Genomic DNA, 72,089 nt, shown 5'->3' with positions numbered 1-72,089 from the left:
GAAGAATACTGAGTTGCATCCCAAGAACACCATACCTACTGTGAAGCATGGGGGTGGAAACATCATGCTATGGGGCTGTTTTTCTGCCAAGGGGACAGGACGACTGATCCGTGTTAAGGACAGAATGAATGGGGCCATGTATCGTGAGATTTCAAGCCAAAACCTCCTTCCATCAGTGAGAACTTTGAAGATGAAACGAGGCTGGGTCTTCCAACATGACAATGATCCAAAACACACCGCCCGGGCAACAAAGGAGTGGCTCCGTAAGAAGCATTTGGAAGTCCTGGAGTGGCCTAGCCAGTCTCCAGACCTCAACCCCATAGAAAATCTGTGGCAGGAGTTGAAAGTCCGTGTTGCTCGGCGACAGCCCCAAAACATCACTGCTCTCGAGAAGATCTGCATGGAGGAATGGGCCAAAATACCAGCTACTGTGTGTGCAAACCTGGTAAAGACCTATAGTAAACGTTTGACCTCTGTTATTGCCAACAAAGGTTATGTTACAAAGTATTGAGTTGTATTTTTGTTATTGACCAAATACTTATTTTCCACCCTAATTTATGAATAAATTCTTTACAAATCCTACCATGTGAATTCATGGATTTTTTTTTCACATTCTGTCTCTCACAGTTGAAGTGTACCTCTGGTGCAAATTACTGACCTCTGTCATCATTTTAGGTGGGGGAACTTGCACAATCGGTGGCTGACTAAATACTTTTTTGCCCCACTGTATATGACCATGATAGTAGCTACATTTATGACATTTGTGCTCGTCTAAAACATTATAATGTAGTATAATCTATTGATATAACTTAAGTCTTACAATTCTAACACTAATAAAACAAGTCAGTTTGACTTTATTGATCTGTAAATAGTTCAGTGATTTTTGTGGATGATTATTGTCTAGATCAGCGGTCCCAACCATTTAGTACTGGGCTGTCAGAGTTGAGACTCGGGTGTGAAATTTATGGTTTTCAGGGTTTTTATAGTTATTTTTTATTGTTAGCTCGGTTTCCCTGGGTCTTTTCCCACGCGTTATGAACAGTGTTGGGCAAGTTACTTTGAAAAAGTAATTAGTTATAGTTACTAGTTACTTCTTCAAAAAAAGTAACTGAGTTACAATATTCTAAAAGTAATTAATTACTTGAAAAGTAACTATTGCGTTACTTTAAAAAACGTTTAACTCTCTGGGTTCCAGAGTATAATTGGCCATTTTTAACTACTTTTGATTTTCCCTCCACATTTCACCTTTAAAAACAGTTTATTTGCCTTGTTTGGGATCATCCTTTTCAGCACAACCTCACGTGTCTGAATTTACAGTTATGTTTTCATTTTGACATACTGTATTAACACAGTTGATCTAAAATCAGACAAAAAACATAAACTCCGAGTAGAAAAAGTTATATTTTTTACTGTAACAACCACAAACATGTTTAATGAATCATATTTCATAACTTTAAATGCAAATATAAATTGTCAATTTTAAAATCCTATGCACAAGTTTTGCAAACAGCAAATTTATTTGCATCCATTTACCTTTTACCTTGATTTTTTAAATAACCATTTCAAACTATTTACAGAACAATCAGCTGTTCTGCATTCAATAAGACACACAAATTATTTGTGCCACTCCAAATATTTCTGTCCACTATAAAGGAGAACATCACAGCCTGATACCTGCAGATCTGACAGCAGCAGGTTTCTACCTGGAGACAGCAGTCGCCTCATTGTTCTGACACACAACACAAAACTATCCACAACACTCCACACTAACTACACAAGACAACACATTAACTACACACTCCAAACACGTTAAACGTCACAAATCTCTCACATCTCAAAACTCGCTCTCTCTCTTTTTCTGCTGTCTTTCTCTCTCTCTCTTGCCGTCACTCCTAAAACTTCCCCTGTTTTTTTGTTTGTTTGTTTGTGTGTTTTTGCTCATAAGCAGAGAGTGCTTGCTAGCGCTGTCCTTAGACAGTAAACGTGACGAAACTATTGAGGAAAAACGCCGCGTATATATTGTTTATCATGACTCTGGTTTTACGTTGCCTATCAACACAATTTATAAACTGGTATATATCACCTTGTTGCTTCGTCTTTAAGTGGCCATGTGATTGGCTTACCACGCCTACTTTATTCTTCCTCAGTCAAACAGCAGCACTCATGTGATTGTTTTGCCCCTTCGCTCCAGGTGTTGTGCTAGAAAGTGATCGTGATTACCGTCCGCGGGAGCGCGCGCAGCTGCTTAAAGCTGTAGCGCTCAGATTACTTACGTAGTCAGCTACTTCCGTGCAACTGATATAAGATGCTGTAAGCTGAACACAGCTTCAACCATCTGTTTGTTGAAAAACAGTAACGGACCGCATTTTCTTGTTAGTAACTGTAACGGCGTTGTAACGATAGGAATAGTAATTAGTTAGATTAAAATGGTAAATGGCCTGTATTTATATAGCGCTTTACTAGTCCCTAAGGACCCCAAAGCGCTTTACATATCCAGTCATCCACACATTCACACACACATTCACACTTGTTACTGAAAAAAGTAACGCCGTTATTCCCATCACTGGTTATGAATAAATATTTTTTTGGTATCAGTACTGGTTTTATTTTGTTGTATTTATCCGCGACACATTATAGGCTGGTCCGTGAAAATATTGTTGGACATAAACCGGTCCGTGGTGTAAAAGAGGTTGGGGACAGCTGGTTTAGATAACTGCTGCCTGTCTGATATAACTGACACTTTTATGGTTCACATAATACAAAATCCAGATTTCTTTCAGTCATAATGTAACATTTCTTGCAAAGAGTGGGGTTGTTTTGTTTGGGACAGGTTTAAGCGTTAGGGGTCTTTCAGTAAATTGTATGTCAGCCCACCAGTGAATGTATCTGAATGTAAACCTGACTAGCTTTAGTCAGTATTGATTTTGGCTATTTATTAAGAAAAGCTAAGGAAGTAGTAGCATGCTATTGATTTGGTTCAAACACCCAGTTATTATTTATTTGACTTGATCATTATTACTGTTTGTTTTATGTAACCTGTCAGCAACTGGTCACTTTTTGAACAAGCTTATCTGACTGGTTTTCTGTTTTTCATTTTGTCTGCAGGTATATGATATTCTAATTGGTTTTGTGTATGTGTGTATTTTTGTGTGTTTTCATATGCACATTGTCAATTCATTCATTTTGCAAGAAGCCAGCTTTTCCAAGTAGTGTCAGTTAATCAAATTAGAGTTCCTATCACAGTACTCTCGTTGTAATTCTCATCCTCAAAGTAAGGAATAATTGGTAGCTTGTCATGATGCATGCTCAATAATCAAGGTCAGGACATTAGTAGGTTGCAAAACTATGCTTTCAGAGTAAATTTCCCATCGCTATATAAAAAATCGGTACTCTGCAAATTACTAACAGTGCAGCGTATTTCTAGGTATCTCTGAAATCCAATGTGGGTTTATTATTTCCTAGCTGCTGGTCTTTTTTTTTTTGTTGTTGACCTAACCAACATTCTCACACTGGTCATTGCTGTAAACCTTTTTTTTTTACTGTCTAATGTAAGAAAATCAGATTGTCAAAAATATCACGTATATGATGGAACATTGGTTGGCAGGTCACACATTGTGTGACACTTCATAGTGTTTACAAGTGAAGTGAATATTTTTGCAAGAAAAACTGTGAACGTGCAACACACTTTGTTGCTTTCACTGGCATAAAAACCACCTTAGATTTGGTTGTGGACACACAGCAGTAGTGCATCAAATAAAGTATTTAAATAATCTTACTTTACATTTATTTAAACAAGTCAGCGGTTTTAAGAATATCCTCCTTTCTCTGCATTTTTGAAGTATGCAAACTAATCCCGCTGCTAACTAATATCATAACAGTTTCTGAATCAATGAAGAAGACGCCTTACCAAGCGTGAATAGCATGCACTGTGATGATCAGTTGAAAACACTGCAAGATATATGTCTCAAACAGCCTGCAACATATCAAATATGCTAGAGTCATGTGTGAATAAACAGTTCTATGAAAGATCTTTTTATTTTTATGTGGAAGATGCACTGAGATTAACTTAAATCTAACAATGCAAATGTAAGAAGCAGGGATACAATGAGGTGCAGACAGACAGCTGTCACTGTAGTCCAGATTCAGACATGCACATGTGCAGTCTTAAAAACCCAGCCGCTGTGCAGACAGGGAAATCAATACAGCATTTTGTTATCTATCTCTATCTTACAACTTAAAAGAGAAGGATTATATGTCATAGAGTAAGCCCAGGCAGGCTTAGGCATAGATCTATCATTGTAGAGAGTCACAGGCCTTTTCCTGTGTAAATCATGTGTCACATGGGCAGCAAGTTCATTCTCCGGCCATGGAATACATTTAGGCCTTGGACACAGTCCTCCATTTTTCACGTTTGATTGAGTGCTTCCCTCCAGTGCTGGACCCGTAAGTAGATTATTTTCCAACATGACGCTTTCATTGTTCGTTTTGTTATTGCTGCCTATATCGGATCAAACTCGTGAAAAATAGCTCGGCGAGCTAAAACAAGTGATTGATACATTTTAATTACTCCACTTCTCTTAGGAGCGCAACCGTCAGAGCTGCCGAGGTTTTAACGTGACGAACGGTTGACAGCGAGACAAGAAAGGCAAATGACACACCTGTGGCAAAGTTGTGAACAAACTAAATTTCTCCCACCTGAGCAGTCAGTCCCGCACATGTCAGAGCCTTCAGTGCAACCGCAGGATCCCCATAAACCAAAACCTGAAACCGAGCTGAGACAGTGAATGATCGGACTTCATCGTTTACAGGACCCTCATCCTTGTGGATTTCTCCGAACCATCTCTCATCTGGAACGTAATGCTGACCGTGCGAGGTGGATAAAGTGAAAAGTAGCCACAGAAAATATGAACAGCCTTGCAGTGTAATACATCCTTTCAGGCAAAGATAAAGGACTCTGAAGAAGATGCTCTACTTGTTAAAGTCCTTGATGGAAAATGAAATCTTGATATTAAACTACAATATCAAACCAGTGATTGATTTTATATTAATGACTCTTATACAGCAACCCATAAAGACGTAAAGAAATGGATCCCCTCCACCCCTCCTTAACCCTCCAGTGGTGGGCAAAGGAAGGTAATCTTGTGGTGTAGTTAGTCAGGTGGGAGCTGTATTCTACAGGTATTGTATATTCTCAGTTATGGGTACAAAGATAGACCAGCAGGTAGTCACTCATTCAAGACATCTATATTACATCTGCGAGATAGGGTCTTCCAGAGACAATCATTCCTACGATTCACTTCCAACACACAAGAATCATCTTATGTGATGAAAGTATGTGAGCGCTGAAATTGTCAGACAGCTCCCACTTCTGGCTTTCATCATCTCTTCCCAAAGCATTTCGATTTAATTTAAGTGTGCCGGGAAGTGCTTTCATTTTGTTTTAATGAAGTTTTAAAACTTGGCTGATCTGTAATGTAAGCTGCTGCTACGATCCAACTCTCACTTACCTATCATCTGTTCTCCGCGTGATTGCCACAGAATACAATATGATGACCTGTCAACCATTACACTGTGTGTGGGATATTCCCGAGTTCACTCAGAAGTTAATCACTAGTGCGGAGAAATAAGTCTGTCCTGGAGTTTCTTTGCTATGATGAAGAGCCATATTGGTATCGGGCTGTAAGTGCCCACCTCTTCTTTCTATTTATTAAAAATAATACCGCGTCCATGTACCTACGTTAATCAAAAGAATAAAGCGTGACCATACAGGATGATATAAACTAAAACCGTACACAGTGTTTATATTGGGACTGCAGCTACGCAATTTAATGTCAACATCGTGAGTGCTTTAATTCAAAGGCTTCCCTGAATGTCCTAATTATGAGCTCGCTGTGTGGGAATTTGGCTCTTCAAGTCTCGCATTGCTGAAAGTGACCCGAGATTACGTGAAACAAAGACGCGGTAAATGGCGTCATCCACACAAAGACAATGAGATGTTACGTCCAATGTCACGGCATTATGTTGGAGAATTTCAACAAAGAATTGAACCACAGACAATATCTGCTTGGAAATAGAGATGGGTCTTAGCTGCCACATCAAAATGGAGAAAAAAAAACGCAGCATAGCATTTGAAAGCCTAAAGGCTTAAACTAATACAAAAAGTCTAATCAGACTAGCAATCCCTGATGTTAATGAAGGTGTCACACATTGCACAAAGAAAGTTGTGCCTGGCAATCTTCCATTTTTCGGCTGCCTACACCAGTGACATTTCATCTCACATTCAAAGAGCGCTGAGGCCCCTTAATGAAATGCATAATTAACATATTCTAATTGTGCTGAGCACAGTGATGGTTTTGACAGAGCTCACTTTCCATGTCTAATTCAATGCTAATTTAATCTGTTCTTTTCCCGCCGACATGACCTTTCTTGATTGAGTTTCACCGCAAAGAATTTTTTGATGGATTGATTTATCAACCTCTCGGAATGCAACAAAAGTGCCAGTTTTAGACAGACGAGAGGGGAAAATGACGAAGACGATGGCAGGCGAAATCAGGTGACTGTGGAGGAAAACAATTTGATATTTTAAAATTAAATGAAGCCAGGCGAGCTATATGGAATTATGTCCGATGATACATTGCGGTATTAAAGCGCTCCTGCACAAAACATAGCATTTTGAATCCTGCAGGTCTAATGGCATCATTTCTCAGTCTCAAGCAGAACATTGCTTAAGCCATTCGGCTGGCGTACCTTTAACACGAGGATTAAGAGGAATCTAAAGGCGTCTTTATGACAGAAAGAGCAAAAGATACCGCCGCTATTCATGGATCTTTTTAATCTGAGTATTTACCAAAGGTTGATGCTGAGTAGGCAGCTGAGAGTATCTCGGCCCACTCGGCTGTTGAAATTCCCATTGTTTTGTAATGGGAAAAGGAAAATTATATTCAACAGAGGGAAAGACACTGACATAACATATAGGAGACTTTGCTTAGCTTGGAGCTCTGGGTCACAAATTTTAGGGAAATTGTTGTTAGCGATAATTTACTTTCGGAATACGGACGCCTTTTCCTTACAGATGTCAGATAATACATTTTTAGGCGCTATTCTAAATGGAAATGGAAACGACAGAAATTCCCTCCAACGTCTGGTTCCGTGTCCCAGTGTGAGAAAAAACCAAGGTGGTGAAATTAGGGGAGAAAGCTGGGGATGAGGAGGAATGTGGAGCTGTCAGTCAGTCAGTCAGTGGGAAGGGGGATTATGCAGAGCTCAGAGCAGTAATTGAACACCGTCGGGCCCGCCCTCATTTACATCTCAGCCTTCTGCTGGCTTTGATTGGCAGCTGTACATGAAATGCCACATCAGTTGAAAGTATGTTGTGAGCTGGCACTAACAATCCTGTGGCTCCAGGGAGACCTGCCATATTGTAATTTGGTTATCAGGCATGAAGGAAATAATTCCAAGTGCCAGGAAATGTGAGGCAGAATAAATGCTTCATTGCTGCAAGTTGCCCAGGGTGACAGTTCTTATTTAATGTACAAGAGCGTCCCGTTGCCTGTAGATTTGGGGAGTAGCAAAGGGAAGGGAGATGTAAACTAGGAGGTACAGAATTCACAGGGTGTGGGTAAATCGAGCCCCACAGTGGAAAAATACAGATAATCAATAATGAAATCAATTTAAATCATTTTGGGGTAAATTCTTTTCAGATTCAAGTGGAAACACTATTCAAACTCTGTGTTTAGGCTCCTACGTGTAATTTCCAGACAAAAGGCACAAGCACAGAAGTAATGCAGATTTGTGCGTGCCGTTGCATCATTTGGTTGACATGCAGCGAAAATGGGGCCCGAACGCAGCCACTTCTCTTAAGTGGCTCGGGCCTTATTTGTTTTGATGCACTGTTTTTGCATGGGGAGTCTTTTCTCTTGAGATGGAGCTGTCACATTGTAAAAAGAAGCCCCTGATGCTGGCAGCAGCCCTCGGGCAAAATGAAAACAAGTAAGTGGCATAGATAAATCATGCCAGCCAACGTCTTGTTGATGAATCAGATAAGACCAGAGCATCTCAGGAACACTGGGCTTAATGGAGGTCCCAGTGGCAGCTGTGGGTGGGTTTATAATGACTGTTGAGTGTTTCTTTTGTTTACTTGCAATTATAACACAAATCCAGACATAGATAGATAGATAGATAGATAGATAGATAGATAGATAGATAGATAGATAGATAGATAGATAGATAGATAGATAGATAGATAGATAGATAGATATTCTGTATTTTTCAATGTATTTCATAATTGTAATTCACAAATACACAGAATTGTTTATTTATAAACAATATATAGAAAGTTGTTTAGGAATAAAAGAGAAAAAACTAAAGTATACATTAAACATGGGAAAAGTGCACACTTATTTAATCCCACTGCTTTTCTATTAGTTGTCAGTTAATATATATCCAACTTCCTTATTGACAACAATATATATATTTCTAATAACACAGAATATATAAGCTATATAAAATACTAGTTATTATCAAATTATCTTGTTTTTACTCCAGATAGATAGCAGACATTTGATTATGTACATATTTAATGTCCTTAAAAGTCAAAGGTTAAACATTTGTTTTGTTTGCTTGCAGTTATAAAAGCAATCCAAGGTGAAACAGGTAAGCAATGGAGTTGTTTGGTTGGGTGGTCAATTATAAATATGGGGAATCTGTATGTAATGACAATGATTTTTGATACCTACGTTTTTTGATTTCTTCTTGTACTGTTTGTAGTTGGAGTTCTGCTGATAAATCACACTTGAGCAGGTTTTGGTTTCACTGGCGCCTGTCTACACCGAGTGTACTTTTTATTAGCACCATTGTACTGAAATTGGCTGGAAGTGAACAGGAGTTGTCAAATTTGTCCTCAATGAATACTAGTGAATGGAGATAAATGGCTATTGGCTACTAATAGTCTAATAATGGCTAATAAAAATAAAAAATGATTTTGGCTACACCTGCTTCTACACAAAAAGCCCAAGTTTTTATCATACTTTTTGCAAATTTAGCATGAAACAATATCATACTCATACCGTTGTTTTTGTTATAGGGAAACCCTTTTTGTTCAACATGACGTACTGCGTCAGTGGCACCTGTTCCCAGCTATAACTGCAGCAGATGTTAGTTAAATAAAACGAGAAACTTGCATGTGTGTACAAGAAGCAGCTGGGTGACTGTTGTGGCTGCTGTTCGTCACTCCCTGCTGCTTCTTGTTTGATGTGTGAAATCAAAATGGCGAATGCCGTAAGGTGAGTCGTGGTGCTGTAACACACCTAATACTCACAGCATGGTATTTTACAACAAACAAAATCCCCTATAAATCAAAAATGAAATTGTATTTTTAATGTATTTTCTGGAAAAACAGAAAAAACATGACCTCGAGAGGATTGCAGTCACCTGTTTTTTGTAATTTTAGACGTCATTGGTGAGCAATGACCAGGTTGTGGAGCAGATATCTGCTTGCTACACATGAAATATAAGGGGATCTGTTCCCAGATTGGTTGGTAGCATAGACTGTATAGAAAAAAGGATGTCACCTATTAGTGAGGCCTCATTGTAAAATCTTAAACTGGGTGTTTTTGCTGGTGGCATCTTGGTTCTTTGAAACTGGAACAAAGTGAATCTGACTGAAAAGCCATTTGGTTGTGACTTAAGAATCACAAGGTAGGCCCACCCTAAAGCATACCCTGCTTTTATCACCTTTTTCAGCTCTAATGTGGATTTTACAATTTACAAAATGTGCTTCAACACAGCCTGAACTCTCTTAGGCGAGCTTTTCTTGTCATTTCTTCAGGAATAGTTCTCCAGACTTGTTGAAGGACATTTTAAAGCTATTCTTTGGATGTTGGCTGCCTTTTCTTCCGTTCTCTGTCAAGATGATCCCTCACTGCATCAATAAAGTTGAGGTCCGAACTCTGGGGAGTCCAATCTATGACTGATAGAATCTATGACTGTGTGTTTTTCCATCCATGTGTGCTTTTATGGCACTGTAATTGGGATCTTCGTCATATTGAAATTTAGGTAGTGGTGTTGGAATCTCCACTGTTTTTTACAGTCGCTGTATGTCTCATCCATACACGTTGATGACAATTTGAATGAAAAATTTAAATCCATCACTCCATTTGACCTACTGCTGGAATTTCAGTCCAGTACTTGTGTGACTAGACATACCTTTTCTTCCTGTTTCCCTATGATTGGCTTCTTGACAGCCACACTTCCAGTGAGGCAATTTCTGATGAGGCTTTAGAGAACAGTAGATCAAATGAAGGACCAGATGCATCTCTCAGGTCCTTTGCCAGGTCTTTGGATCTTTTTTTTTCCGATTTCTGAAAGACGTGACTTTCAGATACTGTTCCTCGGGTGTAGTTCGTTTTTAGGACTGTCATTTCTTCTTTTGTCCTCCACTTGTCCTGTTTCCTCAATTTTTTTTAAGGACACAAGCACACTGTGCCAAGATATGGCAAGTTCTCAACTAACAGCTCTTTGGCAATCACCTTGTTGGTCCAAAAAATGCTATTTTATGTCAACTGTCTTTTCTTTGACATTTTTCATAGATTCGGCTAAATAAATGGGAACAAATTACATGTTTTTGTGACAGGCTGCTTCTAACAAAGTGCCTAAGAATACAATTTAAATGGAGTTCTTTGCTAAGTTGTCTGGTATGTAGACACAACACTGGTTGATCAGCCTTTTTTTTTCTTGAATAATTCATAGGTCAGTGTAAAGTGGCTTAACAAACAAAAACTGAAAAGTAGTGTAAAAGCAGCCAATGTCCAAAGAGAAATATAGATAGATAGATAGATAGATAGATAGATAGATAGATAGATAGATAGATAGATAGATAGATAGATAGATAGATAGATAGATTCCCCATTTGCTGCTGTAATGATGCTAATTATTCATAAATTAATAGGGTTAAGAAAAAGTGCCCTCTGCCATCATCTCTCATGCGAACAGACTGACTGAGAGATGTGATGGCTGACATCCCCTGGCAGAGTGCGGATCATTTGTCTGCAGGAACAGGGGCTGCTCAGTTCCAAATGCCATGGTGTGTGGTGCCCAGACAATGGGCTCAATGCTGGGCTATTATCCCCTGTGTCAGCAGGGATTGGCCTCCCATTTGAAGAGGTCCACTCGTCTGCATCCATGCCACTTTGAGGAGCATCATTAGGTGGGCCTGTCAATTTCCAACCTAGAGTTATCTGGATGCTATAAATACTGTGCATCATTCCTGCTTATATTTGCCTTCGTACCATCCATGCAGCTGCCTGCAGTCCTGAGTTGATGGTCTGTTCTGTGCAAATTGATCCGTGCCATTTGTTTTTAATCAAAACGGGTCGTATAGATAAGTTGGCTGCTAATGATAGCATCATCACATCATTATTTATTTATTTATTTTTTGCAGGAAAGGTTTGCATATTGCACATCAGCAATGTGCCATCACCTTGTTTGGATGTTTATCACTCTGTTTCTCACTCTGTTAATTTTAGCACATTCTCCAATGATTGGATGATGACAGGTGACCAGCGCTGTACCGTAAAGATGATGTACATCAGTGGAAATAACTCTTATGTTGATCAACTGCCAGACTCACGGCAGGATTCAAGCAGGTAAATACTGCTGAATGTATAGTGAACTTCACATAACACTGGATTTCTACTACCTGATCAAAAGGGCCTGTGAAGGGCCAAGACAGGCTTGGACCATCATTAGTCCATGGTGAGGTTGCAGACTACTAGTAGCTATCGCAGCTCATGGCCAAATTGGCTGGATGTCAATCTGTCTGTGTCTTGTGAGGTGTTAAGAAGCCTAATGATGTCTGGTCTTGCCTGTTCCATTGTTTGGATGCTGATCTTCTTCTGTAGGTGAGGAAGCTGACTGAATTTACCTGGGCTTAATCCAACACGAAGCAAATATAAGCATTTAAAAAAACAAGATATCTCTGTTAAACGACTTTCTGGTGCACATATGGCCGCGCCTCGGTGGATGAATGCAACATGGGAAATCAAACACATGGGATTTACAGCCTGAAAAATTCTCATTAATGCTTAAATTTCATAATTTAGAGAAATGAGCCAGTGGAAGAGAAGGAAGGTAAAAGAGGATTTAATATTGTAATGTTTTGTTTTCAGAGATTTATACATGATGTTGTTTTCTGACATGTCTCTTACTCATTCTTTTGGCTCGTCTTTAAACCTCCCTTTGGCATTGCCAGACTAAGTTATGTGGATTGCCTGTGAAGATGTGATATCTTGGAAGCACTCAGACTGCCCCCAGAGAATTGGCCTGTAAACCATCATTAGCGAGTAGAGGAGTGTAAGTCTTTAAAATGTTAGATCCAGCTGACGTGCCATATAACCCTTTTTAATCCCAGTGACAAACCAAACCATCTAAAATCATGTATAATTACGCTGCTGCAAATCCAATTTACCCCCTTTGGAATGTTTTTTTCCCTCTAAATAAATGATTTACAGATACAGAAACATAAAGAATCTGCAGGATTTCACATACAATATCACTGGATTTTATCTTAACGTGTGCCATGCAAATAAGAGACTACAGTATAAGTGATTTGTTTGGAGGATTTCACATGTGATCTATTTTGTCCAGTAGAAATAGCAAAGCAGTGAGATTTGTACCATCTCTTTCATATATATGGACTTAAAAAAAAGAAAAAGTCCTGACTTTTGATGCAGTCAGGGCAAGACGGAATTTCATATTTAGCTTTGACATCTTTGACAATTGGGGAGAGAGAGTCAACCTTCACAACTTTCAAGCGCACATAAAACTTAGATCAGTTGTATTTTTAAAGGTGCTAAGGGAAGTCACCATACTCAACTGAATCAACATTTCAAAGTCTTCATGGAGCCCTTGACTTTTGTGGCAGATCACAGAGGAGTGGATTGGCAAGGCTCATTTACATTGTTCAGAAATGTGTGGCTGGTCTGTCTTGAAAAGAAATATACCCTTTACATGGCTTAAATGTAACCTTTTGTCTTTTACTCCACCGGGGGAAAAAGTTTGAACGAAAAAAAGTAGTTGGCGGCATATAAAGCAATCATAAATAAGGTGTTACGTACATACGCGTACAAAGAAAACAAGAATAGGACAGATGGAGGTGTTAATTCTCCCTTTCCCTCCTCCCTTTATTAATGTCGTTTAAAAGTGTGCAAGCACTTAAAATTGAAAAAAAGGAAAAGAAATCTGAGTGACTCTTTGAGCAAGCCAGATCTGTGGACCTGTCAGTTGATTAGTCCTCTTGATTACCATTTATAAGAGGCCCCAGCGCTCTATTATTTGCATTCCTATTTAGCCGTGATTTTGCAGAGGGCACATCGTGATTAAACTTGTCAAGAGGCCTGATTGACAGGGTCAAATCTTCACATTCCATTCTGCTGAAATGAGAAAAAAGAAAGTAAAATAGACACTGGATGTGTCAGCTTCCCTTCCCTTTCCCTTCCTTTTCTTTTCCTCTCCCAAGCTCAGCAAACTCCCCTGTTCTCTCCCTCCCTTTCGCTCATTTTTCCTGCCTCCCTCGCTTTCCCCCTTACAATCTCGGTCAGGAATGTTTTAATTTTAGGGATAGATTCTGCCTGTCAAGCGAGGCTGGATGGCCTGTAGTTCAGATGATGAGATGTGATGGGTGTAAAACAATAAAAAAAAAAAGAGAGGGGAGATGTGAGAGAACAAAGAGGAAAAGAGCTCACTTTATTGGACAGATTTAATTACACTGAATAGAGATTAAGGCAGGCAATCCACTGAGGTGTGAAATTAACCCTTGATTACTGATGAAGCTCTGAACAGAGGCTGAAAACAACATTTAAAAAAGATTGACCACTCAGTAGCAATAATTATTTCAGATATCACTGTTTCAATTTAAAAAAAAAAACAACAACAACATCTGGTTATGTAAAGCTTATGTGCATACATAAATTAGGATAGAAAACTACATTATTAACAGGGATAAAAACAAAACAAAACCCACTAACAGATCTGAAATCCAGCAGCTTGCTTGCAACAAAGATTACTAACCTTTCTGTTCGACAGGACTCTTTCCCTGCAGGGGAATGGGATCATGGCAGGGGAAAAAAGAAGAAAAAAAACAATTAAAAATGCAAAAATGAGTTGATGCAATCTGCTCACTCTAAACGACATTGCAGACTTATTCTGCTGAAATCTCCAACGCATCGCTGCATCAACCGTATTCAGAGAACGGACAGTTGTGATTTGCACATAACTGAAAGAAAGGATTTTCAAAATAAATTACCGTAAGCAGCTTAAAATATTTAGTTCACTCAAATATCTCCAATAATTCTCACTTCTTTGCTGTAATTCACAGAACGTGTGTTTAAAAACAAACCCTTATCTCACGCAGCGCATTTCAAAACAAGGACTAAAAATGTTCATATTAGGAAACAAGTGCTTTTCTCCTGCACTGAATACCAGCCAGGTGCTCTCCCTTAGTGCTATCAATATTCCCTAGAACACAGTCAAGAAAAAGGGAGCACTTCATGCTCCATATTTTGATAAATAAGGTTAGACAATTCTTTACAAAAAAGAAAAGAAAAAGGCAAAAGAAGAGCAAAAACATCATTCAGATAAACACAGTTAGGCCAGTAAAACAACACGAGACTCGCTTATGAATGCAGCCTGATCCTAGCACGCTGTTGTTTATTCATCTTACTATCACCACACATTATCAGCCAGCCATCCAGGAGGGAAATGGGACATCCTCTTGTTCAGACCTGATGTTCACAACTCGGAGACAGCCAAATGCACTGCCCCGACAAGGCTAGCTGTTCGTATAATTAGCAGTAATTAATGAAGAGAAAGAAAAGACTCGTTTGTATTTTAAATGATCTTAAATGATCCCATTAGCACTTGTCATAGTCCTGTACACTAAACAGCGTGAGTTCAATTAGATTTTTTGTCATATTAAAGTGGTTTTGCGATGCCACTTTGAAAATCTTTTTGCTCTGACAAATGTTTCTCATGCATTAAGGTTCCAAGCTTGGGAGCTGATATTATAAACATTCCAGTATGTCCATACTGGTGCTTTTCTTTTTCTGCACTGCCTCTTTGGAAAAAGTGTTCTGTAAAATGTGCAGCACTGGGTAGCTAGCTTAAACCACCACTGTCTACTTCTTATCCTTAACCGTGCGTGCATGACAGCATGCATACAATAAAATATGTACCCTGTCTTGTACATTTCATTCCCTGTGCTGAACGGACAAGGGAGGAGGACAGAGAGGAGAAATAAAGTGCCATAATGAATCTAAAAGGCATAATTCATTCTGATCAAACGCACTCAGGGATGAGTCATGCTCCGGTGAACCCTTCTGACCACTGATGGGTCTACAGCAGGGAAGAGGATGAGGCGGGATTGACGAGCACACATAAATTCTAATTATTCCCAATGTATGCGATCCTGCAAATGGCCATCCTCACAGTGGTGGCCAGTGACGGTTTCCTCTAACAATCCCCCCCTCTCAACCCTCCCACCCTGCTCAAAATGTCCCCTCAGACTTTTTATGAAGAGCCCTGGCTATAAACCTGGGACAGGGGCTATAGAGCAAAAGGAAGAAAAGCAGCAGGTTGTGTAGTCGGTACAGAAGGGAGAAAAACACACCAGCTCCGACTAGGGTGCTGGGGAAAGAAAAGTACGATGATCAATTAATCCAAGCAGTAATTGGATGAGTGTGTATGTAAAGCGGTAATGCTGTAATGAAAGTCATCCATTGTGCACATTCTTTCCCTGGCCGGTGAACCATCCCCCTCATCATCCTCTGGATCTCAGGTGCTTAGCCATGCAAATCTGTCTGACAGCCCAGTACATCTCTGTCTGCCTAATTGGACAGTATAGAGTTGTTTATGGATATTGCAGACATTTAGGACTCAGTTGGGGGCTGCTCAAAAATCATTAGCAAACGGCCCCTGTTACTGGACTGTCAGCCTCACTTCACCGACGTCAAAGCACCACGATAAAAAAATGATTATCTCTGTCAACAACGGGGGAAGCCTCTTTTTTAAAATGGAACAGTATACTTGCTGAACAGTCAAACATGTGCTCACGAAATGAGAGTATCTGGATTCTAACAGCTTGTTATATCACTCCCACCACTAGTTTTTGATGTGTAAGCGAGGCGGTGTTTTTTGTTAATTAGAAAAGCTACTCCATCTGTAGAATCTGCAGTGGTAGATATCTACGCCACATGAGACGCGTAACAATAAACTTTTTGTTCCAATATTAATTGTTATTAGCCTATCTTTATTATAATTATTTACATTTTTAATAAAGGTTTTAGGAGTCTGTAGACCTAAAGCTGCTATAATGAGTGTCTCCTCATCAATAATCGATCAGATTTTTTAAATATCTTTTGAAGAAGTTGTGACAAACGTGAGAACTGTCACCTGATTCTGAAGCGCTCTCCTTTGTGTTATAAAGATGTCTCTGAGGTCATTATTTTGGTTTCCTGGTCCACATTTTTGATAAACACTAAACTCTCTTAAAGCTATGCCGAGAGCTCCCTGGGGCTTCTAAAATAGGAAGCATACAAGGTGACAATGTGCAAGATAGCTAATAGTGTAAGCTAACCCTATTAGCATATTAGCATTAGCTTATTAGAGAATGTCATTATTTTTGCTGAGATTTTTGCCAGGAAACAAAGAAGTGGACAAGTTTGACTCATCAAATATGCTAGCCAATATTTCAGCCAATAATTGGGGTAACTAGAATAAATATACTTGGTACCAGATATTTGGGGTAACACAATGGTATGCTGTTAGCACCCAGCTACTGATCCAGTGTTGCCAACTTAGCGACTTTGTCACTATATTTAGCGAGTTTTCAGACCCCCTTAGCGACTTTTTTTTCTAAAAAGCCACTAGCGACAAATCTGGCGACTTTTTCTGGTGTTATTGGAGACTTATTTATGACGGCTTTTTGACGTGAAAGCGCGTATCGCTTTTACTCTCAACAAACAGCGGGTGCTGCTGTGGGCACCTCGCCCGTTCCAAAGCGCTCACGGGCGGAGGATAGTCCTCCCCCAGCTGCTATCAGGGCAGAAGATGTTTAAGCATCCAAACTGCAAATGAATCGCGCATGAGTGAAGCCGCTGCTCCCGCACTGACTGTAACGCAGTCAGTTCTTCTTTTACTCTTATGCTGTTTTGTGGATCACAAGGTTTAAAACTACTTATAAACACACACACACACAAAGTAACTCCACCAGAGTGCCTATTTTGGGTCACTTTTGCCGGTCCAAGCCCGGGTAAAGGAGCAGGGTTGGAATTGTGACATTAAAAAAAAAACAATAATTGCTAAAAGAAATTTAATTTGTAGTTCTAAATAAACTCTAAATGCATTTAGGACATTTTTTACTCAATTTATGGCTCTTCCACGATGTTATTTCTCTCTCCAACAAGGTAGGTTACAATTACATTAGCATGACGAATTATGGAAATTAGACGATGATGTCATTTAGCGACTTTTAGGACAACCAATAGTGATTTTCCTTACTGAGGAGTTGGCAACACTGTACTGATCTAGCCTGGGGCCTTTCTGTGTGGAGTGTGCATGGTTCTTTGCAGATTCTCTGATAGGGAACCCACCTATTTTAAAGAACCCACCTTGGATTATTTGGTGATATTTAAATTGACTTTAGGTATGAGCGTGAATGCTTGTCTGTCTCAATGTGCGACAGACTGGCAACCTGTCGTTGTGTATCCTGCCTCTGGTCCTATGACGACTGGGATAGGCTCCAACCCCTTCCTGCAACCCTGAATTTTATAGATGGAAGAAAATGGATGGATAGAACTGAAATATATGGAGCAAATTTAATGTCAGTGTATCCAATAGATGTCAAGATATTTCACTCAAAACAAAAATGTCAACCTCATTGTGGTGCTGGACAAAAATCATCCTCTCAGGACCATGTCTGAACAAAGTGGTGAACAGACTGAGTGACATTTTCAGATTACCCCCAAGTGTCTCTAAATGAAGTAAACACACACAGGTAAACAGTTTGGTTTAGCACAGAACAAAGACTTTCTCTACCATTGCCTTGCTTTTTGTCCTTTTGCCAAAACATAAAAGTCCCCTATTGTATGTCAGGAAGCGCTGTGCTTCCTCTAAGCTCCCTCTGGCTTCAAACGCAAGCTGCAGGTTTTGGCTTATGAATGTTGAAATTGAAGGCACTCCGATTTGCATGGCTGAGCATGGTGAGGCAGGGGAACAGGTCAGAGGGACTCCAGACACAAGCTTTTAGAGGGATGAGGCCATGCCAGGCTGCACAGAGGTGATGTGCTCATTCCACTGATGTGACCTTACACATGGCGAACAAAAGAGGAGCTACAGGGCCCTGCTAAGATCACACCTAACAGATGAATGTACAATACTGTAAACATTACAGAATCCACTGCGACGGCTTTGATTATTCATCAAAGATATTTATTAGCGTTCATTAACACAAAGCCATTTCAGCGCCGAACCTTCAGCCAGCAGTAATGGCCGTGTCATCAAGCGGTCTTCCATTTTTGCAGAGGAACTGTTTTATCATTGCACTTATCTCTGTCAGGATGCAAATGTACCGGACGATTGATCGGAGTGACCACAGCCGAAGACTTTACGCAATGCACAAAAACTGGTGACAAGACAAGGGTAAATTCAGGAGGTGGTGCTCAATTTAACTCTTTTTTCCTGTCTCACACTGTCTCCCCCCTCTATCTCTCTACAGCTCTTTAAACTATTCCATCTTTATAGCTGAGCCAATCAATGGCAAACCAGTGTCTATTGTCTGTTCTGTGCTCAGGCCACTGCCCTCCTACAGCACCCCCCATTACAGAAATGTTTCTTCCCATCAGTGCCTTTACTTATCACTTCCCGGGTGACATTGAACTTCCTATGCCCCGGCCGCCGAGACACATCTCTGAACTCACACAATTACTCTTCATCCCCACTAACAATTTAGTAATGAAGTATTGATTTCCAGATTCCTCTCTTATGGATGATATTAGATTTTGTTTGATAAACTGTGCCTGGGCCTCTAATCTGCACTGTCCCTTTTCCCACTGTCTGTAAAACAAAGTGCCACTGGAGAGATAATGACCAGGGAACATCGATGAACTCATTTCATCAATTTGTAACACTTGACAATGAAAAAGGGCAGGCATTTTTCAAGCAGCAATGTCAAAGTTTATTGCTCTGGGTACGGTCTTATTGGAAGCCAGACATCTTGAGCAGCATTCACTTCTAATTTATGGGCCCCAATGTGCCAGTTACTTTTAAAGGAAATGTTTGGATACTGGGAGGATATTAGTGTTGCACCTGGGTTGTCTGATTCTCAGGGCCACCGGGGATTCATGTGTCATGTTAGAAAATACAAAAACAGCAGAAGAGACGCTGAGCCTCTACCTATTTGCAATGCAAGAAAAAGCTGCTCGGGACATAAATCATGCCGAGGCGTTGCATGCAAGTCACACATGCACGGATGCAAGGGCCACATAAATGCTTGAATTCTAATGTTCTTGCTTAAACTGTGCTTTCGGAATATTAACTGCACCGTAACCAAAAGCAAGAAATAAGTGCTAAAGGAAAAATGCATCCTCTTTTCATGGGAGAATTCATTTTCAATCAGTGCTATGAAGGTTCAAATAGGTCTGTACTGACTTTAAATCAAAGATGAACAAAGCCACTGTGATTTTTGAGGGCTATCGTCTTGCAACCTTGAGTTTTCTATATTGCTGTCTTGTTTTTGGGATTTGTTTTGGAGCTAGCGGTGACTAGATTTGGATTAAACCTGGGATGCTAAGATAAGGTGAAGGTAAATCCACAGGCGCCGACACCTGGTAACTATTTGTAGCAATAAAAAAAATTCTCACCAAAAAAACTGGGTCACAGACTTCTTCGAAGACTGCTAGTACAATTCAAATAGCAACATGCAAGAGTTGCTGTTCCTCAAGGGTGGCTCCAAAAGCCAGTGAGTGAGTGCCCAAAGACTTTACTTGTCCAATGAATGAGTACCAAAGAAACAACAACAAATAAAGGTCTCTATAACTACCTTTCTACATACCAACTGTACAGGGCGTGGTAGCTAGCTCGATGCATGGTGTGCACGTCACTGAACTAGACCTCTCAGGTGTGCTTGTGGTGTTGCTGCATTTTGGTACATGCTTATACAGTTATAACAGATAGTATAGTATGCTGTGGCATTAAATGTAGAAAGAAACCATCCAAGAATTTTTGAGGTTTGAGTTTTGGAGAGTGAAATTCTAGTGTCAGTTAGGCTTCAGCTAGCTTACCAAGTTTGTTTAGCTAGTTTAGCAAGCTAGTTTAGCAATAGCACAGCCAGCCATCCTATTATCACATTATAGTTACTCAAAAATACAGAAGTGGTCATAAAGAGGCTAAAATCACTTCAAAATGAGACTTCACAAAAAAAAAAAAGTCATAGTGGCCATCTTTTACATACAGTCTATGTAAGCTGCGGCTAATTCATATTATCTGTCACGTTATCAGGATTTGTCTTTATTAGTTTTGGTTCCTTATATCTGTTCAAGATGGGATTTTGCACAATAACCCCCTGCTTTCCTGAGACACCTTTATGAAACACAGAAACACCCCTCTGGTCATCCATGACACCAATAAGTCTTCCATGTCCAATAAAGGCCCAGGTAAAAGTTAATTTCAGTTGATGTACAACTGGTGCCCTATGGAAAACTAAGCAGTTACAAGTTGAGATGCTTTGCCTGCGTTTGTTTTGCAAAATTGTCGTTTCTTTATAACTTTACATCCCTAAATATCAAGAAGTCATGCAACTATTTTGTATTTTTAAACTTGTGTTATTGTTTTAAATGTATGAACATGGTTCATTTTTGTAAGCTCAATAACCCGAGCATCCTTTTCTTTACTTTGCTGTGTGCTCCTGCACAGATAATTTATCTGGTGCAAAGTCAAATCATTTATTTCCCCTCATTCATCCTGTTAGAATGAGAGACCCGAGGAAGAACAGCCAATTTAGACTGAAAATCCCAGTTCAGCTCAGGGTAATCTGATTTCTCTGCTCCCCAGAAATCTACATGTATAGTGCTTATCAACTGGATTACTGGCAGGTAGGAGGAATAACCCAATTTGGGGTTACTTGTTTCTCTGTGTGTAGTATTCAATGTCACATTGCATTAGAGGATGAGGGCTATTGCTTTTTGGAATGGATACGTAACTTCCTCGCTCTTCCTTTCCCACACGGAGATGTTCATTAGTTTACATGTTTTTCTTTTTTTTTAAGTACATGTACCTCAAACATATAATGTCTTAAAAGGATTTAAATAAAGGCCACATTGTCCAGACTCATTCTCCTTTTATCTTTTTGAAAGCAAAACCATTTGCCCTCTTCTTTCTTACCATGACATGTGGTGAAAGCGACAACTCTGAGATGGGTTTACCGGAGTGGTGACAGTTCTGGATGGGTGGGACACCAAATGTTCGTGATCCCACACTAATTCCTGCACAGACAATAAAGATCTGCCCTGCTCCAGGACTCCCACCCTCCCCATTTGCAGATATTAGGGTCCAGTATTGTGGTAACGGATGACCACTGTCTACAGACTCATCACCACTGAGGTCAATTCACCTTAAACTAGAGCATCACTTCCCTCCAAGGTGATTATTGATTAAGGTTGATCCCCAGTGTAGACACAGAAGAAATTATTCTCTGGGCCCAATCACTGCTCATCTCTTGTTTCTGGACAAGGAGACCTTGCTTAATGTATAAATACTGAGGTGGGACACTATTCCCTTACCTACTGAGTGACTATAAAAGAAACGAAGTGGAAACCATCAGGGATGCAGGGAGGCATGTCAGTTTCCTTTAGACACAGTCCTCCTAATATCTTTTAAAGGAAACAATCATCTTTCCTGATGAACCAAAATGTCCTGTAGCCGCCAAGGTCAAGTACACACACAGACGCACACAGACAGAAACAGCTACAGTGAATGCATCATATGTTCAACTGTGCATTGTGTCCGTTATTGTCCCCCCCCCGTAGTCTACAACAGGGAAGGTTTTGATCTCAAGGTGCTGAAAGGAAGACACTTCAAAAGATGTTTTTTGAACAAAACGGTGACAAGAAATAACACATTAACATCTTAATATAGCCTACAGGCAGTTCTAAACTGTTTGTCACATAATAGCATCTAATATCACGCAGTATGTAACCAATTCATATTATGTATCACAACATGCTGTTCTGTAGTATGGAGTATTTATCACTATAACAGCAACTCATCTTATGAGGCATTCATTATTATGTTTTTCATCAGATTTTTATACGTTAGTATTTGTACTAACGGGATAGCTAGAAAAACTATCACGGGGAACATGAAGCTTTGTGTACTTTTGGGGCACATATATCCACGGTGAAGCTGAAATAAGGATCATTTCAGCATTTGTGGGAAAAAAATCCTGCACAGATAACAATGCTAAGTTTATGAAGCTTAATATGGTTATCTGTGTTCTAGACTCGCATTTATACAGCGCCTTTGTAGTCGTACAGGCCGCTCACTTGAAACTAAAAGTCACATTTTAACCACATAGCACTTTATTCTATACACTTCAAGCATTTTATCTACCTCACATGCATGGCCTATTTAGAATTACCCATTAATCTAACATGCATGGCTAACAGCCATATGATCTCAAACAGCACAGCTTTGTGTGATCCTATCATATAGCAGTTTTGCCTATATGCAACTGAAGTCATACAATTTTATACGTTGTATCCAATTATCTTTTAGTTACATGAAGGTGTGTCATTCATATATAGATGTTCAAAGATCTGGTTAGAATATTTTGAAATAAGTTTGAATTATAACCCAGAATTTTGCTGAACATTATAGTGCTGAGTGACAAATTAAAGGAAAAAACTGGAAAGCTGTGTGCTGGTGACGTGCCGCCAGAACAGCTTGAATTCATCTTGCCAAAGATTCCACAAGTCTCTTACAACTCATCTATAGAGATGGGATACTATTTTTTTTTCCAAATGAGATTTCCTCATCTGCTGTTTTCAGGGATGGTGGTGAAGATGTCTGTATAAATTTCACATAGGTCTTCAATTAGAGTGAGATCTGTTGACATTAAGCTGCTTAGCGTCACCTCGTACACTATGAAGAGACTGCTCCCATCAGAAATGTTTCGTCACAGTATGAAAGCGATTGGTGGGAGCAACTTTGTATCGATTGGCGGTGATACAAAACCATGCACCTCACAGCATAACAGAGCCATGAGAGTTAGGGGTCAGCGATTAAGGTTTTTGTTTGTATTATTGTCACCTGGTTAAGGCTACTGTGTTGTCAAAATTTAATAAACAAAAATCTCCTATTTTCTCACAACTAAACCCCACACAGGGACCATATCTTTAATGTGAAAATGGTAAGAGGTGTTAAATAGAGCCCCACTACATATTGTACAACATGGGCAGACAGAAATCCAGAATTAAAACTGGCATTTTGCATCTAAGAAATAATGGTGAAGTCTTGGAAACACATTGTTGTTGGTGCTAAATATAAAGTTCTCCATATGTGATGTAGGCTCCTAAATTAGACAATGTCATAGGTGACATTGTACATCTATTTCCGGCACTGTGGCTTGTTGATGAGAACTGTAAAATCAGGAAACTCGAGGGAGGAAAGAAAAAAAACACTTGCTTAGGGGTGCCATGTCCTACCAATCACTCTCCCCTTCTAAAGGGGCTCCAATGGCACCTGAGGGGGAATCTCATGGCTGTCATCCCAGAAAGCCTGCCGCTCTGATGCCTGCTTACCATCTGCTCCCCATATGAGCAAAAACAGGCAATTGTCTCAGAGAAGGCACCTCAATCACGTTGCCATCAAACTATACTTTAACATGTATTTTGGGTAGCTTTGGACATCATCCTGTTACAATGTGCAAAGCTGGAAGTGCCTATTTTGCTTGTGGAGATAACAGTAAATGATCGTGTGTGCAGACAGTGTAGGTCGAGTGTGCCTGAAATGTATATCATATCCCTGCCCTGCCTCAGCATGGACTTGGCATCTGACAGTGAAAAAAGCAGAACAGTGGGACCCTGTCAGTGTTACACTTCCTGTAAATAACCCCTTCATGCCTTTGGTTTTATCATTCCCCGCAAATGATTCCAAGCCCCTCCAGAGTGTACAAGAAATAGCATTATTTTATGGCATAGAAAAAGAAAGAGATAAAAAGAGGAGCCAGAGAGAGAAAAAGGGAGATGGGGCTAAAAAAGGTCCTTCAGGGAACATGGTGTAAATGAAGTTCCAGGAATGACACAGGCGAGCAATGAGGCGTGGATGGAAAATATACGCTGCACATCATCGGATAGAGATGCCAGTGGAAATGGCTTCATTGAAGTGTCAGCCCTCATCCATCAATCAATCATCCGCAAGAAACAATAACGCTGTGGCGATGGGGCAGCTTTTATGGGGCTTACTCATGGGTATCGGAAACAGCACTTAAGTGTAGTTCTGACACTGGGAGAAAAACAGAGATGAGGTGCTCTGCTTATTCCACATGCAGGTAGAGCAGATAAGAGGGGAGGGAGGATCTAAGTATACAGTGCCCCCGTAGCGGTGGAGCTTGGACAAAGGAGTTTTTATCTACACAACAGTGGAGGATTTCTTTTCCTTTCCTCTTTTGTATATTCACTTTGTCCTCACTATTAGAGTTATTTCCAATGAAATGAAACTAAAACAACACTGAAGGATCTACAGCCGAGCAGCTGGATCTGTGAAACTATATTTAATCCCAGGAACAATGGTAATATTTTTAATTTTAGCAGACGTGTTCAACATCTTGGATTCCTATTCGTGTTAATTAATGAATTTCACTCATTAGCACCAAACATAAAGAATATCTGATAATAAGGCTATGAATCTCTATAAATAGATACCTATGAAAGGAGAGACAGAATTCAGGGGAAGGGGCGGGATTTTTGATTCTGCAAGATTTCTGGTTTCTGTTAGCAGCCTGGCTGTAGTCTGGGCTTTGTTGACCAATTACATTTACAGGCTTTGCTTGCATGGAAGGAAACAGTTCATATGGCAAGCAAAAGAAAGAATATATATACATATATATAATGAATATCTTAAGTTTGACTACATTTGACTAAATCACCTGATGTGTTCCCAGAAAGGTCAAAAACTTTGAATGTCCCTGAAGGCTCAAAATAGCAGGTTAATCTCTGTAGGCCCTTGCATTCAAATGTTCAACAACTGTTTTTATTCATTTATTTCATTTGAAATATGGCTTATAGCAGCGTTCCCTAACCTTTTTTGCACCACGGACCGGTTTATGTCCGACAATATTTTCACGGACCGGCCTTTATGGTGTCGTGGATAAATACAACAAAATAAAACCAGTACCGGTACCAAAAAAAAAAGATTTATTCATAACACACGGGAAAACACCTAGGGAAACCAAGTTAATGATAAAAACGATAAAAAAAAATAATGATAAAAACCATAAATTTCACACCCGAGCCTCAACTCTCGTGGGCCAATACCAAACCACTCACGGACCCGTAGCGCAAAAAAGGTTGGGGACCGCTGGCTTATAGTGCTTAACTTCAGCGTCTTTTCCTACAGGTGGAGATGCACATAAAAAAGAAACACTTCTATTGCTAACTACAAAAAATCTATTATAAAACTATAACAACATAAATGAAAATACAGTAATTAGCCAGTAATGGATGCCTATAAGTTACTGTAACTTTACAGTAATTATAGTAAAAAAAGTTGCAGTTTCATTTACAGTAACATTAATCTTACTGTAATTTCACCTACAGTAACTTTACCTTGAATAAAGTTACATCAAGATTTCTATTCTTGCAAAATAAAATGAAATAAAAGTTACTGTAAACACTGTTTATAGTAATAAATTATATTTTATAGTAACTCACTGAGGTTATGCACCTGCCAGTAAATTATACAACTTACAGCGTTAACGTTAGGGGCGTGGCTACTTTGACTAACAGGTGGTTGAGGATGCAAACTGCTGTAACAGACAGCTGTCTGCTAGCTTCACTTCCACCAATAAAAATGATAGCTTGACCCTTGTTGTGGTATGATCTCTGTGTCATGTATTTGACAAATAACATGGTTTTTTGTGTGATAGATTATACTAACAGCTCGTCAAGAACATTCAGATTTGGTCAGTGAAATTTTAATTCTCTTATTTTTACTAGGTATGTGTCTCTGTATGGTGAAATCATTCAGTTTACCGATGCACCTTATTGGAGCAGTGCTAAGTTAACATTAGCTACCTGAAATCATATTAGAGGCTTTTGGGGCCCCAAATATGCTCACTTGTGGCTCCTGTTTGCCTGGCTTTAAAATAGCAACATGACACATAATGTTTAAACTTTAAAACAATCAAAAGGTGCTGCCACAGTAATTGCATCCATCATTTATATACAGTCTGTGCTCCCAGATTGGTGGTCTCGTCAAATTTGCAGGTATTTTGTCCAGACCGAACCAAAATACTGCTCATCAGCCTCCTGGTGGCGCTAGATGAAAAATAAAGGGATCACTAAAGTATATGTGATTTATCCTCAGGAGACCATGATTTGATTAAATATTCCTGTCAGCATTAAGTGCCTGTCTGATATTGCCACCCACTAAGCAGGATAAATACAATGTGTACAAATTTGGTTTCATCTGTTTTACAAATCTAGTCTTAATTGAATCGCTGCTTCAGAGAGTATATTTCTTAGTTTTAGTAAACAGGTGGTTGGCTCATTATACTCGTAAGGTCATCTGCTTTAATATTGCATACAGGGCTACATATAGCCCCCCCAAAAAAATCACGATTATTATTTTAGTTATAAATAACATCAGCAGACCACAGGCATTGGAAATAGAACACCGCATTTTTCAAGCCTACACGTTCAGAAAATAAACAAAAATGCTAAATGGTCCAACAGTCGCTTTTCCTGTACGTGAGCCTTTTGATTTCCCAAACCCAACTCTCTTGATGGCTTCCCTGCAACATGAAACATGACACATCATCCATTATTCTGTACATGTGCCTTGCTATCTCAGCCCGCTCCATATGGCCCCTGTTGTCTCTAGACACCCAAATCCCTTTCCTTAGGCCAGGGGCTGTTTTTGTGGGAACCATTACATTGCTCCTCTTCCTCAGAGGAATGGGGTGACGATGATGAGCGATCACAGCGAAAGCAGACTTTCAGCCTGAAATTCTGACAGGATACTCAACAATTGACCATATCTGCTTTGTTGGCCCAATTGCTAATTCATGCAAGTTGACAATCTGGAGGCAACAATTATGAGTGATGAAAGGAGTGAAAATAAGAGGAGAGAGCACTTAAGGGGGATAAAAACATGAAGTTTACTTTGCAAGAATGGAGGGAGGTAGGAAATTTGATAGTCTAGAGAGAAAACTGGAGAGAAAAGGGTTTGAATTGCTCGGCACATAGTCAGTCACAGATGAACGTATCCAAGTCTTAAACATCACCTCTTGTAAAACCAAACACTCTGAACAGATGAATGAGGAGCAATGCAAGCATAAAATGCCATTTGTGTGTTGACTTGTGCAATAAAATGGCTGCTGTGGGAATCCTTATCACACAAAAGCTAATGTGATGAGAAAAACTTGATAAGAAGCCGTGAAGACATCAGGTGTTTTATGCCAAAGAATTATGAACCAGAGCAATCCCGGGTGAATTTGCCTGAAACGTGGGTATTTTCTTGGGTCTGTGCATAACTGGAAAAATCGCAGCGTTTGTGGATTAAATAAAAGCCTGTGTTCTAATAACTTCACTGAAATCTGTTTTCTGTAACTAACCTGAGTGAAGCATTGTGTCCTTGATCTCTGTTACTCTCCTAAATTAAAGCAACATTATTTTAGGCCTTTAGACCTTCTTTCGTGACACTGCATCATTGCATCTTTAATGTAGACCATACAAAGGGTGCAGTATCATGAAAGGCCTGCAAAACACGAACACATATGTTATGGTAAAGACAAAAATTCTGGCAGGAACACTCAGAAATGACGTTTCTCGAGGGCTCCAAATCACAAAGAAACAATACAGAAGAGGAAGTAAACAGAAGGAAAATTCAACATGTATCTTTGCCTATTAAAGGAGCTTTTGACATGAAAGCCCTCGCAGCATTCTGGACACAGGGATCGAGTGTAACGGGATGGATGTCATAAGCTGTTGTCGACTTGCGTTCTCTGCCAAGCATTTGCACTAAGTTTGCCACAGTGTGAGGGAATATGAGGGTGATGCTAAGTGAAATGCTCATTTTGCGTTTGTGATTACCAAGGCCCATGGGCGATATGCACTAATGTGAGCTAATGCAATAGATTACACAGTGCTGGCCCAGGGGAACAGACAGCAAACAGATGTGGTCTACTCAAAAGGGGAGGAGGGGGGCAAAAAAAAAATCAAAGTTTAAAGTGTTCAATGTGCTGAAGATTGTCCTTTGCAATTTGTTGTTTACAGAATGAAAAGCAGCGATAGGTTTTGTCAGTCTTCTGCTTTTATAGATGTGAAACAATAGTGCGCTGATGTCTCTGCAGATGTAGAAGCTATTAACCAACTTCTCTGAAGCAGTTTTCTTTTCTTAAGGACTTGATGTTCGGGGAATATAATCTGGGTGCACTGCTGTTTGAGTCATTCAATTACAATCAATGATGTCATGGCAGATGTGTTGTGTTTGATAACTAATGTGCAACACCTGTGTGACATCATCAATTACAGGTGTATCCCCAAGCGTGACATTCTTCTCACTACAGGTTTACAGCTAAACAGAGGAGTGCATGTGTTTTTATTTATTTTTTTATGTAAACATTTAAAGTGAATACAATATCGTCTATTTTAAGAACTATTTAGTATTAGGGTTTATAGCAGTATGAAACTGACAGTATGATTTTATTAATTCTATTCTCAGTGTGGTCAAGGTGTGAAGTTTTATAAAAGGTAAATGCACTACAAAGGTCTGGACGTTTTAAGGCTGTGAAACCTGAATCTAACGAGTCTATAATCTTGACTTTGTAAATACTGCTCTCTAGTGGTCGATTGGAGTAATTGATTGAAAAGTCGAGTATAGCTTACATAATCTGCTGTCAAATGCAAAAACTAAACACAGTTTACTAATCACAAATACTCCAACAAAAAATTATTTTCTTATGTTGTAATATAACATAAGAAAACCAATACTTGTTGCCTATATTTGGAGATTCTGGAGGACTAATAGCCTGAAATGGTAATCGAGTTATTGGAATATTACAGTCCACTGATGATTTAATTAGAACAGATATTACCGAATTTATCTTTCTCTGTGTCTGTGTAATCAGGTATTAAAGATTTCATTAAAGGAAGCTAGAACCCCAGGTGCAAGTTAAAGAAAGCAGATTATTGTTATGACCGTGAACCACTGCATCTCTTGGTTTCGGTATATTGCTAAATATATGTATATATAAGCATATATATATTTTATAATATAGCTGGAGGTCCTTACCCTACATCCCCCAGATGTTATGAACATAGCTGTATAACTGGTGCCTTGAGTCCGTGAACAATGTGCTACACTGTAACCAAGTATGACTTTATTTCTTAACTTTGTGTCCTCATATGGCAACATTACATTTTGCTTCGCACCTTACTTTATATTCTGCGTTTTTATATTTTTTTTAATCAATTGCGACCATGCCATGTTATGCTGTAATATAAAACCATTGTCCTCTATGGGGACAAGTCTAATCAGGTCCAACTAATCCTAAATAGCTAGGAGAGATTAGAAAAACGGGTCTCAGGAGGTTAAGAAAGGTGATCCTAGGTTCATTATGGTTCAGCTTAAATACAACACCTATATACTTTCGTTCTTCGCCTCTCACTTTATTGTTGAAACGTGCCATCAAAAATTTCAAAACAATACTTAACAATATATAAACACACCAATAATGTGAACACCAAACAAAAAAAAAAAGAAATAATTTAAAAAAGGTTTTTCAAAATTATACCAAACACTACCCAGCATGTAAAATTGAATTAACCTGAGTCTTTAGTCTTTCTTCCCTCTTTAGCATTAAGTTAATTGGAGCAATCAACATCGCTGCTTTTGCATTTTTTGTCTCCCCTAAAACTGCACAATCACGACACCTTAAACGCTCCTTGACATCCAGTTGGCAGTGACTGCTGCCCCTTGACAAAAGAAACACTTTCAAGACTTTGCATAGCAAAAGCAAACTCCCGAACATGCGAGCGGCTAAATGTGCAGTAACCAAATAACACTGAATGACTATTTCACACAAACCCAGACAATTACACACAATCTGGTACATTTTACAGCTGACGGATGTGAGGCACCACTTAAGCACCTTTTTGCTTTTCAAGAAGGAAAATAACAATACTTGTAGATAGCGGGTTCATCAAAATTAATGTACAGCCCAAATTGTGGTATAGGTTAAAAAAAAACAGTAGCAGCAGTAGTAGTCCAGTGTCACCAAATGAGCTTGAGCTTCCTGTGGTGTTTTATAGATGTCAAACGTCATGGGTCACTTGTCCATGTACTACTACTATTACTACAACTCAAAACACCAGTCTCTGGTCGAAGTAGGTATATAGGCTCAGCTAACATGATAGCTTCAAAGGCTTTACAAAAATAAGCCTTCAGAGCACAACTTGAGGTAGAACTTGAAACACACAGCAGAGCTTGCTGCTGTGGCCTGTTTGTAAACAACTGGGCCGAAGCCATCAAGTTATCCGACAGAAACTCCCCACCATCCAGTGCAGTGCAGCAATTACACAGAGCAGCATTTTTTTTTCCCCACACAGGTTTTTCTTAGGTTTTAGCTTAACACAGTTTATGTAGAGAGATTTTGCCATCCCACACACACACAACTTTTACAGCTAAGACAGACTCTGGAATATTAGTGTGGGTCATGTACAGATTTATCAACAGTCTCAAAAAGAAATATTACAGTGCACACCAGTGGACTATATACAAGAAAACCCCAAAGGTTATCTGCATCTTTGCATTCAAAAAAGAACTTCTGCTGAAACTGTAGCCCTGAAACGTCCATATAACACAAATGTTTTTCTGTTGAAAAAGAAACATTAAATTAAGAGAGGATAAGCACACTGTGAGCATAAACTACCTCTCTTTCTAAATATGTACATTAAACAACGTTTCTAGAAATTGTCCAAAATAAGGCAGCAGCACTGTTTACATCGAGAAGGACAAAAAAATGATTTGATTCAACTATATGAAGTTCAATGTCATTTTCAAAAATTCTCGTCAGGTTTATTTTAAATGAAAGTTTTCAACCTTTTCTTTGTTTCTTTTTATTTTAGGCGCTTTTGTCAGTGGCCCCACAGCGTTGACTGGGGAATGGGCCTGAAACATCTCTTCTTTGCAGGCTGGGTAGACTGGGCAGATGTTGGAACAGCACACTTCTGCCCCCTGAGAAAACAAACAAACAAAAAAACTTTAACTCTTCAAAGTATCAGAATATGCAGATACAAAATAGCCAAATATCCAAAGAAATTTATATGTCACTCTACTGAAACTGCAAGTCTAATGCTTACCTGCTCCTGGGTTGACTAGTCCTACATGACTGGGGTTTGCTGGGTTGGTGTGATAGAAAGATGCCAGGTCATGGGGTGGATAGGAGCGGAGAAGGTTCATCATGCTCCACTCAGACTCCAAACTGCCTCCAATAGTCGTAGGTGCATTCTTTGCCGGACCCAAAACAGAAACCTCAGAAGCTGTGGGTGGACATGACCCTTGCTGTGTGGGTTTCACAGTTCTTTTAGTAAACATCCTGTTAGATCCATCTGCTGGTGGCCCTCTAAAAGCAGCCTTCTCGCCAGCCTCAGCATCCCTGTTTGTAGGCACAGAAAACTTTAATCGCTTGCTGGATGGCTCGCCAAAGTCCATCTGGGGGAGGCTTCCAAATCGGCTGGATAGGCAGAGCCTGGCGGCATCTGTGTGCCAAAGGACACCGCTTCGTACTGGGTAGCTCCGATCGCCGATGCCCACTCTGTCCATGATATATTTGTTGGTTGTGCTGTTTTTTCTCATTAGCTCTGTATACCTGGAGGATTCCTGACTGGGATGTGAGTCGGTGCTCTGCCTGTAACGCTGGGTCTCCTGGACATCTTTTATGGGTGCATGGACAGGGGATGGCTTAGGAACGTGCGGTAGGTTAACAGGTGTTTTTTCTTGAGGTTTTGCAGGTTGGGGAGGTGGAGATTTGGTTCGGCGAGGGAAGATCCTCTCAGTGATCAGAACTGAGGAAACATCTTTCCCATTGAGGGCAGGCGGGCAACCCGTATGACGACTTTCACTTAAATTGCCTCCAAACCCATTCTTTTTGGTGCTGTTTGACTTGTCTTTGTGAGAGAGCTTTTTATGCATAATCAGAACTTCTGGGTAGATGGTTTTATAAGCACAAAATGGGCAGGCAATTGGAACAATACCATTTCTTGGTTCAACACTGACAGGTGTAGAGACAGAGACTTTTATGGACAGATTTAATGGGGCCTCACAGTTCTCTTCTTGAACCTCCTCCCTTTTTTTCTTCAGGTTAACAGGCACAGAGCAATTGGCGAGCGCATCATCTTCCGGAGAGCAGGCAGGCACAGCATTTACTTGGACAAGTGGCTTGCCAAGCTTGCCATCGACACTATCCAGTCCGCTTTCTAGTGTTTCATCGATGCACGGCCTGGCTGGAGGGACACAGGATTTCTTTGGCACAGAATTTTCAGCATTGTTTTCATTTTTTCCATCACTGGGTGAGGGCACTAAAGGCACAGGTCTGCTGGGGATCTCGACGTAGGGCTTATCCTTGTGGCGTCGATCCAGGTGATATTTCAGCGAAGTTTTCTGGGCCGCAGCGTACTCGCAGTAAGCACACTTAAATGGTTTCTCACCTGGAACAAATAGTTTTGCATAAACATAACATAAGTCAGAGTTTAAGGTCAGTTTATTTTTAGGATAATTTATAATCATTTGTCGTGAATTTACCTGTGTGAGTCCTCAAATGAACGGTGAGGTAGTAGCTGGATCTGAAGGTTTTGCCACAGTAACTGCAGTCTTTTGATCTGCCATTGGATCGGTCAAATCCATCTTCACCTTTGAAAACAAACAAAAATCTAAATATTAACACAACACACAAAGGACAGAACAATGGCCACAAAAGGCATGTGTTATTATCCGTCCCCTCAGCAGAGGGAGCCCTTGGTAACAAACAATTACTACACCACAGATAAGATAATCTGAGTGTATACAGAAAAACAGACTTACCTGAACCCAAGTTTTCCTCTATGCCCTCCTCAGACCCTTCCTCTGTATTTTCCAGTGAGCCTGCTCTTGAAAGCTTGCCATCAACAGAAGAGGTTGGACTTTCTTCACCTCCTCTCTCACGCTTGTGGACCCTGGAGTGGAGCACCAGCTGGTGGTAGGTCCTGAAATTTCTTTGACATTCCTCACAAGTCGTTGGCCTTTGTTTGTCCTTATCTTTCTGAACTGGAGACCTTCGCTGTGGGTCTGGGCTTTTAACAGGGGCCTGTTGCTGAGACCGGAGCTCTCTCCCAACTTCTTTCACGGCCTTGTCTCCTTGGCCCTCAGTCCAAATATTATTCAACTCATCCTTGTCAGAGCCAGATTCGTCATTGTCCGTGCTGTTTTCCTGGCCAACATCTTTTGTATTATTAGGCCCAACTGCGATCTTGCCTTTCGTAGCAAGCTGCCAGGCCTGATATGTGTTGACAGGATCTAGCTGGGGAATCCATTTTGATGATCTCACAGGTTCCACATCCTTTCCTGCGGGGCGAGGCTGAAGGTTTAGGAACTGAAGAAATGAATCCTGGTTGGCAGTGGGTTCATTAGTATCACCCATCTTATCCTTGCTTTTATCTTTTCCAGGCTGTGCCTCTCGATTATGCATTTTACTGTGTTCAACCAAACTATCATGGTCAGGGAAGAAAAACCCACAAACCATGCACATTTTGTATGCGGTGCCTACAGGCTCTGATGGAGGCTCTTGGATGATACCATTAATTGTGATTGGGCTCTCTGGGTCTTGCTGGGTCTTGTTCTTTGCTCCTGCTTTTACATGCATCTTCATGTGGTTCTTGAGGAACCAGTGCTCTCTAAACCGACGCCCACAAAAATTGCAACAATAAGTAAAGTAGTCCTTGTGCTTTCTCATGTGGGCCTCAAGCTCGCTGCCATCTTGGGATAAGTGACCACACAGGATACAGCTGTGAACCTCGTCTTTTTCGGCAGGAAGGCTGCTTTGTTTGGCCCGGGGTCTCTCTCCTGGGATCCTGAATTCTGCTTCAACCCGAAGCACAGTTGGCTCGGAGAATGTGGTGGGGTGCTGTGTTAACACGTGGGGGCCAAGCTCATCCTGATGAGCGAAAGTCTCCTCGCAGAACATACAGTACAGCGGTGCACTTTCTTCATTTTGCAACTCAGTCTTTTCTGGGTAAGTAGTGTGTGGCGTCATGCTAGAGCCCAACCCTGGGATGCTTGCATCTTTACTAATAAGAAAATCTTGGGCGAGTCCATCTGGGCTATTTACAAACGGCAGCAATGAATGAGTCGGCATTTTCTCCTAATGTTTTACAAGCGGTCCAGATTATTAGGAGCCTGGAAAGAATGGGAAAAGTGTTTTTTTTAGGCTTTGCTCAAAAATCAAAACAGGATCAGGTAACTGAAACACCTAAGTTATCATAAAATCTGTTTGAAAAAACACCAGAGAATTGCCTTTCCTTACACTGAAACAGGAAATGTATCTTTTTTAGCAATCAACTACACAGACAAGTCATTTCCTCTATGTGCAGGCCAATGACAAAACAGTCTTTTTTTGTGCTCGCAAACATTATTTAAATTAATTTAGAATTTATGCCTCTGTGTCTAAGCTTAATATGACTAACATTAACTTAGAATATATACTTCTAGAAAGTAAGATGATTAAGTAAGGTCATTGTTTTTTTTTCCATTTTTTCCCCTAAATATAACAAACCTTTGCTTCTCTTTTGTTTCTAACTAAACACGACAACTACTTTAACTAATCATACTAAACATGTAGTGTTAAAATACAATCTACAGACATAGATTAACTTATAGTCAACAACATAAAAAGCAACATCTAAGAATTTCAAGTTGTTAAACTATTTTTGAAAACTCTAAAACCTTTACTCACAAATCCCAGCATATCCTTTTCTCCAGGCATCAGTGACAAAAGACACTGTGGTTTTTCTCTGTGTAGTGGTTTCAGCTTGTATACTGAACTGCTTATATTGGGGAAGGCTCGAACTGCTTAGCGCTTTGATTGGTGGAGAAGTGGAGTAACTGGTTCAGCAAGGACAAAATGCTCAAGGCCCATGCAAAATGCTAATCAAGGCTGTGGCACCAGCAATACCTATAGCTGTCTACTGTAGCATCAAAGACCCTCCCCCTTTTCACACATTTTTAACTGTTACCTTTAAATCAAGTTTTCAGTATATGGCTACAAAACAAAAAACCCACAAATGAGTGGATAAAGGGGAAGTCCCAACTGTAGGTTTCAAGTCATTCAAACCAATGATAAATGGTTTTATTTTCAGTTTTATATAATACATGCACACACATATATATAGTTTTTATACATCAACGCTATTCATAACCAATTTATCTGGAATTAGTTTGCTGTGTGGTACTTTTGCTTTAGACCAGGTGAGCACAGGAAACTCTTAATGATCCTGTGTGGTTTTCTGAAGTACACACATGCTTCGGGAGGCAAGCGTTAACGTTAGCCACCTTCTTATTCAAGAAAGCAAAGCTCCGGTTTGAACGTAATTTTACCTCGGAGGCGATGCTCGAAGTTAACAGTTGAGAACTTCCAGCTAACGTCAATAAAAGTCGGTGCATTTAACAGACTGGCTATTACGTTTCTATATGTGCATCATAAGCCGAGCACGAGGGCTTCGTTACTCATTTTGGAAACACTCAGATCAATTATCAGCCCTGTCCGCGTCTGTGACTGAGGAAGACTGAATTTTAAATCAATACATCCAGACACAAACCCGTCTCGAGTGGCGACGACGTTATTTCATGACAACACTGTGGTACAAAAAGAACATTATCGACCTGACTTTTTTTTTAATGTGTGTGTCTACTTACGCTGTCCCCTACGGTTTGTTTTCCAACGCCACTTTCAAAAGTTCACCCAGATTGAGAGAGTGGCATAAACAAAACGCTAACTAGTTTTACTCCCATAGCCTCGGTCATTCTTAACGACAGCAACGTTAGCAAACAACACTTTCTGTTGCCTCGACTTCGAGCAAACTGTAGAAACTCACCAAACAATACCTACCAACTCAGAATTTCCGGATTAATATTGATACTGATACTACGAGCGACTGAATTCAGGGAATTCGGGTGTTTGCTCGAGTTTGCTTCTTCATTTCACACAACGCGTTGCCGCTGGTGGACAGCTCACCTATTCAATTGTTTGAATTTGAATCATATTTGTTCGACTTGGCGAGTCCTCCCTGCTGCAGCTGTTGAAATCCGGGGCGCGCGCTCTCAACTTTTTCTCAAGGGGAAGATGGGGCGCGTGCACGGCAGCCCCCCCCCAAAAAAAGGGCAATCACGTGGTCACGTATAACAGAGAGGGATTAGTGCAGATAATCATCTTATCTCATACACGCCAATAAAGCATGGGGGCATATTTTATTTGACTGTTCTAGCCCACAATGAGCTTCTTACACGTTATCACATGTGAGGTTTTTATTTTTTATTTTTATTCCCAATGTTTTCACTATTAGATGTGTAAGCTGCTTCATTTGTGCTTCAAACGGCCAATATTAGAGTCGTATTCGCTTACAGTGAAGTCTGTTGTCACGCTTTGCTTTTCGAGCGGTTCAATCATCTCTCTAACGATGCTTTAAACTTCCACGGAGTAAGAGTGAGTGCGCTGAATAGACGCCATATAACACTCTTTGATGTGTACGCTGCATTTTAAGAAGTTACCTAAAAGTGCAGCCAGTCAGCACGTCATGCACCAGCTACCATGTGGAGCTGGGGGAGGGGTGCCTCAAACTTTTCACAGTTACATGAGGCTTTTTTTTTTCTTTTTGCAGAAGCAGGTTGGTTGAGTCATGAGAAATTTCAAGTTCTTCCTATATGGTGACACAAAAACGTACCAAGGCGCACAGCCCACTTTTATATCCCATATGAGTTGTTGCCACCCAAAACATACCTCTGACAAAGCCATGAGATGGTGCGTGTAAACACATTTGATCTTACAGAAAAATGGAAGGAAAAACCTTAACTTACATACTTACATACTATATTGCTGTTAATAATAATAGAGAATCAGCACACATTTACTGTTGGATTGTGTAATCACCTAAGATTAATAGACTGGTGCTTGTGAGATAAAGACCTTCACCTACAGTAGCCTCCACACCCTCCTATGTAAAATCAACCCCTCCTCCACTCTTAAAAGCAGAGACACTGATGGGTACTTAATCAGTCAATGAAGATATTCAACTGACTTCAGTCAGTTGAATATCCCCCCCCCCCAGAATGGCAGCTATGTCTGGAAGAAAACAAAACTTTATCAGTAACCACTCCCAGTTGAAAAACAGTGAACAAAGACTGGAGTGCTCGATTTGCTTAAGCTATGGCTCTTACATGAGCCAAGGATTGGCTGTAAGCAGCCTGCTCTTTTGCCTATATTTCAAGCTGTTGTCAAGCATTTGCTGTCACCAAACAGGTTGAACCAATATTGTTCTCATAATGAAATAAACATGTGGTTTTCCAGCCTAGCAAACATGCTTAATAAAAATATTTGGTTTGAACAGTGGATTTGATAATTGCACTCATTCCAAGGATACCAATGAACGTTTTTTATTTCTATTTTGTCTTAATAAATAACTCAGCTCACTGATTTAAAAAACACATATTTTTTTCTTTAGTAAGACTCATTTACATAGGCAGCTTACCCTAAACTAAAAACACTTTCTCCCCTCGCAGTGCTACGATTCAGTTATAGGTACTCGTGCCTTCCCCCGAGATCCTGTTGCAAACAAGGCTAGTATGTTAATCAAAGGCACCACATGTGACACATCGAGGCCTCCCGGTCATTTCCTATTGTTCAGCAACCACAAAGCCTCTGTGAAAAGCTATCAGTCTGAAGCAGCAGTATCATTCCTCAGGATGATGAAATTGCCAAAAGATGCTGTAGCCCATCACGAGAAATGCCTTTTATCTTAAGGCAGTGGTTGTTTGTGTCTAATCCTACAAATATATCTTTAGCTGGCTGCAACTTTTATCATTGATTTACTATGATAATTTAAATAGCATTCATCATCTGTAGTGGCAATGACAGCAACAAGTGGCCGAGCATTGTTTACTTTTAACTGATTTAATTAACTCTGTGCTATTGTTTGACATTATGCTAATAGATTTTTTTGAAGTCATTATCTCAGATAGTTTCTTTATTAAAACATTTAGCTAAAAGCAGTTAAATCTAATTAAAGAAGGGGTATCTGTAAGAAAAAAGCTCAGTACTTTAGAGAATTATAATGTATTCTGCGGGCAGACATCCTAACAGGAATTGGATCAGCGACTCGGGGAAGGCTGTGATGGCTTGTTTTTTGTCTTGACGTGTCAGGAGCAGCTGACCGCATTGTTCTCCTTCAGATTCACAGCCTGAGTTCTTTCATAATCCTGGTGTCGCTTCTGAAAGACACTGATAATACGTAAGCTTCTTTATCACTCCGAACGTTTATTCAGTTCTACCAGCTGTTGTGTTCTGTTGATCATAGAAGTATCAGTGGCCAAACAGAAATTCTCACAGTTCATACTGAAAACAGTACCCGTCTTTTCTGTGTAGAAACTGTAGAAACTGGGTGAAGGAAGTGTCTCTTTGTCCTGCTGCTAGTGCCCCGCTGTCTGCGTGACCTCTTTTGACGACTTTTTTTTTCCTGACCTTTCTTTGTTTCACTATGACCTCTCAGTGAAGTGCATAAATGACAGTTACACATATAAAAGACACAAAGGATATACATTATTTGTTGATTAACTGTGCAGGAAAAATATATACAAATGATAAAAAAAAGCAAAGAATTTTATCTTTTTAAATTATGGTAGTAGTGACGTATGTATTTGCAAACGTAACACTCTCTTGTTATTAGTTATAATGATGGCAGTCTCTTGTCATTCAGACTGCAATGCTTGATCTCTTCTATAAAATTATACGTTATGAGCACCACACCTAAAACTGAAACTGATTTGTTCTGTTTACAAAACTAAGCAAAACCAGCTTAGCAGCCTGGACATACAACAGCTGTGGTATTTGCGCACATTCCCAAGATTCTAGCAAGTTAAGCACACATAATAACATGTAACATGCATCTTTTATTATCTCTACTCTCAAAATGATCCCAAAGCTGTAACAATGTGCTCAGATTCTACCAACTTAGAACAAAGTTTGATGTATCCAAGTGTAAAAACAGAAGCTAAAGTGTTTTTGTCTAAATGTATGCCTGTATACTTGTTCTTAAGATGAACACTTATCTATCAGTTGAAGGCAGATCATGATTACGTCACTCATTTGCATCCCTACAGCAGTATAATCTAATTTTCCGCTCAAAAGACTAAAACAAACAAACAAAAAATGTAAAGACACAGTTGGTAGCATCCGCGTTACAAAACTTCCCTAACAGACACGCACATGCATGTGTTGTCCCCGTAAGCACTGCAGGGGGAACACATTGAGATATTTAGCTTGCTTTTTCCTTATAGGTAAAAAAAAAAAAAAATTCCATCAGTTTGTGAAGGGATCAGAACCGGTTATGACGGTTTTCTTTTTTCTTTTCATTAGTACCCAGAATAGTTTTAACCTCTCATATTCCATATTACTAGCAAGCACTGCCATGATGCACATTAGTGCTGACAGGAGGTCTCCTATCAGGCCTCTCCTCCCACTATTCCCCTGTTTCACCCCCTCTGAGCTCAGTGCATTCACACAGTCACATGCATTGTCCTAGGATGAACTGCAGCAACATGGTGGCTGAGAAAATCTGCTGCACTGTGTACAGTCCATGCATTGTTAAATCCATATGGGAACTATCTCTTTATTAATAAGCCTTTTTAGGTCATTATCGTATGTGATTGTGCAAAAAAAAAAAGAAAAAAAGGGAGCGACAAGTCCTTGTGACGCACAATCACTTTCCCAACTGTATGGAAAAAGAGTTCCCTTAACTCTCACTCCTGGAACGCTGCGTGTAGGGGCATGCAGCTGTTATCATCGTCTTCACTGTTATTTGACAAGTCACTAAATACAGAAAAGGCTGAGCAGATTTCTAAATAACTGCACACGGAAGTTTAAAACATCTGGAACTGTTAGCAAGGCCACAAAGTTGCTCGTGATTTCCAGTTAAAGTGTTGTGTAAGGGCATCTTTTTAGTCACTCTTCCAATTAGTTTTAGTAATCTAAGCGAGATGTGTGAGTAGTTTTGCTTTCTCCTTCACTTCCGTCTCATTAAAACTCAGTCAGAATTCCTCACTCCCAGATTCATCAACACTATACTCTGTTTGCTAATGAAAATGAGCTCTTCACACATAAACAAAACTGCTGGCAAAGTCGTCACAGTGTATCTTAATTGAGACATTCCTCCAGGGAAAGGAGAGACAATGGAGCACATGTCTTAAGCTGTGCAAGCAGCAGTACCTCACTTTTTCTCCCTCAGTGCCGTGGCAATTACTTTGATGCACAATTTAAAATGATCACACCTATTATAGACAGTAATACAAGAATAGTGTGCCTCATTGATAACAAAGGAGCAGTGTGAGTTATGCCTTCGGGGGCTGCGACTCATCACTTAATGGTGGGTGAATAGTGGTTCTCAGACACTTCTATCTAAAACACATCCTTCCAGAGACTGCACACTACGCCATCAATCATAGAAATTACATCATAAAAGGAGAAGATGATTTGAGGTCTTCCTTTACCTGAAATATCAAATTCCTTAGATCTTATTTTACATTTTTTATCTCCAAGGTACGCCTCACAGACACTAAAATTCAGCAGTAATGTCCAACAGCCATCTGTCTGTCTAAAATAAAAAATATGACCTCTACTCTGGTTAATTTGCTTTTTCTCCAGTCAACAAACATTTATTTGTTGGCATTACAAATATATACAAGTGTGTGACAAATTAAAGGAAAAACAAACAAAAAAGGAAAACCATTTCCAAAACACACTCCCTAACTTGTTTTTTTGACCATGGCAGCGCGTTAGCCAGCTGTCTAGCATGTTAGACCACTCATTCAAATGGAAAACGATCTGTTGACTGCGAAGGCCACAGAATGCGATTTGAATTCTTGTACATACTTGTGGCTCGAGGTGCCATCTTGGGAGAGGCCACTCCCAACAGAAGCATTTAATCATAATAAAGGGTTAAGATGGCTCCCCATAATCTTATAATGATTTGCACTGTCTCTGCCCTATATAAAAATGTTGCCATGCAACCACCAGATCCTCTCACCAAAGGGGTCATTGGATCAGGTTTTTCCTTTGATTTGTCAGAGATCTTTATGAACATGAGTCAGACTTACAGTATTTGGCTTAACACCCAGATTGGGTGTAGCGGGATACGCTACACCTTTGCTGCACTCTTATATGCATAAAAATGGTTGCTATGACATTGCTCATGAATAGAGGCATCTTTTATTTATTTATTTTTTGGCCAGACTTGCCTGGTCATCTTCTTCTTTGTTTTTTAAATTGCTGGAACATCCAATTATTCTTGATAACACTCCTCATGCTTTTATAGCTTACATTAAAAATGAAAACTCTGAAGCAAAACAGGCATGTGGTATATTTATTTGCATTTATTGTCTTCAGGATAGCTCAAGTTTCACATACACACTACATAACGACAAACTACAGCGTCACATTAATTGCACATACGCCTGACACAGTTTACTTACACCGGAAAACTTTTGTTAGTTGACACGACACAAAGTGCTAAAATCAAAATAAAAGCTTCTCGGTTGTGATTTATGAGTAATGCAGAGCATACCACAAGGACACATTTGCACAAAGACACAGTTTCAATACCTCGGATGCATTTTTAAGCATTTGTTGAGTATTTACAATCAGTTCCCCAAAGATCAGTAGAGATTGTGATGTCCCATATAAGCTAAAAGATAGCTGTTCTGGCATGTACCTTTTTGTTTTAGTCCACATATAACTTGCATAGAGTTCAAAAATCTGCAAGCACACTCTGCTATATAAACTTTAATACTCCTTAGACCAGCTCCATTAAGAGCATTTCTATGACTCATATCTACGTCCTTCATGTTAACCACTGCATTACCTTAACTGCGTGAATTCTCTGGTGTGAAGTGTAAAAATAGAACCTATATGACATTGAGTTTTATCGATTTAACACAAAATAGTTGTTCAAGGCAAAGCATGGCACTATATATTGCATAAGCCCAGTATGTTAGATTGCAAAACAGAGAAAAGTCATTTTAAACGTCTGTAGAAAATGTCACATTTATGTGACAAAAAATATGTCCAAACAACCTCTGACCATTTTAAATCTCCACAAGTTCAACTCCCTGCTAACTGTTCTGTCCACTTTCCTTTATTCTTCCAAAACCTTACCTTTGCTATTGTGACTTTTAAGCAGTAACAATTAAAAAGCAAAGTAATCAAAGTAACTCAGGGGATTCAAGAAGGTGATAAGAGAGAAAAAGAAGGACTGAGTACAAGTGAGAAGGAGGGAAGGAGACTGTACAGGAAAACGTAAGGGTTGCTTCTGGTCTCATTTGGCTTTCTCAGCTCCTTGAGCAGCGGTCAGTGGCTCTGTCTGGACTCCGGCGTCTGTAGAAGGACGTTTCTGAGTCTACAGTTTGCAGGGAGAAAATGGTACATTTTGTTGCAGTGTCTTTAGAAAATGCAACTCGTTCAATATCTATTTTTATTTAATTTTTGTCTTTTATAAGCTTTAATTGTTTTTTTAGTTAAACAAAATCTTTATTAATTTCTTTCACAGGCATCAAATGTATTAAATTGGACTCTGACTAAATTTGTTACATTTAAGTAACGGTAACTGTCCTATAACTAAACTGCATTTCCAGATGTGTTATATCAGTCCGCTTGGTTTTCAGTAATGTGGAGCCTACACCTTAAGTGTCTGCTGCCATCTAGTGGGGATAATACAAAAATACTTTGCACTATGCAGTGATAAGGATATTGTGCATGTTTCTAATGTTAATATTTGGGGAAAGTAATGTTCTTCTTACCAGATTTTTAAAGAATAGCTGAATGGAGTTCCTCTTTTCCAGTTTTTTGGGCACACTGGCTGCATCATCGCCAGCTTGGGAAGGCACAGAGGCTGTTTTGTTATCTGCAGCTTGCTCTGAAGACTTGGCTGCCACTTTAGGTTCCTCCTTGGCTTTCACTGCTTGAGCTGCCTCCGCTGCTGCAGGTGGGGTTGGGGTCACCTTCTTGGGCTCAGCAGCCTAAAAGTGTTGCGGCACATAATGAAGCATTCAATTATTTTAGTCCTTGACAGGCTTGAGATTCACACACCGGTGGCTCATACACTTCACTCGTTAAGTGCAGATGGACTTTGAGGTGGCACATGAAGTGGGATTAAAATGTACATCTGCTGTTAGGATACGACATCATGCGCAACATCACGAGGGATGGTGACATATGCTCAAAGATAACAGCAAATGGAGAAAAATGCTTCTGGCAAAGAAGTTGTTTAGAGCATGTTTTAATACCAGACGTAATTGATGAAATTACTCTGGTTAATAATGCATCTGTTTGCAAGAGGCAACGTATTTTCATGTATTTACCAGTCCAGTAGTTTTCCTGAGGAGCCGAGCTCCACTTGTGGAGGCTGCCTGGACTTTTGTGGTCATGTGATCTAATAGCACCTCAAATTCACATTAACCTGTTACTTACCATTCTGTAATTTCACCACAATTCATACCTAATGTATTTCAGAGTTGTTTCTTTTCAGAGATCTTATAAATGTTTATGGGAATAGGTTCTTACTTGGGGCTTGAAGAAAGAAAGGAATGGGGATTTTGAGGCGCTTTTCTTTTCTTCCTGAGCAGGTGGCGGCGGCTCTGGTTTTGCAGCAGCCTCCTGGGTGCCAGCTTTTGAGGAATCCACCGTCTTTAACCAAAGCAGGAAAAAGAAAAATATGTATCATGAATATTTACTAAAAAAAAAAAGGGAAAAAAATCAAAGGGATGCTCATCGATTTAGGTGACAGAGTGAGAGTAGGAGCTTCCATCTGTGACATGAAAGAGGAGGTAAAGCAGTAAAAAGATATCTGTGATCAGAGTAGAGAGACAGCGTATAATCAGATCAAGATAAGAACTAGTGAGGAAGCCCACATTGTCAAGCGCAAAAGCCAAAATCTGTAAAGAGGAAGAAAGAGGAAAAAGGCAAAGCCCATCAATATTCACTTTACATTTCAAAGATGTCCACTTTTAAAGAAACAGCTAGTTAAACATTTTGGGAAAACTTTAATTCTTCAAGAAAGTAAGAAAAGAAGAGTCACATAACCCCAGATATCTGGGTTGATTGTGTCACGGTTGAACAGTGCAAGGCTGCAAGGCTGCTTCCTCGTACTTGTAGTCTTTCTGCTAAAGCTCAGTCAGCCATCTTGGTACTTTGGCCTCACACATAGTGTGATTATCAATGTGACTCATATGGTTATTTTATAGCCACTCATCTCCCCTAACTATTAAAAGAAACATAAGAAAAGAAAAAAAGCTTTCCCAGAACATTAAACACCACTAATTTACCTCAGTTTCTACCACTGGTTGTGGTACCTCTTCCTTTATCTACAGAAAAGGGAGAGTTATTTGTTATATCCTGAATTGGAAGAGCGTAAATAGTGATAGTCATTAAATCTTATATCGTACTCATTTTGTGCCATAATGGGGGTTGTTTAATCTGTACAGTTTGGGATGTGATGCGATACAATTATTTAAAAAAATGGATGAATTACAAAGAGTAAATGTGGGAAATGTTATGGTACCATATAAGTGTGGCAACATTATTGCAGAGGTGCCTGCAGAGTGAAGAAAATCAGGAATTAATATTCCTAAGCACTTCTTGTTCATTTACCTGCACTTCTACAACAGGCTCTTCCCCCACTGCTGCTGCCTCCTGAGGTTCAACCTCATTTTGAATCTAAGCAAATAGAAATGAATCTTTACATACAAAAACAGCTTTGGAAGAGGGTACGTGGTGTAATCAGAGGCTCAAAAGACCATTCCACTCCCTAAAAGAGTACAAAGCCCCAAGAGTGAGAAGTTGCCTTTCATTTACCTGCACTTCTACAACAGGCGCTGGCACATCCACTGGTGTCTCCTGTAGAGCAAAACTGTTATTTTATTCTGCACAGATGCAAATTGCGATGAACATTTCAAACCCTGTAATTAACCATAAAGCATGTTTGTTATGTAACTCAGGCAAGATGGTTTGTAATTATCCAGTCGTCTCCAGCAAGGCTTGTGTGCGGAAGATTCATGTTCACATCTTAATACATTAATGTAACATTCCCTGAATGCAGCTGGGAAGATTAAACAGGCTCGAGTTCACATGTAAGTTTACACCTGGCTGTACCTCTGCTCCTACAGCTGACTGTTGCACATGACTGATTGTCTGCAGGACAGCGAAATGCAAAAGGACTTCAGAACCTCAAAACAGATGAAAAGTTGTATTTATGGACTACTCACTATGTTAACATGACAATGAATGGTGACTTGTATCAACTGGTTAAGGAAGTTCAAATGCATTAGAAGAGTCAGAAAGAGCTCCACACTGTAATGTCAGCACAACCCAGAGGTGTAATTTCCAGGGGGGTTAGGGAGGTTATGACCCCCCCCCAATAATCAGACCCAGCCAATATAACTCCCCCAATAAAATTATGAATTATCTTGCATAAATAGGCTGTTGATTCTCTTTACTCATTTCCATTATTACCAGCAAAATAGTTGCATGTTTAATCATCTGGGAATTTACCCAGATTTATTTATTTATTTAGACAGAGATCTTGACCCCCCCAATGTTCAGCACATAGTTACGCCCATGGCACAGCCCCACAGCTCCTCTGGCATGAGTCCAAAGTGCAGGACAAAACCAGTTTATAGATTGTGTACTCCAAACCACTTTGATCGAATCTGGGAGAATCTTAAAATATTCATCAGGGATATTACTTGTTTTAGTTTATTTTACTAAGTAGAAGTTTGTTGTTGTTTTGTGTGTGTGTGTGTGTGTGTGTGTTGTAATCTATTTTACTCACTTATGTTTAGTTTGATTGTTGTAAATGTGATTCTTTTTCATGAAATTTTGTCTTTTTAATTATTTCAGATAGCAGTTAATTTTTTCCTCCACTTACTGTTAGCGCATGTATGTTGGAAATTTTACCCTCTTCATGTTGTTTGTCTGTTCATTTTAACTTTTTATTTATTTATTTTTTGTTTATTGCTGTCTTGGCAGCTTGTAATTCTTCAGTATGTAAATGAAAGGTTGATCTGTGTTTAAATATGGGACAAAATCCAGCAAGAAAAAAGAAAAAAAAACATGGATGCTCAAAAATGTAACAACATAACGATTTGATCTTGTAAATTAAAGCCTTTTTATTTTAAAATACACATGTTGTTTATTTTGGCTCTACGGAAACTAAAATTAAAAAAAGAAATCTGTTGTAGTTATGCCCTATAACACCTTCTCTGGGCAGCAGCTAAATGTAATGGCTTCTCGTTGAGCTCACAGTGATGCAAATGTGACTTAACAGTCAGTGCGGTTAAAAGAAAGGAGATGCAGTGTTGTGGGTGAGCATTTGTGGTGCTGGTGGGTGCTGATGAGCCTTGTTAGCCCTTTGTCCCTGCTTCTGCTCCTTATGCTGAAGCTATGATCTTTTATTTTTGTCTTTATGTATTATGCAAAAACGTAAGGACGACGTCATTCTTCTTATCTTATTCTCAACAAATAAGAAAACCTGATTCTCCCAAGAGAAAAGGTTTCAGCACAGGACTAATGCTACTTCACAAAACTATAGCTCCGATTAGGAAACAGTAAATTGCAAATTTCTGGTGCCTCTGGACAAATGAGCTCTTGTTCGGTTAGTAACTGATGAGCCATGGTCAGTTTGAGAATATGATCATTTACTGTACCACTGCTGCAGTCTTGCCCGGGGCTTTGGCTCCACTTGCTGAAGCGCCATTGCTTTTGGAGGTCTTGACTCCTAGCAATACCTCAAACTGACATACAGTATGTTTCACACTGTGTTCTCATTGAACATGCAGTGAGTGTCTATATGAATAGCTATTCCTTAAAATAGTGATTGGATCTTGTAATCTGCAGTTAAAGCTGTTTGTTTACCTTCTGGCGGAAAAATTTGCTCAGAGTATCTTTGGCTGATTTTCCTTTCGAGGACACAGGCTCCTTTCCAGCAGCTTTAGGTTCTTCTTTCGCAGAGGCCTTTACAGGTTTGGCAGTTGGCTCTCCTTTGATTTCCACTTTCGGTGGCTCTGGAGGTGGGGGTGGTGGGACAGACATTCCTTTGGGTGCTGCAGGCGGTTCAGATATTTGTGCAACCTATTGAAGAAAGAGAGGGGCTGTTAAAGCAATGGTTTACACAGCCCTCTTAAACTGCAAAGACATTTTTGATGTAGCAGTTTTGTCAGATATGACATCAGCAACTGTATTTCCTTCCAGTTTCACCCAATAAAAATGCATTGCTATGTAAAATGAGCAAATAAGGCATCATATCCGGAAATTAAATAAACTCACCATGTGCAGTAAATATATACATTTAACGTGAAGTGCAATGGTTATGGGAATCAAAACTTATGGGTTATATGCTCACAGTAGTGGTTGCCGCTGGTTGGGTCTCCTTCTGGGACTATTTTGCAACAGAAAAGAAAGCACTTATAAAAAAGGTTAAACTGAAGCAAACAAAGGATGCAAAAAAAAAGCTTTATGCACAAATTCTGCAAAAATAAATCACCTTTTAAAAATAAATGTTACTTTTTAAATTCAGGAACATCCTTAGTTCAAGCAACAGAAACAGAACAGATGAGGGTGTGACAGCTCATTGTATAGCTGTCTGTATTAGATAATCAGAGATATGGTTTGATAAAAGCAGCAGAGAGTGATAGGTTAAAATGAACCTCTGTTCACCTTGTCTTTAGCGGCATCGGGAGTAGCCGTTTCCTTTTTGGACGTTTTAGTAGGGGTCACCTGTGCAACAGAGGAATAAAAATGAACCGTCTTTATTTTTTGTGCCGTGATCCACATAAAAACACAAGAGAAAAAAATCTTAATCTTTAAATGTGAACTGTGTAAGCATTGTGGAGCACTATGTATGTGGCGGTTAAGCAGTGTGAAAAGCAAAATGCCAGGGGATACAGTTGATGAGACAGAAAAATAATTATTTGGATAAAACAGAAGCCTTTCATGAATGCAGACATAGGCCTTTATGGTAAGCTAACTGAGGCCCACAGAGGTCCCTGACAGAGCACATACAGTACATGCGCTGCCATTGTGACAGCCATTGTGCTCCGGAGATGGCGTAGGCCTGCCCTCGCTCTATCTTCACAAATCTCGACTTCCAACCGCACAGGCCTCCCTTGTGAGCTCACACTATGGGATGAACAATAGGCCACCACATTCCCGCATGTTCAAAGACTTGATTAGCATGGGGCTAGGGCAATGGCAACTCTTTAAAACGGCATGAATCCAAAAGACAGCATGATGAAGAGGAAATACAATAGCTGCTTGTTGCAACTTTTCCATCTGGCACTGTCATGATGGCAGATTTCACTACGGTTACACTTAATGTCATATACAGTTATACCGCCTTCCCACATCACTACATAGAACAAAAAAAATCAAAAATACACACAAACTAATGAAACATTTTCAATGTATTACTACTTATTACTGCTAAATGATTGGAAAAATGACCACACATCTCACTTTGACTGGGGCACAACTGGAAGACGCATTAACCTCATTTTATTTATTTTTAATTTTTTTGCCTGTTTCTCTTCAGAAAAAGAAGCAGATAAAAAAAGCACATATGTTCTTTCCCTTTTCCCCCAAATAGTCTAATTTGACATGATAAACAGGAATAGCAGGAGCATAAAAAGTCACCTTAAATTGCCAAATGATGCCACTTACTAGGGTTTTGAAGAAGTTCATAACTGGATTCTCTTCTGGGTTACTCTCCTCTTTGCTTTCCACGGGCTCACTGTCTCCGTTGTCAGTTTCAGGGACGTTTTCTTCCTTGGGACTGGAGACTGGAGTCACCCTCTCTGGCTCCTTTAATGATTCAGGCTCGTGGTTTAGGTTAGCCGTCTCCTGTACACCATGACAAAAGAATTCGCCTTTGAGAATTATGTTAGAGCAGAGCGGAGCTGATATGTAAGCAGTGAGTGTCTTAATCGCAGTATTGAGATGGGAGCACAATTCCAACCATGCCTCTGCCTACTCGGGGCATTGTCAACAATCACCCTTTTATTAATGTGTGTGTCCCACCCCTCAGTCATTGATATTCAACAATGTGTGAGAGTTATTTCTCGAGAAATGTCAGGAAAACCAAATACCTAGCTATGCCCGTATGGTGTGTGTCTATAAAATATGTGAACTGAACCAATGTCAATTCATTTATACATTTTTTGCCTTTTCTTCCAGCAATCTTGATACATTATTTTGGCCCAATTTATTATCCCATTAGAAACTGTAGAGGTGGCCTATTTTGCTTTTCCATATTTTCTGTTACAAGCACCAAAATAAATGTTGCCAAAGTTTCAGTTAATGAGACCAGCAACATAGACAGGTCACACAGGTCAGCTCACAGTAGCCAGACCCACTTTCTACTTACGAGGGCCAGCCAATCAGAAGAAAGAAGGTTTAAATCAGAGGAAAGAGAGCATAAACGTTTGCTCTAAGTAGCGGATGAAGTGAGGAACACGAGGGCCCTTATTTTCAGCACTATAATGATCAAAGTGTATGTATGCCTACATGCAGCCTATCTCGTCCTTAAACGAATGTGGCAGTCTGAACAAGACTTTGTATGAACCCATGCAGTGATTACTAACATATATTTGCTTTTTAAAAAGATTTATTCTAAATACCAGTTCTCTTGATTTTCATATACTGTATATAACGTTCAGTTCATCCTAGCCCTGTGAATGCATTTGCTTAATGAATGTTGCCCACACATAACTGAACAGTTACCAAAATGTACAGAATGAAGAATTACAAATAAATCTGTATCTATGTTATATATCTAAGCAGATGATAATTAGTTCTGGTAAAGCTGAAGATGTTTTTGATGACCATCAGGATTGTGTGGACCCTGTGGCAAGTACTGCTAAATTTTATGTAACCGTAAATGTATTGTGGCTGCTATTAATCATTCCTGTATTATATACAGAACAGGTAAATAGAGGGATATTTGTTTAAAATGTAAATGAAGGAACCAGCTTCAGATTAAATGACTGAATCCAGCAGTCATATATATATATATATACATATGTATGTGTGAAAGTGTAAAAAACCAAGACTTTGTGTGTAAGAAGACTAGACATGTTAGATAATCTTCACTCATTTCTTTTCACTCTCTTTATATTTATACACCACTTTGCATTTAATCATTTTTTATTCTCTTCTTTATTATCTTAATTGTCAAACTGGCTCTCTGTCAGGGAGTTTCTTTTGTCCCGTCTTCTCTCTGTAACCCCTAACCGGTCACAACAGATGGCTGCCCCTCCCTGAGCCTGGTTCTGCAGGAGGTTTCTCCTTGTTAAAAGCAAGTTTTTCCTTCCCACTTCTATCAAGTGGGTGTTTCCCATAAGGGGTCGTCTCATTTGTTGGGTTTTCTCTGTACAATATAAAGCACTTTGAGTAAGTGTTGTTATTTGGCACTATACCATTAAAACTGAATTGAATTGAATAAAATCTCTAAGAACATAATGCACAGAATGAGCACAATATGTCCCTTTAAGTATTATTTGTCATTAAACACAGTATGACTGAAATAATGAATGAATGAGAAAAGGAAACTTCAAATTAATATTTCCGTGTCTGCTTATTGATCACTGCTCATTCATAATTTATTTGTTTGTTTGAAGACTCGTGGATGTCAATAATACGGAGGACTGGTGAAATTATCTTTCAGTCACCAGGCTTGTTGTTTTTCTCAACAGCTATAGGTGACTGAAACCTAAGAGGTAAATGTTCAATGTTTGAGCTTGTGACTGAGACGCCTTAAGGAAATTCTGTACATCACATGTTGAATCTATCCGGTTTGCACCGCCTCTCATGCGTCTCTTCAGTATCACTCTCCACCTAGAGGTGTATTTAACTTCTGGCCTGGGAGTGCATCGCCACACTTTGCCACAGGCTCATCAGATGGCAGTTTAAGAATCTTCAGAGGTGAAATGTTCATTTTCAGTTGTCTCAAGGATGAGAAATAGTGACTCATTTTTATTTGTTCTCTACTATCTTTCCCAGGCTATTTGGAGAAATAAAACAAAAACAAGGTTGGATTATCTTTTTAGGATTTAATCCCAAGGCTCACATACAAATCACACATGACAACATCTATCCTTGATCAGCATTCTCCAGGGCAGTATTCTCCTCAGTATTCATCTTAGACTAAAACATAAGGCTCTAAATCTTCTGCGGTGTCCTTCAGTTGTTAGTTCTTCAAGTTTGTTTAAATTATTTGTAGGATTTCTGAAAAAAAAAAAAAAACCCTAACCCTCACTGTTACCATCTTCTTTACAAAGGGCTTGGGTTCTCGTCCTGCTTCCTCTAAGATTACAAGGGTTTGTTCAGGTGTGTCATGGCTTTCATTATCTTTAGATTCTTAACCTTTTCTATGTCACTTTCTTCTACAGCTTTTTCAGAACTTGCAACCTCTACCTCTCCTTCAGTAGATAAACCTTGGACTGAAGTATTCTCCTCAACACTGTCTGCCACTGTTTAAGCTTGATCTGAAAAAGCTTGTTCTGAATGGGAAAGACGCTCTTCATGTTCTCCAGAGAGAAGCACAAAAGCTGTTGCCACAATGTCCTCTTCTTTGACGGTGCTGTTGTTATCCACTGCAGGCTCCTGAAGCGTGGTTCAAATTGTTGATTCTGTTTCTATCTCAGTTATCACATGTTCTTCAACTTCGATGTCTACTATAATAATCTCTAGAATACAATGTGGATTGACTTCAGTTGCTGGAGATTTTAAAGTAGCTTCAGGCTTCTGCAACATTAATTTCTTCTTTGGGACAACTACCGAACATTTCTCCAGACTCATTAGTAGTTATAAGGCTAATATTGTCTTGCTCACTTATTTGTAGCACATCTTCAGCTGTGGTGCATCATCAGGAGTGACCTCCTCATGGGCCAGATCCACCTTAACTAGATTTCCATTCTGAAAACGGACAGCGGCTTCTTTTACAGGCATGTCTTCATTTACGGCTGCGGAGTTTGGGTTCTCATGAACAACCTCAGAGATTGTTTCCGTCACTCCAGTCACAGCCTCTTTGTCTAGGGAGGTAATGTCATTTGCTTCCCCGGTCTCAGGAGTGACAGCATTAGATTCGGGTTCAGCAGTTTCAATCAGCACTACATCAGCTGACTTGTCTGCAGCTCCTTTACTGTTGTCTTCAGTAATTGCTTCACCTACTCCCAGCTCTGACGCAATTACTGCGCAGTCAGAGGCAACTGCCAAAACTGCTTCAACACAACTTGCTGCAGCTTTTGGAGTGGTGGAAGTGAACTCCTTTGCCAGAGTTTTCTCTCTCGTCTGTCCCTCTACAACAGTATCATCTTTTGAGTCAGATTTCTCAACCCTCTCTGCTCTGAACGTTGATGTTTAATCTTTTAAAGGGTCTCTAACAAGCTCCTCAGCTTTGCTAATGGCATGTTCACTCAGTGTATCCTCCACAGTTGTGGCTGTAAAGTCACCATCACCCATTTGTGTTGAAATATCTGCTTTTATGTTGCTAATTCAATTTTTTAATGTTCATTCATTTCCGTCTTGATGGTCAATGTGAGTTATAACGCCAGCTTCCGCTCCACTTGTATTAAATTATGTAAACCAACATACAACTTGTGTTTATTTCCCAGGGCACTCATGATAATCGTGTGGTTGATCACGAGTAATCAGAAAAATTAGTCATGTAGTGTAACATGCTTACATTTGTATTTATTTACTTGCTTATTTAGTTGTTTGTTTTTTGAAATAAGCGCTATTCTACATTATGTTGCCCATTGTAAACAAAGCTAAAAAAACAAAAAAACAAAAAGGAAAAACATAGTTAAATGCATAGAATGCTTGGTGTGTTGGACTACATTACATTGCTAAAATGATTTGGAGTGTTTGGCAGGCTGACAAAATAAAATAATTTTCTTTGCACAGCTAAAAGTCGACATCAGGGAATTTTGATTATGCCAAGTGTCTTCTGGCTATCTGGTCAACTGATAATTGACAAAAACAGCACAACATAAAAAAGTGTGCCCCCCCCCCTTTTTAGACATTTTCAGGAAATCCCATGATAAGATCAAAACTAACAATGTGAGCGGCACATCTTTGTGCTCTCTGAATTTCCTGTCGTGGGCGTCGGCGTCAGTGCTGCAGAGGCCCACGCCCACTAATCTTTGTCAAAGACAAACAACGTGTGACATATTTATCTTGTTTTATTTATTTATTTTTTTAAAAAGGGTTATACCCTTGGGCATATGCACTCCTGCTTACTCTGTTTTAGTTAATGTTAGCTGCAGAATGATAAAATAACATAATTCAGAAACACAACACAGTGTGTGTGCTCGCTCTAATAAAGGAAGGTGTGTGGTTCCATTTTATTTTTTTTTAATTAAGGGCAAGCATTGTATCTGCTATATGTATTTACATTATTGTTGTTGTTTTTCAGAATCAATGGAGGTCTATTGCACAACATGAGCATTATCATAATTTACCATAATTGATCAGTTTTTAAAACTTAGCTAAAGACTTTTCCTTTTCCCATTGCTTTTAATTGATATGGCAACATTACCATTACCTTTAAAATTCTACTACGAGTTTATTTGTGTTTTTGCATACTTTCATTGCAGTTCATACATCATAGATTCCAGTGGCCATTCATCCGTACATTAGAAAATCCTTTTGAATTGCCCTTGTGTGTAAAATGTGCTATGCAAAGTAACCTGACTTGCTCTGCTTGTCTCTTCACAGTTTTGTTGGCAAATAGAAAAAAACAACTAGACTCATCTGATGAGAATAAACATGAAAAGTGCCCTCACCTGCTGTGGCTCAGTGGGAGGAACACTTACATCCACTTGATCTTCACTCTGTGTCTCTTTTTCTTTCTCTTCAACAGTCTCAGCTTCAGCTTTAGGTTCTGTTTTCTTTTTGAACAATTTGCCAAAATGACGACGACCTCTTTCTCCTTTGCTTTTCTTGACCTCTTCCTTCTGGGTGTTGGTGTCAGGGTCTTCAGAAACGGCTTGGATTTTGGTGTCAGAGGCTTCAGAAACGGCTTGGATTTTGGTGTCAGAGGCTTCAGAAACGGCTTGAATTTTGGTGTCAGGAACTTCAGAAACAGCTTGGGCAATATCAGGTTGACACTCTGATTTGACGATCACATCAGTTGATTTTATGGCAGAGTTTAAAGAGTGGGCCTTGCCATTTTGGCAGACTGTAGTTTCACTTTTACCTGAAAAATAAAAAAGTGGCAAAATAAGCAAAATGCCACATACAGGAAAAACATTGAAACAAAGGACTGAAACTATTGTTAAACCCAGGCTAAATTTCTTTTTTTTTTTTCAGGAAAAAAATTACTATAAAATAACAGTTGGACATATATGCTTAAAGACCAGCCAGCAACATTTTACCACTGGGTGTGTTCAGATGTTTTCAGATGTGTGGTGGTGCTTTTCCTTTCTTTCTTTCTGTCTTTCTTTGGATATTTTGCATTTTGCCAGGCTGCCATTGTAAACAACAATAAATTACTTGTCTGTTTAAATAAAGATTACATGGACTTACTATACCACCTAGTGGTACAAATTGGCATTGCATGAAAGTGCAGCCCAGCTCTAGTTCCATTTCAGTTGATATCTCTTCAACACAATATATAGAGATTTTAAACCCAAAGTCTTAACAAGTGCATCACGTCATAGCTTTAGTTAATTTGGGGAAAGTGTTTTGTTACTTTTAACTAAAGGAAACTACATTAAGCACCTTTATGGACACCGACAAACTCAACAAAGTGATCCTCAAGGCCCATAAATCTGGAAATTGTGGAGCTTGGCGAAAAATGTCAAAGTCATGTGAACTCATAGATAATGCTTCACTTTGCGTCCATGATGTGCTAGGCAGTAATAGGAGCACATTCACCAAAGGCTAATACCACAGCAATGCAACATGGAACGTCAAAGCACATCATTCCTGTTAAAATGTATCAGTTCCTCCCTGCGACATCTGGACCTGGCAACATCATTTGTTGAATCTTGTAAATACTGCACATAGTTTTTTTTTTAGCTTTGAAATATTTATTTAATATTTTGCAGCTTGAATGACACACCTTATTACACCTTAATTAAATGTCTATTACAAAGCGATTTCCTGATTCTGATTCTGGACCTTTTCTATGAACTTCCACCTTAACAAACATCCCCCTAATGAGTCAGCTTAAAAGGGTCAAAATGAACATTTCTGGGTTTTATGGAATTTATTTTTAAACATAAGTGTCATTTTGTTTAGTATTAGCCCATAGAGTGATTTTTACTTCTAGCTTAAAGAGAATTTCAACAGTTGCCATAAAATTCAGCAAAATTTCCACGAGCTAGTAAACACGGGCAAGTCAGTGTGAGAACGTTATCTCAGGAATCAACAGTCAAGAGCCATGGGAATCCCACAGTATTTTATTTTTATAGTGAAGACACAAACCACCACACCTTGACAAGTCAAATACTTGCTCCTTGTTAATTCCTGAGAAAACACCTGTGGTTTACTCAGACACCGTGCAACTGGGAGTCACTGTGTTTGCAGAGTATTAAAAGGATTAAAGGATTAATCACCACTAATAAATTTGTAAAATTAATTTGCTTTTTTTCATTGAAGGAGAACCTTAAAGTATATCAGCATAAAGCGTGATACAGTAAAACACAACAGTCTGACATTAATAAAATTCATTCTTAAGTAAGAATTTAATTTGCCAGTGTTGAGCATTGATTTGCTCATGCTTTACAGTGGCACCACCACTGTAGATCAGGCAGAACATCATCACAGATTGCTTGGATGTTATTTATCCTAAGAGAAATTAAAAATAAAATAAAACTCATGTACCATTAATCTCCAGTCCGCCAGACGTGACTTCTATAGAGATGCCATTCACGGTTCCATTCTCATGCTTTTCAGGAATTGTCCCATTCTGTGAGTAAATAACAACGTCAGCATTGTGCTTTCTAGTCTAGATGGGTTATCTTTAAAGAGAAGCAGAGTTTTTTTCACCTGTCACCTGTGCATGCTAGAGTTTTGGAAAAGTGTGCATCTTGTGACTGATGTCAACAAATATAGAAAATGGCACGTGCAACTTTTAGCCTGTAATGTCTGCCATGTAATTTGCATTGTTTTACCTTGGATAGCTCTTCTATGTTTACTGACTGCTCGTTTCCCATCTTTTTCCCAGTTAAGATCTGCAGGTTGCAATAGAATTAAATGAAATAGAAATGTCATATTGTTATGTTGTACTGATAAGCAAAGACAATCTGCAAATAATGGTTAACATCTATTAAGACTTTTGCAAAGCCATTTAAACATTTTAATACTGCTTTCAGTGAAATGTCTTACCTTGTTACTTGACTTCCTTCTTAAGGATACGGCGTGTCTGTCTGAGATGGACTTCCTCCTTTTGCCCAACTATGTATATAGACTTTTGTTAACTGGACACTTTATGTGTGTGTCAAAATGGGTGGGTCTGTTTTCAAGTTGGCAGCTGGATTTCCTCTGGAAAAAAAAGAAAGTGCGCTGTATTGGTACTTTGATCAACTCACAGTAATCTCCATGTGGCATCCTGAACATACCCTGACGAGATCATAATGAGGTGTGAATCTGTCCAAGCCTGCTGTGATAAGGTGGTCCAAACAGTTTGTTGACCAATCTGGCGGGGACCTAACAGGATGTATATTAAGGATACTGGTCTGGCAAGCATCCACACTGACAAAACCCAAAATAACTATGTTGGCACTGGTTAATTTGAAGATAACACTTTAAGCATTTTTTCTTACTGATTTCGTTTTTAAAGATGCAGTTGATTGATAAAAAATAAATCTAATCACACAGATGTGCTTTAACATACCCATTATGTTGTTTTGGTATTATGTGATAAAAAAAAGAAAAGAGGTCATCAAGGCGGGTAACAAGTTAGATACTATTGTTTATCAGTGTATGTCAATATGGTATTGAAGATGAACTCATCTTTATGTTTTTTTTTTTTTTTTGTAACTAGGCCATGATAATGCTGACAAAGGCTTTTGTTTATTGGATTTAACTTCTAGAAGTCATTTGACTCCTGGAAGATGTCAACCAAAGTATGTGAAAGCGTTTTATCACAAACAAGCATGCTTAAGAAACAAACTAAAAAAGACTATAACATGTGCACTATTTATTGACTTTATTATGGCAAGCCTTGGAATCCATGAAAACAATGGCTCGACTGTATCCTATAGACTGCATGCTGAGGTGGGAGTTGGATTCCCCTGTTTGGTGACTTCATGCAAGGCCTGCAGCTGAGGGGCCTCAAGAAAACTCTTCATGGTGCACCAACGCGTAACAGCCTACTAGGTATGCTAGTGGCTCCTACAAAGTTAGATAAAGACTGCTGACTTTGAGACAGAAAAACCTGCATATTTATGATTTGTTTTTCACTCAGACTAAAATGCCAGTGATGCTTAAAACTACAGGTGGTGCATTGTAATTCGGTCTAGACAAATATGAATTTCTAGTCTTCTCCCATTACAGATGTATTCATTAAATATTTGAACTTGGGTGCAGTACTGTGTGCAAATATTTACAGAACAGCAGTTCCGGTTGGCATAATAACTTGTTTGGCGTATTGAAATGGTAAATGGCCTGTATTTGTATAGCGCTTTTCTAGTCCCTAAGGACCCCAAAGTGCTTTACACAACCAGTGTAAAGCACGATTGCACATTTATTGAGATAATTACCTACAACAGAACAAAAAAATGGCTGAATTATTTTTTAAATAAGTCAAATTTCAGCTTCTAGATGTAAATGTAAGGGAAAGCATCTTGCGACATATCTAACTATAGTTACCAGAACATGAACTCAACTAAATAAACAAATCAATCACACGAAAACTCAAAAAGAAGGGAAAGAACTAAACAAACAGTTTGAGAGAAGTAAACACATTTTCTGGCCAACTTGTGGGGGTCAAACTCCAGATCAGGCCTGCTGATAGGTGGCAGTGTCAGGATATTTATCCCGCTGAGCGACGCTGCGGGTGAACAGTCGAAGAAGCAAAGATGGCAGCGACCATGAAATCATCCGTGGTAAGCAATATTTTTAAACAAAAATCCACTTTTTTGTCTTGCATATGCGTTACTCTATCGCTGTTTTAACAGGGGATGCAGAAAGAAGGTGGCATCGTGTATGTGTGCGAGTAAGACGCCGAGCTTTCTCACGGCGGTGATATTTGAAAGCGCCGTCACACCCTCGTGTAGCTACCGTAAAGCGATATCTCCTTGGGTTAAAACACTAGCTCGACATACGTTGTAATTTTGCAGCTGTTGTTCGTGCGAGCTTAACAACTATGTGGTGAAACAATGAGCTCAATATCCAGATCAGGGCAGTGGCCGCTGCAGGTGATGGGACACCCAAGCTAGCATGCTAGCAAACAAAATAAAAATCGGCCTGTAGTTAACTGTCTAAGAAACGACAAGCTAAAGCAGTATATGTCCCCAATAAATGACCAATACCCTGCTCAGTCTCACTCAGTTTATATTTAAATGTTTCTGAGGGGCCAACAGCACAGTAGGATGACCATATCACAACAAGCCAAATGTGGAGCAAATAGTTTTCATGTGTTGGACAATGTGGGTTACGCTAATGCTAAGAGGGCAGTCTGATAAAGCTATGCGGGTTGCAGAGGATGTGACTGACGGGTACAAATCTATATGCACCTTTACAACCAATTTTCCAGCTGTTGCTTTTTATTTTTTTAATGCAATGGTCTTGGTTGGCAGTACTTGTTTAATATTTGTTCTGGTGTTTCATCTGCTGTTCCCCTCCTAATAATCTTTGTGTTGAGGAGGGATGCGCTGAATAAATTAATTTTAGCACTGGACAAATCAACCAGATTACATGTATTTGAGGTTCAAATGAAAAATGCATAGTTTATTTATTGATTCTACTCTCTCAAAAGGGAAATTGCAGTCTAGTGCCAGCAAAAACACACCACATAACTTTTATTTGTGGTAGATTTCGTTATATAGTCAGCCAAAAGCCAGACCTGTGCTGTGGTGAATTGGAGCCAATTCGAAATGTAGGACAGGAGGTGAAAAATAAAAACATTGTGCAATCCTGCATAAAGTAGGCCACTTGGTCACTCTAAATGAAACTGAATACAGCTCTTTGGTTTTATTCCTTACGCTTGATTTAAAACAACACCACCACACATTCTTTATTTATAAGGCTTGCTTCAATCTTACTAAATGCTTCTCCATTCATAAGGTGGTGGGTCTTTTTTTTGTTTTTTCAGTTAACACAGCATTAGGGGTGCAACGATACACAAAATTCACGGTTCGGTTCGGTTCGATACTTTGGTGTCACGGTTCGATATTTTTTCGATACAAAAAAAATGTTCATGCCTTTTTAATTTGTCATTTATTAAAATTATAAATATATATTTTAACACAAAAGTACAGTTTTTAAATTTAACCCTAACCCTTGTGCGTGTTGTTTTTTAGCTCGTCATATTGCAGCCACAGAAATTCTTTTGTCCATGAAACCATAAAGCTGCACTTTCTTTTTGCCTTATAGTCTGATTTGTCATAACTTCTCCGTTTTGTGGTAAGCTTTTCTTTGGCTGTCACTTCTTCACCCTGACCTGTCTTATTTGGCTCAGCAGAACTAAAATATATATCTGTCTGTGAAGGTTCTCAGTCATCCAGGTCATCGTAGTGAAATATATATCCTGCCGCACTCACATAAGCTCAGCGATTCTCTGCGCGATCAACCTCTCACATGTTTAAGCTGCGGGAGATTTCACTTGTCATGTTTGCATAGTAAGCTAACAATTAATAAGACGATGTCAGAGGAATTGGTGCACAAATTATCATCACTCACAGATCAGTGCTGTCGCTCTCTATACACAGTTCGCGCGATTGCAAAGTGAAAGCAAAAAAACAAGCGCAAATTCAAACACGATTTCAATATGTCACATATTGACAGTGGCTCACCCAATGACATAATTACCCAGCTACATTTCTGAAAGAATGCAAAAGCATTGACATATATTTTTCCTTCCTACAATAGCCCGACAGGCAGGGCAGAGATAGCCCCGGGACGTCGGGCTAGCGATATTGCAAGCCCTGTATCTGATTGAGGAATCACTCATCTTTGGAAAAGAGAGTTTATTACAGAGAAATGTCTCTTTCCAAAATAAAAGCTATACTATCCGCTTCTTCTGGGCTATATTCTCAGCAGCATATTAAACATATCAGGTCTCCATAAGGAGAATCCTGTGCTAACAGCTGTCTAAATGACTCGGCTAAAGTTTGTAGCATGCATGCTTGTTGTTTTTGTCTTTGCACTAGGATGATGTCGGTGTAAATGTGCAGTCATATTCGTTGTGTTCCCACTAGTGCTTTCAGGTTAATCTCGTTGAAATAACCTTAACGCCACAACACGGCAAATCTCCGTTAACGAGCTACCCTATACAGAGGGGCTAGACGGCCAACACGTTAACGAGCTAACTGCGCTAACACACTAGCTCCCACCCATGTAATTGAGCATTGCATGGCACATCCAACATACTGTTTTACTTTAGTCCATGACTCGCTTACCTTCAGGGTCATACGTCACATGAAAACCAAAATAATTCCAAACGCCAGATCTGAATGAGGGTGGGGAGGTCCACTTCTGTCTCGCTAGCTTGCCCTGCGCTCTTCCTTCTGACCATGCTGTCTGTGTTGAGTGCTCAGTGAATCTGCGTTCGACTACTCCGCCTAGGCTGCACTCTCGAGCCTAGGCGGAGTAGTCAAATGCAGATTCACTGAGCGCTCAACACAGACAGCATCGTCAGAAGGAAAGTTGATAAAATAAATTACAAATTTTGTATTGTTCTTTTTTTTTTCTCCCCTTTGGTTTTCTTTCTTTCTCTCCCCCTCTTTCTTTCATTCTTTCCCCCTGTCCTATCCCACAGTCATGTCTGTCCCGTTTGCAACTGAAAATAAAATAAATTCATAATTATAATAAAGGTCAATCAAATGGACCAATATGATGATCCACTTAAAATAAATCCTCTTGGCATCTTTCTTGGCCTCAAGACAACAATTCTGATGGCTATAGATCCAAACGGGACACAAAAAAAAAAAAAAAAATTGAAAAAAATTGTATTGTTCGATACATATGCGTACCGAATCGAAAGCACTGTATCGAACGGTTCAATATCGATACGAATATCGTTGCACCCCTACACAGCATGTCTTTGTAATGCTTGTGATTTCATCTTTGGAAAAGTTGCTGCTGATCAATACTTATAACTCATAGCAGAATAAGTTAAATTCTGTCAGCGCATCTAGGATTGTCATGTTTAACAGGCTAAAATGAACTGCAACCTCAAGTCATTTCTCCTTGTTTGCAGGCAGTTGAAGATGTGAATGTAACGTTTGAAGACCAGCAGAAGATCAATAAATTTGCCAGGAACACGAATCGGATGACGGAGCTGAAGAATGAGATATTGGAAAAGAGGGTGAGTGTTACCGGGGCTGGGAAGACATGTTTTATAGTCTTATATCCGAGCAAGGATTTAGCGTTCAATTAAATTTACAAAAGTCAAATTACACCCAGATGTGAGTTTTTATATCTAGATAAAATTATTACATTAAATTCAAAATGACAACTGGCACTCTGATCAGGAAGATTGAACTGGGCTAATGACTGGAGGAGAAGTCTGACTATTTAGCTTTTTATTTGAATGGGCTTGTGTTTGAATTCAACACAAAGTAGACTCATTCCTTTGTCACTTGTGCACTGGTTTCACTTTCTAGCCTAGTTGCTGGAAAAGTGACTTTAATTAGTTGTCATTATGGAAGCTAAACATTGTGTTGCTGGTGAATGATTGACGAATATCCATGGAGATGTTTCTAATGAGCTTACTTTAAAATTACCCCAGAACCGACTCAATCGATGTTCTCATGTCCTGGGATCTCCTCCCAGTTGGATATGCCTGAAATGCCTCTCCGAGGAGGTGTGCAGAGGGCATCCTAATCAGATGCCAGAACTGGCTCCTAATGATCAGCAGAGCAGCAGCTGTACCAAGTTCCTCCTGAGTAACTGAGCTCCTCATCCTCAATCTCTAAAGCTGAAACCAGATGCTGTTATGAGGAAGCTCATTTCTGTTGCTTGTACCTGATCTTGTTATAGGTCAGTTTAAGAACCAGTTGGCCAGGGAATTGACAGCTTCACCTTTATGCGCAGCTCTTTGTCAGATAGCTGCAGATGCTGTTAGTCCCTCCATCCTAGATCTGAAGGGTAATGCATTAATGTTGTTCTTCTTGTGAGATTTAAATCTTGCGAGATGTCTTTCAGGCATTCCAGAATAAAGGATTCATTCAGGATTTTGTAGAAACATTAGTAGATGAGTTGTTTGCCTGCAGTTGTCAAATTCCTTTTGACTTCAGTAAATCATTACAGTATTGAAGAAACGCAGAATAAACCTCAAATCCTTCACATTTGTATTCTAGAGAGAAATGTATGTGAAAAGTTTGGCTTGCACCATATTCTCAGCCCCTGTGTTGTCCCTGTGTGTTGTTACCCACATCCTCATCAGCTGTGGTCAGCTGTGAGCTGCTAATTTGCTGTGTATACCCCCCCCCCCCCCCCCCCCCCCCCCCAATTCGCAACATCAAGATAATTTAACATTTACAGTTCATCCAGTTTTGTTGTTTGAATGATGCATTACACAAACCGATCTTGAACTGTGATGCTAAATGACGCCTAAACTACCGAGGTTTATTTGCAACCACCTCAAACTGACTGACTGTGAATGTCTTCGTGCAGAAAACTCTTCAGAACCTTCAGGATGCCAGTGATGACCTAATGCTGTTTGACGACAACTCTCTATTTATCCCTTATCAAATCGGCGACGTCTTTATAAATCACTCCCAGGACGAAACGCAAGAGATGCTGGAATCCGCAAAGGTAAGTGTAACGCAGACGGTTTCTCAATACCTTTTCTAAATCACTGTCTTGTGAGCTTCTTTTCAAATTTCAACGGCTTTTATCGATCACGGTTTGTTTCAAAGACATTCCTTTCTGTAAACACAAAGATTTGTCCTTGTCGTGTCATTCCTTTGTAAGTCAGCTTATCAGTACTGGAGGCCAGTGCAGTCTAAAAAGTTGAGGGAAAAGTGAATTTTGCATGCTTTTTGCTTTCTCGAATGTGTTGTTGTGCAGAGTTGAAAATATCGTTGCATGCACAACATTCAGAACTCATCTAAACAGACTCACTGAGCACAGTTTGACAAATGTGCCTGTTGTGTAGTTTATAATTACTTTCAGAAGTGCGTGGACAAACAGTGCTAAATGCCTGTTCATTTATACCTACTGCTTACTAGCTATGAATCACAATTCATCAAAACTGTGTCATGTGTTTTGCAGATATGAATATCTTGTTTGCAAAATGAAAAAACGGCAACTTTGTCAGTCAAATCTAATGTATTAATTCCAAAATCTCTTAAGACCAAGAATTTCTTCATAAATCAATAAGGATTTTGAGTCTTTTCATCACTCAGACCTGATTTAGACTTATACATTTATCTGATAATACATAATTTAAAATAAAAGCATTTGTTAATTGAGAGTATTTTTAGAAATGCTCCACTGGGTAAAGGATTTCTAGCAGTCCTGCTGTTATGTCCAAAAAGCAGTCATTGTTATCTGTGCCTGACAAGTATTCATAATTCAGTTCCCTTTCAAAAATTCCCATTTTACAAAAAGTACAAGTCTAAGTTTCAAATTTAGGTTTGAGAGCTTCCTGACGCACCTTTTGGAAAGACGTGTAGCAATGGCAGTGCTCTGTGGCTGCTACATGAGAGACGTTAACCAACAGGGACTTCAGATTAAACCTTCTCCCTTCTGTAATTTCCATTATGTCTCCATTTGTCCTTGTGTTGCTGTGACTTTATCACAATAGGACATACTGCACAGCCCTGAACTGATTGATTGAAAGGAGTCTGCTGCAAACCTTGAATGACAAATGTGTCGAAGACAGCTCAGTCATTATATCGGCAGATTATATTTTAATGTGGATTTATATCAGTCATTTTAGATGATTTCTTACCTAAAATGATCTCTTTTAGTGTTTGGAATGTGCTTTTGATGACATAAATAGAGTCATTTGGTGAAATCGGTTTGGGAAATGTCTTGTGTCTGTTGCTTGCCTGCTGTGGGGAAATTGAACTGGCTGTTCTGTAATTGGAGTTTCTGTGTTCTGTAATCAGGAAACACTGGAGCAAGAGGTCCAAGACCTTGAGAAACAAGTGTCAGCGATACAGCAAGTGTTGAGTGATCTGAAGGTGCAGCTTTATGCCAAGTTTGGTAACAACATTAACCTGGAGGCAGATGAAAGCTGAGCAGTGAAATGGACTTTGACAGTTGCCCCAGTTTGGACTTTTCCACAGACCTCCTGTATCGGCTTCACAACACCCCCCCCCCCCCCCCCCCCCCCAAAAAAAAAAAAAAAAGATTTCTTACGTTTGGTAGCATCTTTCATTCATGCCAATAATGTGTCTGCAGTTTTGTGTTGTCAAACATGATCACAAGGTCATCAAACAAATGTTTTGCGCAAATGAATAAATGTACTTCATTTCTAATGAATTTCAAGTGGTCGCATAATCAATTTTTTTTCACTGAACTGATTACAAATTTGCTAGAAATTAAAATATTACAAAGCTCTTTGTTCTTTTTACAGAGTCTGAAATGCAGCAAAAGGATTTGTCATTTTTTTACTAATGTCAAAGGTAGGACAAAATGTTTGTGACACACTGGTGTACTTGTCAATCAATAATTTAGAGTACACTGATTTGTACTCTTTGCAAAGTTTTGACGTCATTCTCATCAATCATTAATTCATTCTGTCTGAGAGTTTTCGAGTTTGAAACGATAAAAAAAGCGCGTTTTCAGCAAATGACGCTTTGCTGAGACCCGTAGTCGCAGGCTGAACGAGTGTGTGAATATAGAGGTCTCTGCTTTAATAAGTAGCCATACGGTTTAGATGCAATTTAAAACAACATGCAAGAAATCTGCCACCACATCCACAAAACACAGTTCAGTGGGGCGTCATTTTTAAAAAGGTAAAAGGAACTAGCCACTCACTAGGTAACACAGAAGTTTGATTTTTGGGTGTATGTTGAAAATGCTGATTACATTATCAGAACAAGAAGACTGCACGAGAGTGAGTGTATTTGTTGTTGGAGGAGGGGGGCGGGGGTAGTATAATCTAGTACCCAGTTCAAACTGAAATGCACTTCATTGATCTGTAACAATTCAGCAGAATTAAAAGATGAATTATGTTGTCTTTAATGTCTTTCCTCCATTTTAATCCAGCATGTACAGTGTTCTGGATGGTTGGTGGCTCTCACAAATATCAACAATGCACAAACCTCATTAAATTGTGCCCTCAAGTGTGGCCTGCGTGAGCTAATAAAATGTCTGGGATGGAAAAAAAATAAAAGAAATGGAGAGCTTGGAGTTATAGCAGACACCTCAGGAGAATCGAGATCTCAATTAACAAGTTCCCCTCCCTGTAGGGTTCCTGCTGAACATTCATAGCTATGATTAAGAGGAACACTGCCCACACAAGCTTGTCTTTATGCACAGCTTGTTAAACCTCAGGCTCAGAGGAACATGCATGGAAATGACTTGAGTTATTTCCCTCATGGCCTTGTTTACTCAGTCTCTGCCCCTTCGCCCCCCGCATCTGTTCGTTTTTACCTGTCCGCTCATTCCCTCGCTTCCTCTCAAATGACGCACACGTTGATATTTATCAACCGCGCTGCTGGATTGATAGCTTTTAAAGTGGCATGATTTGGAGTGAATATTCAATCAAGGTCGGGTATAGTCTGCCAGAATCTTTAGATTCATTAGTGTTTGGACACAATTTCAATAGGATGAAGTCTGTTGTTTAATTCACCAAACACTGTCATCTTAATTCCTTTATTTGGAGGAAAATGATCTGAAGTTGTGACTTTAAATAAGGTACATATATGTAGTAGGCTCTGCTTCCTTTGATTTAAAGTAACAGCAAAAACATACCAGTGGGTGTCTCTAGTTCCCCAGTAATTTCAGTGAGCTCGTATCTATAAGTAGGATCGAGATGAGCTTTCTGAGATCCCTCAATATAGCTGCGCATTGCAAATATACGTCCAAACATGCTCACGTCATGTCTCCTGCAGAAGAATTATGAATGAAACGTAAAATAAACCAAAACAAAAACAGCAGTATGCACCTGGGACATCATTTTCCCATAAAAATCAATTGCATGCATTACATATACGACAGTTTGATTTGCCTGCTTTCTAAATAAAAAAAAGAAATAGTTGTTTGAGCGGGTATCCCTTGTTTTTCCATGAAGAGTTTGTGCACACTTTATATCATTTTCTGCGCTGGTGCTACAGTGAAAAATCGTGTTTGCTCACTGTCTCTGTATGTTAGCCTAAATGTCAGGAGAGTCAACCCAGACGGTTTGAAAAATCCATAGCAGCTACAGCCATTCTTCATCACTTACAGCTGTTCTGTCTCAGCCAGCTTTTATTCATTACAAGGGGGAGCAATCCAGCCCCTCTCGAAAGCACAATGCAGCGTGCTGCTTGTCAAATGGCAGGCGGTTCAATAACACAATATTACATGAATTTGCAAAATTAAAAACCCTGCAGTACATCGTGTTGTTATTTTGCTGTTGTTATTAGCATACGGGTCTGCTTTTTTTCCTCTCTTTTAATAGACTGGAATTATTTTCTCTGCGACAATTCACAGCAAATGGTGAAAGGAAAGGGAGTAAGATGGCAGGAAACCAGAATGCTTGGCCAGACCTGATTTGGGGGGGGGGGGGGGGGGAGTATTAGGTTTGCAGAGGTGATACAAGGATGTCGTCTTTGTAGAGGGCGTTTTGATCATTTTGGGTGGTCATAGGGTCTCTAAACGGGCTCGGGTTTTGAGACGTTCACAGTAAGTTTGTTGGAGGAGTGCTAAAGGAATAGTTAAATTCAATTTTATTTATATAGGGCCAAATCACAACAACAGTCGCCTCAAGGTGCTTTATATTGTAAGGTAGACCCTACAATAATACATGCAGAGAAAAACCCAACAATCATATGACCCCCTATGATCAAGCACTTTGGCAACAGTGGGAAGGAAAAACTCCCTTTTAACAGGAAGAAACCTCTGGCAGAACCAGGCTCAGGGAGGGGCGGGGCCATCTGCTGCGACCGGTTGGGGTGAGAGAAGGAAGACAGGATAAAAGACATGCAGAATAAATTGATTGTATATGTTTTTTTTTAAGTAGGTGAAAGGCTATACGTGTAAAACTGAGGATTTTATGATGACCTAGCAATGTGAGCACCTGTGTAAAAGTTTAGGTTTGGATTTTTTTTTTGGTTAGAAAAGAGTGGGACAGCAGCACCTGTATAATGAACATTTCTAACTGGGATAGAACAGTGTTATTATGTTAATGATAGATTAAATGGCTAAAAGGTAAGATAGAAAAATAAACAAGCAGCTCAATGCAGTCATTTCTATTGGAAGCTAGGATGCAAGTAATTAAAAAGCAAAGTGTCCAAAACTTGCAAACTCAACTGCAAAACTGTATAGACGACTACTAATATAACCCCAACACCGAGTCCTTACTTGAAAATGATGGTACGAATTAGGAGAAGATCCTGGAAGTGTAGACGCTGGTGGCGGACTTGGACGAGGCCTAGAAAGGTGTCGTGGTTTCGCCGTATGGGTGAGAAGTTCAGCCATCTGGGAGGGGCTCAGAGTAGAGTCGCTGCTCCTCCACATCGAAAGGAGCCAGCTGAGGTGGTTCGGGCATCTGACAAGGATGCGCCTCCTGGGTGAGGTGTTCCGGGCATGTCCCACCGGGAGGAGGCTCCGGGGCAGACCCAGGACACGCTGGAGAGATTATATCTCTCGGCTGGCCTGGGAACACCTTGGTGTTCCCCCGGATAAGCTGGAGGAGGTGGCTGGGGAGAGGGAGGTCTGGGCTTCTCTGCTTAGGCTGCTGCCCCCGCGACCCGGCCCCGGATAAAGCGGAAGAAGATGGATGGATGGTTTGGCCGTATTGTAAAGAAGCACTGACTGAGGACAGAAACATAGGCAATATAGTCAATATGAAAACAGTGTATATCTTGGTAACAATGGCAAAAATTCACAAAAATATGAGAACTTAAATTTCATATCATAGATTCGACATCATTTTTGCAAGAAAACTGGGCTACTCTAAAATGTCAATTAAAAACGGAATGCAATGAATTGCATATCTCAAATGATTTTAGTCACAATAGTTCATGTTTAAACTGACAAAGTGTATCATTAAAACACCAAAAAAGGTTATTTTGAATTTAATATCAGCTTCTAAAAAAGTTGGGATAGGGCCCAAGTTAGCAGATGCATCCCCTCTTCTTTTAACAGCAGTCTGTAAATGTCTGGAAACTGATGCGACCAGCTGCACGACTTTCGGGGAGGAACGTTGTCATATTCTTGTCTAATACAGGTTTCTAGCACCTCAACAGTCCTGAGGCTCCTTTGTCATTTTTTTCGTTTCATGATGCTCCAAATGTTTTCAATTAGTTAGAGGTCGGGACTGCAGGCAGGCCAGTTCAGCACCGGACTCTTCTACTACAAAGCCACACAGTTATAATAGCTGCAGTACGTGGTTTATCATCGCCTTGGAAAGATGCTGTCTGGATGGGAGCAGATGTTGGCCTAAAACCTGTATATTTCAACACCGATGGTGCCTTTTCAGATATGCAAGCTGCCAGTTCTGTGGACACAAATGCATCGCCATACCATCAGAGATGCAGGCTTTTAAACTCAGTGCTGATAACAAGCCAGATGGTCCCACTCCTCTGTAGTCCAGAGGATGCAGTGTCCTTGTTTTCCAAAAAGAATTTCAAATATAGATTTGTCAGTTTTCCACTTGCACTAAATGAGATTTGGCCCAGAGAAGATGCTGGTGTTTCTGGATTATGTTCACATATTGCTTCTTCTTTCCACCATAGAGCTTTAACCTGGATTTATGAATGGCACGGTGAACTGTTTTCACAGATACTGGTTTCTGGAAATTGAGGACAGTTTGAATACAACAGCAAGAGTTACATTCGCTTTGAATGTGTGGAAATCACAAGCCTTGGATTGATATGAGGCTATAAAAGCAACAACAAAATTGTCTCTCATTCAGAATAACTTTAGTAGTACAGTAGTCCACACCTCTGTTTGTACACAGATAAGTTTCTGTTGTAATTTCATTTAGAAAGGTGGTGTCACTACAGTATGTTATCCTTGATTGACCAATAGGCACGCCTCAGCAGAATGCTAGCATTGGTGTCATTTCTTTAAGAAAAAAAAAAAGACTTCAGTTTTGCCGCATTATCACGGCCATTTTTCAGAACCTGCTGTTATTAAATATTCCTGCTGTTTAGTTCAATTCATTCATTCAAATTTGCTGCTTGCTGCCCCCCCGGCCAAGTCGGAGGCAATTTACGTATGATGGGATTAGAAGGAAGTACAATGGTTCTGCTGTGAACCCTAAAGAATAGCAATAATTATTATAATTTCTTTATAGGTTCATTAGATGAGATAAAGATTTCTGTAAGTAGGAGAGTTTATCTCACGCAAACCACCATTACACACGCCTGCAGTGATTTGTTCCTCGGTTGGATTTGAGATGATTTCTCAGTCGATTGCAGATTAATCACAGCTAATTTAGAGGTTTAATGCTTTGCTCTTATATTATTACTCAAATATGGTTGATTTTGGACTGTTTGGATATTTGAATACATCAGTGAAGCATAAAGAAATAGCGGTGGTCAATTTATATGCCAAATAGTTAACTGATCAATCAGAACAATTACCAAGCAAAGTGAAAACAGTAACAAGTTGCAGCCTTAGTCTTACACCGTTCTGCCTTTGTTGTGTTTCAGTCAAGTAGATTGGAAAGCCCAACTGAATTTCTGAATGATGGGACAGGATATAAGAGTCCTTAGCCTTGACAGCTGCAGTGAAATGCATTATGAGAGAATGTCAAGTAAGCTATATCATGGGGATTAAGAGGGAAGGCCTAAAAAGCACAAAGCGAGATTGAGTGCAGTGAAGAGACCTCGTGTCGGGGGCTGCGAGAAGCACAATCCAGGTATGCACCTGTGTCAACAAATGTCACAGATCATTTAGGAGGCAGCGATAGGGCACACAGCTCAAACTGTAGACGGCACGCTAAGTTTTTGTGAGACTTTTAAGACTAATTAATTTGATGGTAATGAATTCCTTCACTTCCTGTGGACAGGGACTCTGGACCGCATTATGTGTGGAGGCTGAGCACTATGTTGGGATATCTTCTGTCATTCATTTCATTACTGTCTGTCAAGATGATCAGCCGAGACAATAAAGGCGCAATTCCACTGCGGCGGTTTATGAATCATCTGAATGATGAAGACAAGTCTGTGTGTGGACTGATCCCTCAGTGAGAATTTGTGTGTGTGTGTGGGGGGGGCATCGGTGCAGCAATCAGAACTTATAAGTGCTTCGAAAACAAATTGGTGTCTCAGAGCCAACATCCAGTGGTTTATTTAAAGATTTGTTTATCTTTCATTTATGAATTGCTGAATTGGAAATTAAAACTTTCACCCCGTGTATTACCAAGCCTCCACCTAGAATGCCTAAAAATCTGTGGGAGTCTAAGGCTGTAACTTTCCATCAGTTAGCTGCTTTAATCAGAAGCCCCTAATATGCAGAGAATATTACTTCAGAAATACATTTCCATATCCACCATGGAAAAATAGACCAATAACTTACCATATGAAAGACAGTAGAATGACTCCAAATATATCAATGAATATCATTACCTAAAATTTTTGTCAGTTACACAGCAAAGACCTTGAAGAAACGGACATATGCACGCTTCACGGCATGTAAAGAAAGAACAGACTGTTTAAAACCTACTATAGTTTTGTCTCTTAAAGGGATTTTATAGAACTATTTTGAGTTATATGCAGCAACGTGTCTAATATACCCCACCTCTTGCACTATAACAGCTGGGATTTGTTTGTCACATTTAGCTGACAGTTGGTTGCCACTGGATGTTCGAGGCTCTGGTTGCATCTTTCTTTTGTATTTACCAGACCCTCATATGTCAATCAATATATGTTTCACTCTGATTGGTAGGGGCTTCCCATTTCACAGCGGTAACAGTTATTTTTGCATCGTCATTGTGTGATATGTGGCGTGTTCTCTGTGGAAGGGTGGATGATTTCTTTTAACCATTTTAGTCACAGTGGAAGTCGTGTTCGTTAAGGGCTAGACAATCTGGATCAGTGCGTTTGTCTACCCCTGTGGTTCACATTGACCAAGTACAAGAGATACTGTTGTTTATATAGTTTATTCAGGTATTCGAGGTTCCCGGAAGATCAAGTAAATTTCCTTTTGTACTCCTTTTTACATTTACTCTAATGTCTGGATACCAGCGTATGAAAATGCA

General features: G+C 39.6%; 3 protein-coding genes across 8 annotated transcripts; 1 reads left to right on the top strand and 2 right to left on the bottom strand.

Annotated features, from left to right (window-relative positions):
* Positions 1 to 29,915: 29,915 nt before the first annotated feature.
* Positions 29,916 to 36,654, bottom strand: znf217 (zinc finger protein 217). Of its 5 annotated transcripts, none has more exons than XM_004560325.3 (5): positions 36,533 to 36,654; positions 33,349 to 34,698; positions 33,070 to 33,177; positions 31,629 to 32,975; positions 29,916 to 31,503 (listed from the first exon to the last, which is right to left on the bottom strand). In XM_004560325.3, the coding sequence occupies exons 2-5, from the start codon at positions 34,655 to 34,657 to the stop codon at positions 31,391 to 31,393; spliced, it is 2,877 nt and encodes a 958-aa protein (XP_004560382.1). In that variant the 5' UTR covers positions 34,658 to 34,698; positions 36,533 to 36,654; the 3' UTR covers positions 29,916 to 31,390. The 5 variants fall into 5 exon arrangements, with proteins under 5 accessions (XP_004560382.1, XP_012777064.1, XP_004560380.1 ...); XM_012921610.4 differs by having other exon boundaries at positions 36,393 to 36,629; XM_004560323.4 differs by having other exon boundaries at positions 36,407 to 36,629.
* A 5,259-nt stretch (positions 36,655 to 41,913) lies between these two features.
* On the bottom strand, positions 41,914 to 61,737 carry bcas1 (brain enriched myelin associated protein 1). Of its 2 annotated transcripts, XM_076877913.1 has the most exons (17): positions 61,180 to 61,737; positions 56,945 to 57,100; positions 56,731 to 56,790; positions 56,441 to 56,525; positions 54,397 to 54,809; positions 49,274 to 49,453; positions 48,272 to 48,331; positions 47,958 to 47,993; positions 47,471 to 47,686; positions 47,263 to 47,349; positions 45,413 to 45,454; positions 45,209 to 45,274; positions 44,884 to 44,922; positions 44,123 to 44,245; positions 43,921 to 44,001; positions 43,360 to 43,578; positions 41,914 to 42,959 (listed from the first exon to the last, which is right to left on the bottom strand). In XM_076877913.1, exons 3-17 carry the CDS (start codon positions 56,770 to 56,772, stop codon positions 42,879 to 42,881), a joined length of 1,770 nt encoding a protein of 589 aa, XP_076734028.1. In that variant the 5' UTR covers positions 56,773 to 56,790; positions 56,945 to 57,100; positions 61,180 to 61,737; the 3' UTR covers positions 41,914 to 42,878. The 2 variants fall into 2 exon arrangements, with proteins under 2 accessions (XP_076734028.1, XP_076734029.1); XM_076877914.1 differs by lacking the exons at positions 43,921 to 44,001; positions 44,884 to 44,922; positions 45,209 to 45,274; positions 45,413 to 45,454; positions 47,263 to 47,349 and having other exon boundaries at positions 61,180 to 61,729.
* pfdn4 (prefoldin subunit 4) lies at positions 58,545 to 65,055 on the top strand. Its single transcript, XM_004560331.5, has 4 exons — positions 58,545 to 58,665; positions 61,980 to 62,087; positions 63,398 to 63,538; positions 64,840 to 65,055. Exons 1-4 carry the CDS (start codon positions 58,639 to 58,641, stop codon positions 64,969 to 64,971), a joined length of 408 nt encoding a protein of 135 aa, XP_004560388.1. The 5' UTR covers positions 58,545 to 58,638; the 3' UTR covers positions 64,972 to 65,055.
* The last annotated feature ends 7,034 nt before the right edge of the window (positions 65,056 to 72,089 follow it).

This window comes from Maylandia zebra, linkage group LG20, assembly GCF_041146795.1.
Source record: "Maylandia zebra isolate NMK-2024a linkage group LG20, Mzebra_GT3a, whole genome shotgun sequence".
Lineage (NCBI taxonomy): Eukaryota > Metazoa > Chordata > Actinopteri > Cichliformes > Cichlidae > Maylandia > Maylandia zebra.
Note: the sequence above shows the minus strand (reverse complement) of the source record. Positions and strands in the feature narration are given on the sequence as shown.

Coding starts and splice junctions, on each gene's coding strand:
- znf217 (XM_004560325.3), bottom strand. CDS start 34,657: ATGCCGACTCATTCATTGCTGCCGTTTGTAAATAGCCCAGATGGACTC. Junction 33,178..33,348: donor AGAGGAAAACTTGGGTTCAG/GTAAGTCTGTTT, acceptor TTGTTTTCAAAG/GTGAAGATGGATTTGACCGA. Junction 32,976..33,069: donor TCATTTGAGGACTCACACAG/GTAAATTCACGA, acceptor TATTTGTTCCAG/GTGAGAAACCATTTAAGTGT.
- bcas1 (XM_076877913.1), bottom strand. CDS start 56,772: ATGGGAAACGAGCAGTCAGTAAACATAGAAGAGCTATCCAAG. Junction 49,454..54,396: donor CTCCCACTGAGCCACAGCAG/GTGAGGGCACTT, acceptor CATGGTGTACAG/GAGACGGCTAACCTAAACCA. Junction 44,246..44,883: donor AACCAGTGGTAGAAACTGAG/GTAAATTAGTGG, acceptor CTTTGGTTAAAG/ACGGTGGATTCCTCAAAAGC.
- pfdn4 (XM_004560331.5), top strand. CDS start 58,639: ATGGCAGCGACCATGAAATCATCCGTG. Junction 58,666..61,979: donor CGACCATGAAATCATCCGTG/GTAAGCAATATT, acceptor CCTTGTTTGCAG/GCAGTTGAAGATGTGAATGT. Junction 63,539..64,839: donor AGATGCTGGAATCCGCAAAG/GTAAGTGTAACG, acceptor TTCTGTAATCAG/GAAACACTGGAGCAAGAGGT.